The 72,089-nt window shown below is 38.0% G+C and overlaps 1 protein-coding gene and 1 non-coding gene across 2 annotated transcripts; one reads left to right on the forward strand and one right to left on the reverse strand.

Moving 5' to 3' along the window:
- Positions 1 to 36,590: 36,590 nt before the first annotated feature.
- Positions 36,591 to 36,697, reverse strand: LOC143559149 (small nucleolar RNA R71). The gene has a single exon (XR_013139888.1). It is a non-coding gene; the product is annotated as a small nucleolar RNA R71 (small nucleolar RNA).
- A 2,919-nt stretch (positions 36,698 to 39,616) lies between these two features.
- Positions 39,617 to 40,545, forward strand: LOC143559143 (uncharacterized). The gene is made up of 3 exons (XM_077047815.1): positions 39,617 to 39,943; positions 40,064 to 40,232; positions 40,328 to 40,545. Exons 1-3 carry the CDS (start codon positions 39,617 to 39,619, stop codon positions 40,543 to 40,545), a joined length of 714 nt encoding a protein of 237 aa, XP_076903930.1.
- The last annotated feature ends 31,544 nt before the right edge of the window (positions 40,546 to 72,089 follow it).

Here is a 72,089-nt window from a genome sequence, read left to right on the forward strand (position 1 = left end):
AAATTTTAATACTACTAAAAATGAAAACCATTCAAAGTTTCGAAATGTAACTAATTCAGGTTTTCACAGAAATAGACCTCAGTTTAACAATGCTAATAACCAAACTGCTAGATATAATACTTTCAATACACATAGATTTGGAAGGCCTCACACTCAATTTCCAAGGAGATTTCCTAACAGGACTGACAGGAATTATCCAAATGCTAACTTTGGAAAGCAGAAGTATGGGATGTATAGATCCAAGACCAATTGGTCTTGGGTCCCTAGATTCTAATCATTTGCTTTATTGTGCAGGAACAGTTGAACAGGACTGACAGGAATTATAGTGTTCAACTAGGCGAAGTTATCCGTAACTTCGCCTGAATAACTCCGCCCATATATAAGGCTAATAAACAGTCAATCTGTTCATTATTATCAGCGAGCATATCCACAGTTACACTATTCTCCGGCGAACTTGTTTTTAACCTCGATTACGTGTTATTTATTCCGATTTTCACACCGATTAAAGGTTCGAGATGTTGTTTTATCATATATTACAAGTTCTTTCATGCTAATCAAGGGTCGTTTCGACCCGGTTATTAACCTCGAACCATCGGTTTTGAAACCGATTTTCATAACCTGTGTTTTTTACGTGTTGAACACTATACTGATCGTCAACATGTCCTTAAAACTTGTGGCTAAGAGTTCTTAATCGTCTAAACTAGCCGAATCATCAACTGCACGTTGTTCCATGAATCTCACTGTCGCCGATTCAGATTCAGGCGAAGTTAGGGTTTAGGCGAAGTTATCCGTAACTTCGCCTGGAGCTTAAGTTCGCCTGAGGCGAAGTTATCCGTAACTTCGCCCGAAGCTTAAGTTCGCCTGAGGCGAAGTTATCCGTAACTTCGCCTTAAACTAAAATTCGCCTGAGGCGATGTTGTGATGAGGCGAAGTTAACATTATCTTCGCCTAGATCATTTTACTTATTATTAATTAGACGAACTTAAAGCTGAAGCGAAGTTGTTCCCAACTTCGCCTCAACTTTAACTTCTACTATACAGAGTTTATCACAACTTCGCTCATGGTAACAAAGCGAACTTGTGCTATGTCTTTATGTCGTTCTAACTTGGTTAGTTTGTTGCAGATATGGCTGCGGTAGCTGGTGCTGGAGGTGCGGGTGGAGATGATGGTGACAATCAGAGACAATTTTTCCCGGGTCACAATATGTACATCACTCTTGACCCGGAGGCGAGCGGTGTGGACGACTACCGCGAGATTATCACTTTCCTCCTGCGCTCGAGGATTTTTCATGCCATCACCAACACTCTGCCGATATCTCTACCGAACATCGAAGACTTCTGGGAGACGGTAGAATATGATTGCCGTGTTGAGCCCCCGGTGATGAGAGCTACGGTGAACAATCAACAAGTTCAGTTCAATTCTGAACAGATCCGGGTGGCATTACAGTTTGGTGAGGAGGCTCGAGACGATCCTACAGAGTTCGTAGCTCCTTTTCGTGATGGAGCGTTTCTTTGAATGGGCTACTCTGGTCCATTAGGATATACCCAGAGGAGGAAGGGTTTCCTTCTAGATCAGTGGCGCTTCCTCATGCACGTTATGATCGTGTGCATGTCGGGGAGGAAGGCGGGCACAGATGGTATGGGTGCGACCATGCAGTCTGCCATGACTACACTGACCTATAACAAGCGTTATAGCTTCAGTCAAATGGTCTTTTACGAGATAGACAGGCAAAGAAGGGCGATGTCTCGGGAGCGGTTCATCATGTACCCACGTTTTTTACAGATGATATTGAACCATGTGGCTCCGGCTCTACCACAGAGACGCCCGATCAGATACGTGGAATCGGTGAGCAAACGTATCTTTGCTCAATGCCGCACGTCAAGTGCGAGGAGCAACCCTGAACGTCGTCCCAGGCATACTCCTCTATTTGGGTTTTTAATTAACCCAGAGTATGTTCCTGCTGGTGGGGACGAGTTCAGAGATCCTCAACCGCAACAGGCAAGAGCAACTCAAGCTGTTCCTGCTCCTGCTGTGCCTGTTGTATCAACTGCTGAGGATATAGATCTTGACGCTGTTTTTGGAGGTCAAGGCTATTTTGACATGGATCAAGTTGAAGAGGTGCAAGTCTCAGCTGCACAGGGTTCAGGTGTGAGTATGACTAGAGCAGCTACGTCGATGGCTGACTCCGATCTGGATGAGATTATGAATGAGGGGAGACGGTTGATGGTGTCTCGAGAAAGAACGATTGGGAAGAGAAAGAGAACGGATGATGATGATAAGTCGGAAGAAGAAGAAGACATACATAAGCTGATTAGAAGATCAAGACGGGAAAGGACAGGTGCTGGCATGGGAGCTGGAGAGACTTCAAGGACTGTACGATTTGCTCCGGCCGCACTGTCTGGTATGTCCATTGTTCCTTCTTCTGTACAGGTGACAAGTACAAGCGCTGCGGATGTTCCCGTGGTAGCTACATCAACGGCTGGCATTCCATCCACCACTACCATCCAGACGTCGACTCCGGAGATCGTGTCACTACCACCTCCAACGCTTACTCAATCGGTGGTAGCTGCTCGTTTTGTGGAGTCAACGGTCGTTACTGCTGCAGGGTTATCAGATATGGTACCACCTGCGGTTACGCCTGCTTCTGGAGTCTCGCCTTTGCCAATGACAGACTCAGAGAGAATAGCTTCACTAGAGCGTATCGTGGAAGAGCAATCGAAGACTATTCAAAGCCTAGTGGAAGCAAATCAACTACAGGCATCCCTCCTGGTTGAGCATGGGAAAATCATAGATGCCTTGAAGGAGTTCTTGGCATCTCAGGGGGAGATGAGCTGTAAAGGCGACGAGCTCAGAACGAAGAAGAGGAATGACCGTGACGATGATCCCAATGCATCGAAAGATGCAGGTGGTGAGCTGCCAAGAACTTCTGAAGCTCTTGGTACTTCCACAGCTGAGGGGGAGTCTACTGACGTGGCTGGTGGTTCTGGTGATGATGTGGTGTTAGTTGAAGATGACGTGATTGATGCGCTGAAAGAGCTTGATGATGACATGTTCAGTGATGATGTGTTATTCGATGAAGATGTGCAGCCAAGTGATATGATAGAGAAGATCGGTGAGCAGATTGAGATTGAAGATGGAATAGAAGAGGGGGAGATAGTAGAAGAAAACGTTGAACACGAGATCCCTGAGGTTGAGAAAGCCGACGTGAGTGCTGAGATGGATGAGACTGAGTGGGAGGAGCAGCCTAGGTGGAAGGAAGGCTGTGCTCATTGGTTTATCAAGACCAAGAAGCCTGCTGTTCCAGCCATGTTCAAGAAAAGTTATAACATCAAAGGCTATGCTGAGTCGAAGAAGGCAATTATCTGTTGGATTTATGATGAACAGATAAAATTGTTTGTGGTGAAGCGTTATGATGGTATTCAATACTTCAAACGAATGTTGAGATCTCTCAATACGTTGCCGGAATGCGAGGTGAAGGATTTGGCCAGGTTGGGCCTGATAAACAGAAGTGACAACAATATGGCGAGAATGATTGAGAAGATTGTGTGGAAAGAAAGCATAAAAGAAAAGAAGTTTGAACTATTAAAGCCACAGAAGGGAAAGCTCGTGGAGGATACAGAGAGGGGATTGAGAGCAGATGGCAAGCCATGGATGGTGATGAAGTACAAACCGATCCGATGCATCAAGGAGGTTCCAATGAAGACTATGCCTCAAGATGTGTTGAAGAATCTAAAATGGTGGTACGTTGATTGCCAGACTGCTGAAGCCGTGATGGAAGACGAAGATGAACAAGAAGTGCTGAGGGTGTATGACCCGATGTATCTTGTTAACTTATCGAAAGCTGATTTGCAAGCGTTGAACGAAAAGAAGATATTCTATATTCCTGCTTGGAAGGATGAAGCAAGGAAATATCAGCGAGTAGTCATGGTGTGTGTTAGAGAAGGAGTGCACGCTTGAAGATACAGGATTACAAGACAAGAGCTGAAAGATCAAGATATGAAGCTACTGCCAAGGGGGAGTCTGTTGGTGCATAGATGTCAGTAGTTCATATGTTAAATGTCTGTAATCGAGTCTGTAATATTGTTTATGTAATTGTTTGTAAAAGCGAAGTTGTTGACAAGTTCGCTTAGGCGAACTTGTTAACCAAGCGAAGTTGTTGACAAGTTCGCCTAGGCGAACTTGTTGAACGAGCGAAGTTATAGACAACTTTGCCTGAGGCGAAGTTGTCATGTATTTAAATAGTTTACGGGTTAACTGTTTAAGGTTAATCAGTAGTTGATCATTTTGGTTATTTACGTGTAATTCATTGAGTCGAGTGACGTGTGAACGAGAGTCTGTAAGTTACACAGTTCGAGTTATCAATATAACGTGTGGTTGTTCGTATCGTGTGTACGTGTGTTCGTGAGCTAATATTCTACGTCCGTAACGATCTACACAGGGATTCCGCACCTGTGTATATCGGGATATCTTGTGTGATCCGTCCGGGGAATCTACAATAACTTATAACTTATAAAACCTATTATATGTTAAGAGACATTCTTGGTTATTATTATTCACATATTGTTATTTAACCAACTTAAATAACACTATGTAATGTTCTTTCATAATTCATAAATCATCCATATGATTTGTTTATTACACAAGTACATTTTATTTAGAAACCCCTTTCCAAATAACTCAAGTGTTAATATTCATTTGTTATGATCACATCATATATGAACGAATATTATCGGTGTTTGTCTAGCTTGTTATTGGGTATGACCCGACTTGGATCATAACGTACTAGCCACATCAATTTAATATGTCTCTTAGGCAGACCGAGTCCAACAATCTCCCACTTGCACAAGATACATAGAAGATTGATGCAAGTAGCAAATACCGCCTAACTACGGTTTACTACCCCTAATACGTATAACGAAGTGCCATTCAATAACATCATCCCTTTCAAGTCTCATACTTGAAAATGATTTAGGTGAAACATCATTTATCCTTTTGCCACAAATGTCATGTTAAATCCAGAGACACAGAGTGATCATTCTCTGTTGATTTAACTTGTCAGGCCTTAGACATTTAACTCTCAACGAATAAGAGGGACAAATCCCATATTGACTACATACGTCTCTCACTATCACCTTGTACTATACTTGAGCTTAGCCTTATGTACTGACATATTTCAGAGCAGCGAAGAACTAAGTCAAGCATAATAGTCGATGAATATCAAGACCCAATATGTATCTCAGGTCGGAGGATACTATGAAGTTCGCCTTTACTCAAATTTACTTATGATCACAAATCCCAAGGATTCCATGCAGTAAAATTGAGAGCGGGTCAGTCCAATATTTATCCCATAAATATCTATGAACCTTGGCAGCAACCCTTTGCTATATTTATACCTCATGAATATCTACCAATCCAAGTTCATAATAGTCTTACTTTCACATTTGTTCCCACAAATATGAACGACTACGGACGTTTAGAATAATTCAAATTATTCACGGATTTAAACATACTAAAATGGAACATAACTCAAGAACATGACCATAACCAAAACCATATGATTGAGTTAAAATAAAATTGTTCCAATATCCAAATACAAATTTTGATCAAATCCAATCACTAGAATATCGAAGTCCTAAGGCGCAAGTATGACTCTCATGCTTCGGCCTTTCAAGGAGTTTCGTGAGTGGGTCCGCAATGTTTTGATCAGTGTGAACTTTGCGAATACATATCTTTCCCTTTTCAACTTCATCCCTTATGTAGTTGAATCTCCGCTCAATGTGCCTAGTCTTTTGATGTGTTCGGGGTTACTTGATTTGAGCAATCGCACCCTCGTTGTCACAAAAGATCTCTAGAGGGTCCTGAATGGTACGAACCACTCTTAGATCGGCAATGAACTTTCTAATCCATGCAGCTTCTTGAGCTGCCAGTGAGGCGGCGATGTATTCAGATTCAGTGGTGGATAAAGCTACCACGTCTTGTTTTGCACTCTTCCATGAGACAGCACCACCATTGAGAACGAAAACGTATCCCGATTGTGATCGAGAATCATCTCGATCAGTTTGGAAACTCGCATCAGTGTAACCCTTTACAACGAGTTCCTCCTCACCAGAGCCATATATTAGAAACATATCCTTAGTCCTTCTAAGGTATTTCAATATGCTCTTAACAGCCATCCAATGGCTAGTTTCCGGATTTTGTTGGTTTCGACTTGTCATGCTCAAGGCGCATGACACATCCGGTCTAGTGCAAATCATGGCATACATGATGGATCCTATAGCAGATGCATATGGGATACCACTCATTTTGTCTTGCTCATCCTTTGAGCTTGGACATTGAGAAGCACTCAACTTCGTTCCTCTTTGAATAGGTACCAAACCTTTCTTAGAGTTTTCCATCTTGAACCTTTTCAAGATCTTGTCAATGTATGCACTTTGATTCAAACCTATCAACCGCCTTGATCTATCCCTATAGATTCTTATTCCCAGAATATAGGCGGCTTCACCAAGATCCTTTATGGAAAAACAGCTTCCAAGCCAGGCTGTCACACCTTACAAGGTTGGAATGTCATTTCCAAACAGTAATATGTCATCGACATATAATACCAGAAAGGTTATGATGCTCCCACTAGCTTTCTTATACACACAAGCTTCATCAGCGTTTTTGATGAACCCAAATTTCTTAACTTCATCATCAAAACGGTGATTCCAACTTTTGGATGCTTGTTTCAATCCATAGATTGATTTCTCAACTTGCATACTTTGTTAGGATGTTGTGGATCGACAACCTTCAGGCTGAACCATATAAACATCTTCATTAAGATGCCCATTTAGAAAAGCAGTTTTGACATCCATTTGCCATATCTCATAGTCATAATATGCGGCTATGGCAAACAATATCCTTATAGACTTTAGCATCGCCACGGGCGAGAAAGTTTCATCATAATCAACCCCTTGAGTTTGAGTGAAACCCTTTGCTACAAGTCTAGCTTTATAAGTATCCAAGTTTCCATGCATATCAGTTTTCTTCTTGAAAACCCACTTACTTCCAACCAGCTTGGAATTTAGAGGTAGCAACCAAGTCCCATACTTGATTGTCATGCATGGATTGCATCTCAACATTCATGGCTTCTAGCCATTTGTCACAATCAGATTGCGACATTGCATCTCGGTATGTGGTGGGTTCATCCGAATCAACCACGTAGCATCCATCCATGAAAAATCCATATCTCTCAGGTGGGGTGCTAACTCTACCAGATTTGCGAATGTTTTGTGTGTTTTGATCAACCATTTGATCATCCTCAACAACCTCTTGTTGATTTCTAGGGTCAACCAAACGTGTATCGGCTTGTAGTTCTCGATCCTCTTCAAGTTCTACAGTTCTATCAGTTCCTTCCATAAGGAACCTTCTTTCCAAGAACTTAGCCTTTCTAGCTATAAACACTTTATGCTCACTTGGATTGTAGAAATAATATCCCATCGAATCCGTGGGATACCCTACAAATATACACTTAGTGGATCGACATTCAAGTTTGTCAGGGGTGTAGATCTTAACATAGGCCTCACACCCCCATACCTTTAAATATGAAAATTTTGGAGCCTTTCCATGCCATATTTCAAGAGGTGTCCTATCCACTTTCTTGGTTGGTGCCATATTTAAAATACGGGCAGCAGAGATCACAGCGAAACCCCAAAATGATAGAGGTAATGAGCATCTAGCCATCATGGATCGAACCATGTCCAATAAAGTTCGATTCCTCCTTTCGGACACACCATTATGTTATGGTGTTCCAGGTGGAGTAAGTTGTGAGACAATCCCACAACTCCTAAGATGTTCTAGAAACGCATCATTGAGGTATTCACCTCCTCTATCGGAACGTAGTACTCTGATTGTTTTGTTGAGTTGATTTTGTACTTCATTTTGGAAGACTTTGAACATTTCAAAGGCCTCATTTTTGTGTCTTAACAAGAACACATACCCATAGCGACTATAATCGTCGGTAAAGGTAATGAAGTATCTTTCACCATTTCTTGTCATTGTCCTAAAATGTCCACATACATCCGAATGTATGATACCTAATAAGTCTTTTGCCCTTTCATTTGTTCCATTAAAGGGTTCTTTGGTCATCTTTCCCAATAAACAAGATTCACATTCATCAAATGAATCAACATTTGATTTCAAAAGACTATTATTTTGAAGTGTATGAATACGATTCTTGTTTATGTGACCAAGACGACAATGCCAAAGAAAAGTATTACTCAAATCCATTTGAGTCTTTTGGTGTTAGCTTGGTACAACGAGTTATCAATGTATGAGTCATCATGAATTAATTCATAAATGCCATAAAACGGCATCGCTTTAAAATAAAAGACATTATCCATGAAAACATAAATACCATTATCAACAAACTTAAAGTCATAACCAGATTGTCTTAATACAGAAACAGAGATAATATTCCTAGTCAAACTAGGGGAATATAAAATGTTTTTCAAAACAATTTCCAAACCATTTGGAAGCTTTAAAACATAATCTCCTCGGGCTTGGATGTCAACCTTTGCTCCATTGACCATGAAGAGACTTATATCTCCTTTCTTCATCTCATTTCTTCTTTTGAACCCCTGCAATGAATTGCATATGTGAGTTCCACATCCGGTATCCAATACCCATGTGTTAGAAGAAATAATATTAAGATCAATGTGAATCATGAAAGTTGTACCTGAGGTTTGCCCCGCATCCCTCTTAGCTTTCAACTCCTTGAGATAGGTCGGACAGTTTCTCATCCAATGACCTATCTCACCACAACCAAAGCACGGATCCTCAGCGCTAACCTTTAGCTTCTTTGGCTTTGGCTCCGCCTTTGCCTTTCCCTTGAACCCCTTCTTGACTTGCCCCTTACCAACGGCAACCTTTGCTTTTGGTTCCGGGTGATGCCTTTTCTTTGAGCCACCCTCATTGATCGCAAGAACGGGTAAAACCTTTTTACCCATGCCGGCCTCGGCTGTCTTAAGCATTGCGTGAAGCTCACCAATGCTTTTGTCCCATCCATTTATGTTGTAGTTCATGACGAATGTCTCAAACCTTTTAGTTAAGCCATTTAGGATTAAATCCGTGGCTAACTCTTTTGAGACGGGACAGTTAAGCCGTTCAAGCCGATCAATGTGGCTCTTCATCTTAAGTACATAAGATGAAACAGATTGGGTTTCTTCCATATGACATGCATGAAGCGCTCGAACCGTTTCGAATCGCTCAACCCGAGCTTGAGTAAGGAACATTTCCTTAAGTTGGGTTATCATGTCATACGCCCCATGATTCTCGAAATCCTTTTGGATCTCGGGAATCATTGTTCCCAACATGAGGCAAGAAACTTGCACCGAATCCTCGGTGTATTTTAACCAATCCGCATAGGCATCCAAGTTATTGACATCGGGTTCATTGGGAATAGGATCGTCTAAAATATAAGACTTCTTTTCTTGCTTGAGAACAATTCTCAAGTTTCGATACCAATCCATGAAGTTGTTAAAGTTTAGGCGATCCTTATCCAGAATGGATCTTAGTGATAGATTATGCACGTGTGGGATAATTGCGTTCGGTGCGTTGTTTGCGGCCATCTAACTGATCATAATCTCAATTATATATAAAAGATAATAACTCAATGGAGTTATTAATAATAAAGACTATTAACTAATAATCCCTAAAAATCCGCCATTGTCTTCAATATAATCGTAACAGCCACTTTGACCACGTGCTCCATCACTCAGGCTGCGAAATAGGGGGTAGACCAGGTCTCTTAGCCGTTATATCTGTCAAATATGTTGAGTTTTAACAAGATTATCAAAGTGATAAAATCCTTATTTTACCAAAAACGCAGCGGATATAAAAGTTTTAAATCTTGTTAATATGATATGTATAAAACCAATTTTAAACATGCAAAACCCAAACCCGGATCCAAATACGAATTACACACTATCAAATACATGCATGTCACTATAAGTCCATACATGTTACTACTACCTTTCAATATGACAAAACCGGGTGAAAGAGATGATGATTGAAAGGTAAGAACTTGAATATGGAAGCTCCTCAAGCTAGCATACCCCAAGCTTCAACAACACACCACTTCAAGCTAGGATTTGCACTTGAAATTTTCTTCTTCTTTTCTTATGTTGGATGAAAATACCCAAGAGAGGAAGAGAGAAAAGTTTACTTGGAAATTATGTGTCTTATGAAAGAATGAAAGAGAAAGACTTGGTTTTATTTAAAGGCATCTTTCTCTCCACCAATAATAACCATTGCATGTCTCCACTCACCTTGCATGTCTCCACTCAAACATATAATAATATTACATTTGAAAGAGTTATTATCTTTTTCTTTTATAAAACTTTAAACATATATATATATATATATCCATACATATATACTTTTATAAGTTTATAACTTATAACTTATAAAACCTATTATATGTTAAGAGACATTCTTGGTTATTATTATTCACATATTGTTATTTAACCAACTTAAATAACACTATGTAATGTTCTTTCATAATACATAAATCATCCATATGATTTGTTTATTACACAAGTACATTTTATTTAGAAACCCCTTTCCAAATAACTCAAGTGTTAATATTCATTTGTTATGATCACATCATATATGAACGAATATTATCGGTGTTTGTCTAGCCTGTTATTGGGTATGACCCGACTTGGATCATAACGTACTAGCCACATCAATTTAATATGTCTCTTAGGCAGACCGAGTCCAACAATCTCCCACTTGCACAAGATACATAGAAGATTGATGCAAGTAGCAAATACCGCCTAACTACGGTTTACTACCCCTAATACGTATAACGAAGTGCCATTCAATAACATCATCCCTTTCAAGTCTCATACTTGAAAATGATTTAGGTGAAACATCATTTATCCTTTTGCCACAAATGTCATGTTAAATCCAGAGACACAGAGTGATCATTCTCTGTTGATTTAACTTGTCAGGCCTTAGACATTTAACTCTCAACGAATAAGAGGGACAAATCCCATATTGACTACATACGTCTCTCACTATCACCTTGTACTATACTTGAGCTTAGCCTTATGTACTGACATATTTCAGAGCAGCGAAGAACTAAGTCAAGCATAATAGTCGATGAATATCAAGACCCAATATGTATCTCAGGTCGATGAATATCAAGATCATAGCTGTCATTTTGCCTTTGAATTCAAACTTCTTGCCAAAACATATGAGATTTGACAAGTTGGAAATAATTGTCATATTTCAATGGAGTTTCCTTGGGAACTTCCCTTCCAGCTGTATATCTTTCTCCCTGCAAATCATGAACAACTAGTAACACCTGTTTAACCCGGGTGGATGGTCCATTTTTTGAATGGTGAAATCCGGGTTAAGATTTTTGGTAATTGCAAGTAAGTTTAATAAATACTATCTTTTAACTATCTGTTGACTGTCTGTTATTTTGAAAGTTTGTATGATATAGCTTTAGACTTGTTGAAAGTTTTGAGAAATATTCTTTAGTAAAAAGTTTTAGGATAAAATATCCTTGCAAAAATAAACCAGGATCTTAAATCCGTATAAAAATAGATTGAGAATAATGAATCCTTATATCTATAAAGATATAAACTGAAATAAAATAAGTGTAAACCGATAAACAGAAATCATATCGTAAGTTCTGGTTAGACCTAAGTTACCATAAGTATTGATCCTTTTGCAATCCTTATAAAACAGAATTAAAGGATTTTGAATCCATAAGTATTGATCCTTTGGTGATCCTCAGAATCTAATTTATGATACCTGATGCAAATAACTTATAATATTATCTGGGATTAAACCCAATAAACTGGAGACAAGCCCATAAAATAAACTGGGGAAAAGCCCGTGCAATTGGGGACACGCCCGTGAAATCTAGGGACAAGCCCGTGAACTAGAGACAAGCCCGTGTAATCTGGGGACAAGCCCGTGAACTGGGGACTAGCCCAAACTGGTGTTAAACTGGGGACAAGCCCAAAAACTGGGGACAAGCCCAAACTAGGGACTGGCCCAAGGATACGGATGTCAACTGGGGACTCGCCCAAATCGGGATTTAGCCCAAACGTGAGTGACGTGAAAACACCAAAACCTTAGCTAACATGAAAATGTTAGAAACCTTTGTCTTGAGATAACGTGAAAACGTTATAAACCGGTGGTATGGTACGTCTACCACAAATCGTAGGATCCTCTATATAGCCGAAGACAACGAAATTGTCAGCCACTAAGCGTGTACTGGTCCCACTGCCCCGGACTATACGTTGGATAGCGTGCACTCAAGGCGAGAGTGTAGAAACTCTAATTTATAATAAAGGTGAATACCTTTAAACCTTGGAGGGTATGACCATCGGGGGTCATACCCAATCATGGGCTAGGCCAAGGAAAATAGCGATGTACCTTAAGCGTGAGGGAGAGGTGGCCAACCTCTTAGACATTGAACCTCTTATTAAAACCTGCATTGTTACTTAAAAATTTGGAAAAGGCTAACGTTAAAAATATATTATCCTTAAATTAATAAGAATCTAAAAAGGATAAGTGATCAGATAGATGTTACCGATTTTAGGATCCTAGATCATTTAAGGATACTCAATCCTCTTAGGATACTTGATCCTGATCAGAAAAAGTACTTCTTGAGGTGGATAACATTTCATGCTCTTGGTAACCTGTTGCCTTCGATAGTGAGAAAATGATATGCCCCCTTTCCTGCCTCCGACTCGATCTGATAAGGACCTTCCCAATTGGGTGCTAACTTCCTATCAGCTGGATTGGTTGTATTTTGGAAGGCTTTCCTCAAAACTAAATCTCTTTCTTGAAATCTTCTGATCCTTATATTTTTGTTGTATGCCCCAGCTACCTTTTGTTGATAAGCTGCCATTCTGATCTTGGCTAGGTCTCTGAGTTCTTCAACAGTATTCAAGTCTTCAAGAAGGATTTCTTTGTTGGCCTCAGGATCACGTATGCTTGTTCTAGCTGTGGGAACTACCATTTCAGTGGGAATTACAGCTTCTGAGTCAAACACCAATGAAAAGGGTTTCTGGCCTGTTGCATTCTTAGGTGTCGTTCTATCGCCCCAAAGAACATAAGGTAGCTCCTCGTCCCACTTTCCCTTCTTGGATCCTAGCTTCTTCAATAGATTGTTGATGATGATTTTGTTGCTAGACTCCGCTGGACCATTAGCTTGAGGATGCACTGGAGTAGAGGTTATCATCTTGATGCCCCAGCTGTCACAAAAGTTATTGGTTCTTTTCCCGATAAACTGGGAACCATTGTCACAACAATTTCCGAGGGGATACCAAATCTAGTAATAATATTTCTTTTAATGAAAGATATCACCTCTTTTTCGCGTACTTGAACAAAAGCTTCTGCTTCTATCCATTTTGAAAAGTAATCCGTCATTGCAAGCATGAATACGTTTCCTCCTGGTGCCTTAGGTAGTTTGCCTACAATATCCATACCCCATTTCATGAAAAGCCATGAAGAGGATACATGATACATAAGGTTCTGCTGGCTGGTGAAGGATGTTTGCATGTCTTTGACAAGCATCACATTTCTTTGAATATTCCACCGCGTCTCTCTTTATTGTTGGCCAGAAGTATCCTGTTCTAGAATCCAAGAAACAAGGCTCTACCTCCGGTGTGATTACCACAATCACCTTCGTGAAAATCTTTGAGCACCTCTTGGATTTCAGGATCCTCGATGCACCTCAAGTATGACCCGCAAGTGATTTCCTGTATAGCATATCATCTATAAAATATATTGTGATACCTTGAGTTTGAAGGATTTAGGATTCTCAGTGGTTGGAATATCTCCTGTTTGAATGTACTTCTTGATCGAGAGGATCCATGATTCTTGATTATTCGAGGGATAATGGATCCCAAAGTACAATTACTTTGTCATTCGTTATCTCCCCCACTTCTTGTTCTCCTATTACTGGTGAGAGAACATGAATAATTGGGATCTTCGTGTCTTCTGGAAGTTTCATAGATGAGCTAAATTTGCCAAAGCATCTGCCCCGGCATTTTCTTCCCTTGGTACCTGTATTATACTAAACAACTCGAAGGATTTTGCCAATTCCTTCACAATTTCTAAATATTGACATATTCTCACATTTCACAGTATAAGAACCGTAATGTGGTTAGCTATTAAGAAAGAATCTATATATATTTGAATACCTGATCCTCATGATTTTGGCTAATTGCAAACCTGCAATCAGAGCTTCATATTCTGCCTCATTCTTTGTGGATTGGAATGCACATGCAATGGACTAGGGTATTATGTCCCCCTGTGGCGATTTTAGTAGTATGCCCAAACCTGTTCCTCTTACATTAAACGCTCCATCTGTGAAGAGGATCCAAGGATCCTTGGTTTCTCCAAGGTGTTGGACCTCTAGATCAGCTTCATTTTGCATTTCACTACTGAAATCAGCGACAAAGTCTGCAAGCGCTTGTGATTTAATGGCTGTTCTAGGCTCATACTGAATCATATGAACTTAGCTTCACAGCCCACTTGGCCATCCTACCTGACATTTATGGTTTTCTAAGCACATTCTTAACAGGATAGTTAGTTCTCAAAATAATAGTAAGTGTTCAAAATAGTGTCTCAACTTGGTTGAGGCCATAATTAAGCAAGAATTAATTTTGCAAGGTGAGAATACCTGACCTCTGCGTCCAAAAGACTTTTACTTACATAATAAACGGATTTTGTTCACCTTCATAATCCTTCACAAGGACGGCACTTACTGCATTTCCTGAGACAGCCAGGTATAGATATAAGGATTCTCCATCCACAGGCTTCATCAGAGCTGGTGTTGAGGATAAGTAATCCTTTAAGGCTGTGAGTGCAGCCTCATGCTTCTCCATCCACTCGAACTTCTTATTTTTCCTAAGAATGTCGTAGAAATCCTTGCATTTATCAGAGATCTGGAAATGAACCTATTGAGCGCGGCTATTCTTCCCGTCAGCCTCTGGACATCCTTAGCATTCACAGGAGACTTTAAGTTGATAATGGCTTCTATCTACTCGGGGCTTGCTTCTATCCCTCTTTTGGTGACCATGTACCCTAGAAACTTTCTAGCCTTAACACCAAAATGGCATTTTGACGGATTCAGTTTCATATTGTATTGATCCAGGATGTTGAACGCTTCTTCGAGATCCTGAGATGATCCTCAGCTTTCTTCGATTTCACCACCATGTCATCTATGTAGACTTCCACGGTTTGCTTAACTGATCCTTGAACATCATATTCACCAGTCTTTGATATGTTGCCCCTGCATTTCTTAGCCCGAATGGCATAACAGTATAACAATATATGCCGGTAGGAGTCATGAATGCTGTATCCTCTTGATCAGATGGTTCCATATGAATTTGTTGAAATCTAGAGAAAGCATCCATAAAGGTAAGAATTTCATGTCCTGTCGTTGCATCCACCATGGAATCTATATGTGGTAACGAGAAAGGATCCTTAGGGCATGCCTTGTTTAAATCAGTAAAATCGACACACACCCTCAACTTTCCATTCTTTTTAGAAACAACAACCACATTTGCTAACCATTGAGGATACTTAACCTCTTTGATCATATCGGCCTTAAGAAGTTTTTCAACTTCTTCTTATATGATCGTGTTCCTCTTAGGAGCGAATTTCCTTCGCTTCTGATGGACGGGTTTAATAGAATGATCAAGGCCCAATTTATAAGTAATTACCTCCTTAGAAATACCTGTCATGTCTGAATGTCTGAAGGCAAACGTGGATTTTCGTCGCTTTAGGAAGGATATTATATCCTCCTCGATCTCGTCGGGAATACAGGATCCTAGGAACACCTTCATGTCTGGATCTTCAGGATCTAAAGATACTTCTTTTAGGTCCTGCTCTTGAGCTTCCAGTACATTCCTAGGATTTTGCTGTAATAGCTATGCTATCGTTTGTTTAGTTGTCGGCTTCATGGATGAAGAATAATAATTCTTAGCCTCCACTTGGTCACCATCTATCCTTACTATTCCCCAAGGAGTTGGTAGTTTGATGCACTGTTGGTAAGTAGAGGCTACAGCCTTCATTCCATGTATCCAAGGCATGCCAAGAATAACGTTGCAACAAGAAAGATTGTCAATAACACAAAACTTTTGGTAGGAATTTAACCCTTCAATGTATATTGGAAGTTTAATCTCCCCCAATGTTTTCTTGGTTTCACCACTGAAACCACTAGTACCGACGTTCTCGGGATGATTTTCGAGTCTGGGATGTTCATTTTCTGCAGTACATCATGTTGGATGATGTTGACCGAGCTTCCACCATCGATTAGGATCCTGCGCACATAATGGTTAGCAATAAATAAAGTTTCAATCAAACCGTCGTGGTGAGGATCTTGGATGCTTGTCTTATCTTCTTCATCATAGAATATTCTTTTGTCAGTCGTCAAAGTAGTGGATATGACTGGTCGTTCCCCGTTCTCCATTTTGGTTTCTTTGGCCAGTCTCTTAGCTGCAGAGAAGGAAGTACCACATATATCCGAGCTACCGGAGATGAAGTTGATTACTTGTGCATCTGGTGGGGGCGGAGTTGCTTTTTGCGGGATATCCTCAGGATCCTGGATCCTCGACTTTTTTCTTCCCAATAGTTATTTGAAATGGCCTTTGCTTAGGAGGTATCCAATTTCCCTCCTTAACCCAATACAATCATTGGTCTGATGGCCAAAGTCTTCATGGAATGCACACCACTTGGACTTGTCTTTGAAGGATGTTGTTTTCTCAATTTTCCGAGGCCACCTTGCTTTCTCTCCAAGATCCTTCATGGCACAAATCAAACCATGAGTATCAACAGAGAAGCAATATTCAGAAATACTTGGGTAGTCCTCATCATCATCTTCTTCTTCAACTGCCCGGACGTTTTGGTTGTTGAACTTGGAGTAAGGCTTCGAGTTATTGTTCCTGAATGAGGATCCTTGTTTCTAGTTAGGAGATTCTTGCTTCGTTTGGGCCCCTAATCGTTCTTGGATCCTCTTATCATCCTCCAGCCGGATGAATCTTAGTGCCCTGTTCCTTACTTCATCTAAAGTCCTGCAATGAGTCATCACAAGATCGTCATAAAATGGGGAGCCTCTTTGAAGTCCCATATTGAATGCTGCAACAGCCGTAGCCATATCAAGATTAGGTATTTCTAGGGCTTCCCTGCCAAACCTTGTAACAAAATCCCTTAAGGATTCATCATAAGGTTGGAAAACTCTATATAAATCACTAGTTAACTTCTCAAATTTCATACTACAAGAAAACTGGCTGTTGAACAAGTTAACTAAATGTGAAAAAGATGTAGCAGAATAAGGAGGAAGACTTAGCAGCCATTTAAGTGCAGATCATGTTAGTGTGGATCCGAAACCCTTGCATAGACAAGCTTCCTTGAGTCTTTTAGGAATTGGATTGATCTCCATCCTTTCCCTATACTGAGCCACGTGTTCTTCCACATCAGTGGTCCCATCATACACCTTCATGTTGGGGGTTTGAAAGTGCTTCGGGATCTCCGCATCGCATATCAGTGGAGCAAATCTGGACAGCTTGTGGCTCCCTTCTAGTATTTCAGGAATTGGACGGACCACTCCTGGCATACTGGATATCATATCCTTAAGCTTCTGAAGTTCCCTAGCCATAGCCTGATTGATACTTGTATTCTGCATAGAGCCAAGGTTAGTGTCTGAGGATATGTGATTATAGGCGTTACCTCTTGGTTGGTTGAACGTTGGCATCCCAGACGTGTAGTTAAGATAAGAGGCATCTGCTACAGTAGCAGGTCCACCAGAGGAAACTGTCTGTATGGGGATGATGTCCTTCATGGACCTCAGAAGACCTTTGATGGTGAATTGCTGAGGATCCTTGATTCTGCCAGAAGGATCCTTTAGGTTGGGAGCTGAAGGATCCTTGAGGATACAACCCAGAGGATCATGATTGAAGGATGGATGATCCTTGTTGAAGGAACGAGGATCCTTGAGTTTGTTGACCCATGGACCTGTTGGAATTACGTATGCCCGAGACACATAATTATACTAATGTGGCTAACTGTGTTTGATCCAAGTCGGGTCATACCCAATAACAAGCAAGACAACACCAAATGTATTCTTTTAATGATTTGATCATTTAAACGAATACCGAACACTACGTGTTTGGAAATTGGTTTTCTAAACAAACACACTTGAGGATTTAAATAAATTATCTGGATAATTTGTTTATATAAATTAATTATTTAATTAGTTAAATAATTATATAAATGTATGTACATTTTATAAAAATGAGTTTTATAAAATGAATGGAGATGTTTTAAATGGTTAAAACAAAACAAAAAAAAAAAAAAAAAAAAAAAAAAAAAATAACCGTCCACCCCATGTGGGTGGAGAGTTTGGTCCAATCCTAGGCTTTGTCTTCTTGTGATGACCACTTTATCTACCTCCATTCACAACACATGCATTTTGGGTCTTGTCTTTTGAATTTTTCAAGTGTAGAATGAATTCATAAACACTCTCTCTTTCTCTCTAAAACTCACGGCCATTTGGGCAGAAAATTGGGTGTTTTTGTGAGCTTGTATAGTGTTCAAATCCTAGCAATTAATTGGTGTTGTTGCTACAAAGCTTGGGGTATACTAGCTTGAGGGTTCCTACCTTGCAACCTTGCCATTTGGAGTCATCATCTTCTTCATTCACCTACATCTTCTTCTAAAGGTAGAAGAGGTACATTTTACATTATGTTAGCATTTAGTTCTTGTAATATTGATCCTTGTATTTCGGGTTTTAGTTTTACATAATGGTATGTTCATTAAACAAGTTCTAAAACTAAGCTTCCGTTGCGTTTTTCATGCTAAAGTGGTTAACTTGAAACTTTGATAAACTTGTATAAAACCCAACAATGGCATCAAGAGCCGGTTACAAGGACTTATGCTTCTTTTGTGTTCATACATTTCGGATTTTTCATGGGTGAAAAGGGAGGTCCGAAAATTTGGTGGATTTTACCCCTCATGGTTTTGTAAGATCTTGACATGCATGGAAAGATCTTAGGAAACCATTTAACATTTGGATGATGAAATATCAAAATTGTAAAATTTTGGGGGGGGGGTGGCCGTAGCCTCATGGGGCGGGGGGCCGTTTTTTTTTTTTTGGTGAAATTTGGGCATTGGTTGCTTAGGTTGCATGCTTAGAACATTTGGTATGTTTGGATGTGTCATAACCGAAACCTAGACCTTGGATGTGTTGATTGTTGTTATGTGTATTTTGATTATGTTTATTATTCAATATGGTTGTAATAATTCATAATCTTAGGCTTGTGTAATTTATTTATTCATAAGTTGGTATGTAATAAGTAGATTAGTTGCATTTTCTTTTTTTAGAAAAATATGTATTAGGATATATTTTGTAAAAATTAGAAGATGCAAGATTTGGTGAAATTGGTTGGGCCGAAATTTTGGGCTTGTTGGGCCTCACCGGCCCATCATGGGATTCAAGCCCATTAGGCCCATAAATTTCACTCTTGGGTCCAAGAAGACTTTTGGAAGTTTGGAGCCCATTAACAAGCCCAAAAAGAACACAACAACTTGGAGAGGATACTTGAAGCATTTGGATGCAAGGTCAAGTGGGAGTCAACATTCCATCCTTGTGTCATGTTTTGTCCCTTAGGTGTGACTTATGACCTACACTTGTTTCGGCTAACAAGTATGGTCAAATTTAGTGGTTTTCGGTTATGACTATATTTTGCATGTGTATGCTTGGTTGTTTGTTTTACTTAATGTAATGTGTGGTTGATAGATATTAGGATATCCAAACCGTCACATAGGAACGACAACAAGCATAAAACGGGTTCTAATATATATTTGGTAATATCGCGTCAATTAGTTTAATTAAATGGGTTTATTAAAACTAAGCGATCACTCACATATAATAAAATTGGTTTTATTATAACTAGAACCTTGAAAATTGGTTTTCAAAATCGCCATATTACTAAATGCATGTTAGGATATGGCATAATGTTTTTCAACTAGAATATTTGAAAATTTAAAAATCCCTTTTTCATATTACCAAGGAAACAAGTCTAACACCATCCTTTTGTATGACACTTAACGTATTAGGGAACTTTTAATGGGATAAAGGTCACCTAACCATTTTGAGCAAACTAATATACTTAGGGTAATATTAACATATTTGTGGGATAAAGGTCACCTAACCACTTGTATGTTAATCTTACATGTTTATACAAGTAGGACGACTTGAATTGGAAACCATGTGATAAAGGTCACCTAAGCATGGGATCCAATGGTGTTGATGGGATAAACATGCCAACACGAAATAAGGATTTCGAATGGTCCCATACCTCTAGAAGTTGCAAAGGGTTGCAATTGTCAAGGTTGACTACCTTGTTAAATCAAATAACGGGATAAAGGTCACCTAACCGAAATTTGATTTATCGTTGGATTCTAGAATTTAATTATTATTTTAAAATCTGGAATAAAAGGGTATTAATAATTAAATTGTTTATAATACTAAAATAAAACTTTGTTAAATTTTGTAGATGGCCGCTAACAATGCAAACACCTCTACCCATAACACCCGTAACCTATCCTTAAGAACCATCCTTGAAAAGGATCGTCTAAACCATAATAACTTTATGGATTGGTATCGCAACTTGAGAATAGTTCTCAAGCAAGAAGAGATATCATATGTCTTAGACGATCCCATTCCCGACGAGCCTGACGTGGAAAATGAGGAGGCTTATAACGATTGGGTCAAGTACACCAAAGATTCGGTGCAAGCCTCTTGCCTCATGTTAGGGACTATGATTCCCGAAATCCAAAAGGATTTCGAGCATCATGGGGCATACGACATGATAACTCAATTGAAGGAAATGTTCCTTCAACAAGCTAGAGCGGAACGTTTCGAAACGGTTCGAGCGTTTCATGCATGTCGTATGGAGGAAACCCAAACCGTCTCATCTTATGTCCTAAAGATGAAAAGCTACATCGAAAAGCTTCATAGGTTGAATTGTCCCGTGTCTAATGAGTTGGCTACGGATTTGATCCTCAACTCTTTGACCAAAAGGTTTGAAACCTTTGTCATGAATTATAACATGAATGGGTGGGACAAAAGCATTGGTGAGCTTCACGCAATGCTAAGAACGGCCGAAGCGGGAATGGGTAAAAAGGCTTTACCCGTTCTAACAATCGATGAAGGAAAAAGGGGACATAACTCCAACCCCAAAGCAAGTGTTGCTAAGGGCAAGGGCCACGTCCGAGGAAAGGGAAAGAGGAAAGCCATCACGCCCACCAAACCGAAGGAAAAGAAGCAAAAGGTTGCGGCGCAAGATCCATGCTTTGAGTGTGGAGAGATAGGTCATTGGAAAAGGAATTGTCCGACCTATCTCAAAGCGTTAAAAGATAAGAGGGATGCGGGGCATACCTCAGGTATTATCTTTACTATACATATTGAACTAAATGTTATTTCTTCAAATACATGGGTACTTGATACCGGATGTGGAACTCACATTTGCAATTTGTTGCAGGGGTTCAAAAGAAGTAAACAACTCAACAAAGGGGACATTAGTCTCTTTATGGGCAATGGAGCAAGAGTTGAAGTCCAAGCCCAAGGAGACTACATGTTAAAGCTTCCAAGTGGTTTGGAAGTAATTTTGAAGAATGTTTTGTATGCTCCTAAGTTAAGGAGAAACATTATTTCCGTGTCCCTTTTAAAACAATGTGGCTTTGATCTTAAATTTATAGATTATGATATTCATGTTTTGATGAATGGCATATTTTATTTTAAAGCTATACCCATGAATGGTATATATGAAATAGATCAAATTGGTACGTCACATAGTAGTTCAATGTACAATATCAACACCAAGAAACTCAAGAAGGACTTGGGTGATTCCTATCTTTGGCATTGTCGCCTTGGACATATAAGCAAGAATCGCATGCAAACTCTTCGCAAGAGTGGTATTCTAGAAACAAATGAGTATGATTCATTTGATGTATGTGAATCTTGTTTACAAGGCAAAATGACAAAGCAACCCTTTAATAAAACTTTTGAAAGGTCAAAAGAATTATTGGGTATCATACATTCGGATGTATGTGGTCCTTTTAGACCAATGACTGGGAATGGTGAAAGATACTTCATTACCTTTATTGACGATTATAGTCGATATGGTTATGTGTACTTATTGAAACACAAAGATGAAGCTTTTGAAATGTTCAAAGACTTCAAAATTGAAGTAGAAAGACAACTCAAGACCACAATCAAAGTACTTCGTAGTGATAGAGGAGGTGAATACCTAAGTGGTGTTTTTCAAGATCATCTTAAGAGTTGTGGAATTATTTCACAACTTACTCCACCTGGAACACCACAACATAATGGTGTGTCTGAAAGGAGAAATCGTACCCTATTAGATATGGTTCGATCGATGATGGCTAGAAGCACTTTACCTCTATCATTTTGGGGCTATGCTTTACTTTCCGCTGTTCGCATATTGAATATGGCTCCAACCAAGAAAGTGGAGAAGACACCTTTTGAAATATGGCATGGAAGGGTTCCATCGCTATCATTCTTAAGAGTTTGGGGTTGTGAAGCTTATGTAAAGCAATACACCCCAAACAAATTAGAAGTCCGATCCACTAAGTGTATCTTTATAGGTTATCCTAAAGATGGTTTAGGATATTACTTTTACGACCCTAGTGAGCAAAAGGTTATTATTGCTCGAAATGGTAAGTTCTTGGAAACTAAGTTCCTTAAGGAAGGAACTAATAGTAGAACAGTGGAACTTGATGAGGATCAAGAACCACAAGATGATACACAATTGGTTGATACTAGCACTCAACAAGAGGTTGTTGAAAGTGATCAAGTGGTTGATCAAAACACACAAAACGTTCGCAGATCTGGTAGAGTTTGCAATCCACCTGAAAGATATGGATTTTTTGTAGAAGGTTGCTACGTGGTAGATTCGGATGAACCAACCACATACCGTGATGCAATGTCCAAGAATGATTGTGACAAATGGCTTGAAGCCATGAACGTTGAGATGCAATCCATGTATGACAACCAAGTTTGGGAATTGGTTGAACCACCACTCAACTCCAAAGCTGTTGGAAGTAAGTGGGTTTTCAAAAGAAAAACTGATATGCATGGAAACTTGGATACTTATAAAGCAAGACTTGTAGCTAAGGGTTTCACTCAAACTCAAGGGGTTGATTATGATGAAACTTTTTCGCCTGTAGCAATGCTAAAGTCTATTAGGATATTATTTGCCATAGCTGCACATTATGATTATGAAATTTGGCAAATGGATGTCAAGACCGCTTTCCTAAATGGATATCTTGAGGAAGATGTCTATATGGTTCAGCCTGAAGGTTTTGTCGATCCGAAACATCCTAATAAAGTATGCAAGTTAAAGAAATCAATCTATGGATTGAAACAAGCATCTAGAACTTGGAATCATCGTTTTGATGAAGAAATCAAAAATTTTGGATTCATCAAGAACGCTGATGAGGCTTGTGTGTATAAGAAAGCTAGTGGGAGTATAATAACCTTCTTAGTATTGTATGTCGATGACATTCTACTATTTGGAAATGACGTTCCAACCATGGAAAGCGTTAAGGCTTGGCTTGGAAGTAGATTTTCCATCAAGGATCTTGGTGAAGCTGCCTATATTTTGGGAATAAAGATCTATAGGGATAGGTCAAGGCGCTTGATAGGTTTGAACCAAAGTACATACATTGATAAAATCTTGAAAAGGTTCAAGATGGAAAACTCCAAGAAAGGTTTGGTACCTATTCAAAGAGGGACTATATTGAGTTCAGCTCAATGTCCAAGCTCAAAGGGTGAGCAAGAGATAATGAAACAAATCCCATATGCTTCTGCTATAGGATCCATCATGTATGCGATGATATGTACTAGACCGGATGTGTCATGCGCTTTGAGCATGACAAGCAGATACCAACAGAATCCAGGAAACAGTCATTGGATGGCTGTTAAGAACATATTGAAATACCTTAGGAGAACTAAGGATATGTTTCTGATATATGGATCTGGTGAGGAGGAACTCGCTATAAAAGGTTACACGGATGAGAGCTTTCAAACTGATCGAGATGATTCTCGATCACAATCTGGGTATGTGTTCACTCTTAATGGAGGAGCTGTCTCTTGGAAGAGCTCAAAACAGGAAGTGGTAGCATTATCCACTACAGAATCAGAATACATCGCCGCTTCATTGGCAGCTCAGGAAGCTGCATGGTTGAAGAAATTCATTACTGATCTAGGGGTGGTCTCTACCATTCAAGACCCCCTAGAAATCTTTTGTGACAACGAGGGTGCGATTGCTCAAATCAAGGAACCTCGTTCGCACCAAAAGACAAGGCACATAGAGCGGAGATTCAACTACATAAGGGATGAAGTTGAAAAAGGAAAGACATGTATTCGCAAAGTTGGAACTGATCAAAATCTTGCGGATCCATTCACGAAGCTCCTAGAAAGACCGAAACATGAGCGTCATGCGAGTGGCTTAGGACTTCGATATTCTAGTAATTGGATTTGATCTATTTTGTATTTACGTTTAAAAGACTTTTGTAATTTAACTCTTTTATATGATTATGGAATCTTGAGTTAAATTCTAATTTTGCATGTTTAATCCATGAATAAGTTATCTTATTCTAAAAGTCCGTAGTCGATCACATTTGTGGGAACAAATATGAAGCAAGACTATTATGAACTAGAATTGGTGGATATTCATAAGGAATGAATATGGAGCATAGGTTTGCTGCCAAGGTTCATAGATATTTGTGGGATACAAATATTGGACTGACCCGCTCTCAATATTACTACATGGAGTCGATGGACCTGATCATTAGTAATTTTGAGTAAAGGAGAATTTCATATTATCCTTAGACCTGAGATGTATACTGGGTCTTGATTTTCACCAAGTATTACACTTTGACTCTCCCCTTCGCTATTCGTAAAAGATGGTACATAAGGATGAGCTCGGGTGGAGTATAAAGTGATAGTGAGAGGCGTATACAGTCAAGATGGAATTTGTTCCTCTTATGTGTTGAGAGTTTAGATGTCTAAGGCCTGATAAAGTTGAATTGTAAAGAGAATGATCGCCTATGTCTCTTAGATCCAACATGACATCTAGTAACAAAGGGATATAATGATAGATTCACCTAAATCATATCAAGTAAGGGACTTGAAGGGATGATGTTATTGAATGGCACTTCGTCAAACACATTAGGGGTGGTGAACTGTTGTTAGGCGGTATTCACCACTTGCATTAATTTTCTATGTATCTCGTGCAAGTGGGAGATTGTTGGAATTACGTATGCCCGAGACACATAATTATACTAATGTGGCTAACTGTGTTTGATCCAAGTCGGGTCATACCCAATAACAAGCAAGACAACACCAAATGTATTCTTTTAATGATTTGATCATTTAAACGAATACCGAACACTACGTGTTTGGAAATTGGTTTTCTAAACAAACACACTTGAGGATTTAAATAAATTATCTGGATAATTTGTTTATATAAATTAATTATTTAATTAGTTAAATAATTATATAAATGTATGTACATTTTATAAAAATGAGTTTTATAAAATGAATGGAGATGTTTTAAATGGTTAAAACAAAACAAAAAAAAAATAAAAAAAAAAAAAAAAATAACCGTCCACCCCATGTGGGTGGAGAGTTTGGTCCAATCCTAGGCTTTGTCTTCTTGTGATGACCACTTTATCTACCTCCATTCACAACACATGCATTTTGGGTCTTGTCTTTTGAATTTTTCAAGTGTAGAATGAATTCATAAACACTCTCTCTTTCTCTCTAAAACTCACGGCCATTTGGGCAGAAAATTGGGTGTTTTTGTGAGCTTGTATAGTGTTCAAATCCTAGCAATTAATTGGTGTTGTTGCTACAAAGCTTGGGGTATACTAGCTTGAGGGTTCCTACCTTGCAACCTTGCCATTTGGAGTCATCATCTTCTTCATTCACCTACATCTTCTTCTAAAGGTAGAAGAGGTACATTTTACATTATGTTAGCATTTAGTTCTTGTAATATTGATCCTTGTATTTCGGGTTTTAGTTTTACATAATGGTATGTTCATTAAACAAGTTCTAAAACTAAGCTTCCGTTGCGTTTTTCATGCTAAAGTGGTTAACTTGAAACTTTGATAAACTTGTATAAAACCCAACAGGACCCTTGTTGAAGGATAGATAATCCTTGCTGAACGAACGAGGATCCTTGAGTTTGTTGACCCATGGACCCCTGTTGAAGGATAGATGATCCTGGCTGAAAGAACGAGGATCCTTGAGTTTGTTGACCCACAGAACCTGGTTGAAGGATGGATGATCCTTGCTGAAGGATCGAGGATCCTTGAGTATGTTGAGCCATGGATCCTGGAGTAGTGAAATCCAGCACCCTAGGCATCAGGGAGTCTGATCCTCCGTTGGCCTCTTTCTTTTCTTGAGATCTTAAATTTCATATAGGATCCTCTTGTTGGTTTTGTTCTGCTGCTCCATGTATGCCTTAACCTATGAAAACATTGCAGAAACATTATTGTTAGATTTGACCACCGAAGTGGCAGCAGTGGTTTTTGAGCTCTGGAAGACTGGAATTTGTGTCTTGTTTCTAGCCGCGGTGGTTCTTGGTGCTCTCGTAATTGGAGGAGGCATCGGCGGAAAAGTTCTTGATGAGAGAGAAACCGAGGATGGCATGGTTGATGAAGCAGAAGTTGATTGAGACGCCATTGATGGTGATATGGGTATGAAAATTTGAAAATTGATAGGAAATAATCTGGATTATAGCACCAATTGTCCCACGGTGGGCGCCAAATTGTTTTGGATAAAAATCTGCTAAGGATAATGTATTCAAATTCGTTTAGTGAGGATTAGTGCTATGGTGATGAAAACAAGTATGTATCGATTGCAAACACAAACACACGGATTTGTTACGAGGAAAAGCCCTTGATCTGGTTCGGATCACCGACACAAAAACCCCGGGTGATGACAAATCGTCTATCACCACTTTATTAATCAAAAAAGGGTGTTACAATTGTTGGAGATATTGATCAGTATTGCAAAGATAGCTAAGTGAACGAGCTGTGATAGAGAGAATGCTCAGGTGTGTGTGAATACAATGTGTTTTCTAACTGATCATAATCTCAATTATATATAAAAGATAATAACTCAATGGAGTTATTAATAATAAAGACTATTAACTAATAATCCCTAAAAATCCGCCGTTGTCTTCAATATAATCGTAACAGCCACTTTGACCACGTGCTCCATCACTCAGGCTGCGAAATAGGGGGTAGACCAGGTCTCTTAGCTGTTATATCTGTCAAATATAATGTTATACACAGGAAACAATCGTTAGTAAATAATAAGTACTGAGGATCCTTGATCCCGACGGGATCTGACTAAGGATCACTGATCCAAGAACTTATGCCAGGATAACGTATCCACAGTGTCAAAAATCTGTGCACTAACATTAATCATGTAGCCGAAGTCTTCGTGGAATGCACATGATTTGGACTTATCCTTGAACGATGTTGACTTCTCATTCTTCCGAGGCCACCTTGCTTTTTCTCCAAGATCTCTCAAGGCGCATATTAATCCAAGAGTATCAACGAAAAAGTAATACTCGGATATTCTTGGATAATCCTCATCATCGTCATCTTTTTCGACCTCATGGACGTTTTGGTTGTTGAACTTTGAATATGGCTTAGAATTGATGTTCCTGTAGGAGGATCCTTGTTTCTTATCGGGTGACCCCTATTTTGTTGAAGTACCCAACCTTTCTTAGATATTTTTATCATCCTCTAGTCTGATGAATCTGAGCGCCCAATTCCCGACTTCATCTAATGTCCTGCATGGGGTCATAACAAGATCATCATAAAATGCGGATCCCTTTTGTAATCCCATCTTGAATGCATCAAAAGCCGTAGTCATGTCAAGATTTGGGATCTCCAACGTCTCCCTTCCAAACTTGGTGACAAAATCCCTTAAGGATTCATCACGAGGTTGGACAACACGGTATAAATCACTAGTTAATTTTTCAAATTTTCTACTTCAAGAAAATTGGCTATTGAACAAATTAACTAAGCGAAAAACTGAAGTAATAGAGTAAAGAGGAAGACTTAGTAGGCATTTAGAGCGGATCTGAAACCTATGCACAAGCAGGCTTCTTTAAGTCTTTCGGGAATGGGATTGATTTCCATTCTTTCCCTGTATTAAGCCACATGTTCCTCTGGATCGGTTGAGCTATTGTAAAACTTCATGTTGGCATTTTGAAAGCGCTTCGGGATTTCAGCATCACATATCGGTGTAGCAAACCTTGATAGCTTATGTCTTCCTTCCGAAATTTCAGGAATGGGCCGAACCACCCCTACAACACAGGATATCATATCCTTCAGTTTCTGTAGTTCCTTGGCCATGGAATGATTGATACATGTATCCTACGTAGAACCAAGGTTAGTGTCTAAAGATATATGATTATAAAGGTTACCTCTTTGTTGATTAAATGTTGGTATTCCAGAAGAGTATCCAGGATAAGAAGCATCAGCTATGACAGTTGGTCCACCGGAAGAAATGCTCTGCATAGGGATAAAGTCTCCCTCGTGAACTTCAGATGACCTTTGATGTTGAACTCCCGAGGATCCTTGACTCTGCATGAAGGATCCTTGATGAAACAATCCAGAGGATCCTGACTATAGGATGGATGATCCTTGCTGAAAGATCTAGGATCCTCTTGATATCTTCAATTTCGTGTAGGATCCTCTGGTTGGTTTTGTTCTACTACTCCATGTACGCCTTAACCTGTGAAAACATGGCAGAAACATCATTGTTAGAAGTTACCACAGATGTGGCAGTAGGGGAATTTGAGCCTTGGAAGACTGGAGTTTTCATCTTGCACCCAGTGGCGTTGGTTCTCTGTACTCCCGCGGGTGGAGGAGGCATTGGCAATGAAGCCTTTGATGAGAGAGAAAGTGATGAAGGCATGGTAGTTGAAGCAGATGTTAATAGAGAGGCCATTGGTAATGATATAGGTTGAAGAGGTTAAAAATTAATGAGATCTTTTCTGGATTAAAGCACCACTTGCCCCACGGTGGGCGCCAAATTGTTTTGGTCAAAATCGGTTTTAAGGATTATGTAACCAAATAGGTTTTCTGAGGTAGAGTGCTTGTATAACAAAAACGAATATGTAGCTAAAATTGATATGAACACTGATATTTGTTACGAGGAAAATCCCTTGATCGATTAAGGATCGCCGACTTAAAAACCTCGGGTAATGACAATTGTCAATCACTAATATATTAATCAAAAGAGGATATTACAAATGTGGAGCGTATGATCAGCGAATACAATAAAGCTAAGTGTGAGTAGTTTTCACTAGAATAATCTCTGCGAGTATACTGTGAAAGTTGTGTGTGTTTCTTAGACTGATCGTAGCTCATATATACAAAGAAGACGATAACTAATATTCCTACAAATCTGCCACTACTTCCATGATACGTTGCAGGTCTTTGACCACGTTCTATACTCCATGGACTTGCGAACAAATAGGTTGACTTGGTCTCTTAGCCGTTATACCCATTAAATATAACACCATTCAAAAAGATAGAACCGTTAGTGAACAATTAGTACCGAGGATCCTTGATCCTGTGTAACCTGGAACATATCTTAACGATAACTGATCCAAAAGTCACATAAGGATAACATATCCTCAGCACAAAAGTATGTGCCCTAACAATGACTAGCATTATCTAATTCTCACCTTAACAATTTGACCAATAAAACCGAGCATTTGCCATCTATTTCTTGTCACATCCAAGTATCCGAATTTAACGACACGACAACGGATGAAATAATACTATAAAAAATTGCAAATCAATTTGCAACCGAGCCTATTTGGGATTTTTATCCATCTCATTTCATTTTTTATCCAGTCATAACAATCAACAAGCCACACTTCCTTTTGTTATCTAAAGCAAACAATGATGGAAACACCTTATAGAGCGGTTATTCACCGATCTAACAATCCAGCCAAAAGAGTGTTTTATCTCTTTTTCCCACCAGTGGTTTAAGTCGTTCTAAGACCTTGCTCGTCATGTTGTTTTCATCACTATTCACCCAACTAAATGCTTCCAACCCCCACTTAAAAAAGACTTTGCTGGAATAGCTTCTCATTTGTGTTTCCTTACATTTATTGTTGAAATAACTTTTACCCACAACGAATTCTTACTAGATTTATGACGATAAAACCACTTTGAAAGTAAAGCCGTATTCATAGCTTTTAAACTCCTTACCCTAATCAACCACGTTCTTTATCCAATATTATTCTACTCCATGCCATCCAACACATCTGCTCCTTCTCATCTGACCCTCCCCATAAAAATAGACTTCGTTTGCTTTCAAGTTTCTTTAAAACCTTCTTTTATGCTTTATATATGGAGAAACAATAAGTATCCAAACTCCCAAAAACCGAATTAGTAAGCGTTAAACGACCCAAAAAGATAATACTTTTGCCTTCCATTTAGATAATTTTTTATTAAAGTTATTCATAACTATTAACTATTTGCCAATTACGACTTCTACCCATATTTGCTCCAATAGGTAAACCAAGATGTAAAATATGGATTTTGTTTTCCAGATTTTCACCTTAAAAAATATGCACCCGTACATACCGCTGTGTAGTCCACCTTAATTGCATATAAAATATTTTTTTTTCAAATTTATCCTTAACCCGGAAACAATATAAAAATAATCATCTTTCACAGTCCCACTCTTATGAGAATAATTTATTTTTCTTCAATGGTTGCTTTTATATATATATATATATATATATATACACGAGAGAGATATTTTATAAGAACTTTAAGAACTCAATATGAACCACATATTTAATTAAATGAGTATGAAATATGTGGCTAAAAATAAATTTGATTAAAAAATTAATCATGAGAGAAAATTAATATTTTTGATGCTTACACAAGTTTAAATGTTAGTTACATGTGTAATAATCCGATTCGGTGTGTAAAAAGTACTGTAATTTTTTTACTTTACTTACAGTTACGTATTACATATGTGTAAAAACAAATTCAAAAAAAAATTGTTACGTTGAGTTCTTTCGAGTTCTTAAAACTCAAAGTGATTCTCAAAAGAAATCAAACATATATATATATATATATATATATATATATATATATTTGAACTAAAGTAATTATGTTAAAACAAACAGTGTAATAATAATTACTATAGTCAAAAGTTATAGAGTAGTAATAGTTACGCTAGTGTTAACATAATTACTATAATAATTTGTATGCTCTCACGATAAAGGTCATTTATATTTTATCCATACTATATATATATATGTATGTATATATATATATATGTATATATATATATATATAAAGGATCTGATACATTAATCCTTTATCATGCAATAGGTATGCGACACTCTAGAACATCGACTTTCAATAACCACGCTAACACTAAAATCACAACTACGCGAGTCGGTCTTCGTCCACCTCTGCTCCCATCGATTCTGTCTATCTTCACCACCACTGTTCAGCAATTCGTTACCGTCCAAGATTATGTCCACTTTTGATGAAGGCCCAAGTATTGAAGAACAGACCATGTTATATTTGGGGACCTATGATCGTGTCTCCAAAGGTGGCCGACGAAAACGGGCATAACTTGACCCACGAAGCTCCGTTTCAGGCCCACTACCAGTTAAATCGAAGCTTGAGACGAGGAGCACATTGTGGCAAACAGCCTACGGTGGTTTGGCCCTTGTCCGAAGCCCAGAAACGACTCCTAAATAAAGTTATGGGCCATTTTATATTTTTTTGTCAGTTTTTATGTTTTTGTTTTTGGGTTTGTGTATGGCCCATGGCCCATTTTAGGCCAATTTCGTATTTGAAACTTTATTTATATTATGTTGATGTTATCTGAAGAGATAGACTTAAATTTTATAATAATTAATTTTTCTCTTCATTTTCCCTGACCTTTGGGTGGGATTTTTAGGGTTTGGAAGTTCATCACGGTATTCGATTGAATCAACGTGATTCGATCTTCTGTTTGGTTTTACCGCTGCATCAACTTTTGAGACCCGACCATCGTCTACCGTCGAGATCACCATCTTCTTCTATCACGACCATTAATCGTTGTTAACAAGTCAGTTTGATCAAGTTAATCAAATGAAATTCAAATTGCTGAACCTAATTGATCAATTAACCTTGAAATTAATTCAATTAATCATCAATTTGAGGCTTTAGTCGATCAATTTTTTAGTTTTGAGCGATGGGTTTTAACTTTGAATGTATCCGGATTCAAGCCTGAACGTTCTAGGTTTTTTGGTTGAACATTTTAGGTTTTAAGCCTGAACAATTTAAGGTCTAACCTTGAATGTTTTAGGGTTGGATATTGGCTTGAATGTTTTTGTTTTTTTAACATTGAACGTATTTTGCGTACCTAATGTACGTTAATGCACCACTAATAAACATCAAAGGAATACTCAACTAAGTAATTATTTAAAAACTAAAGTCTCATATACAGTTTTCAAAGGGGGATCACACATATCTTAATAATGTTTATGATTTTCATCTAAACTTCTTAAGTTTAGATGATTATTTAAAGCTTTTGCTCTTGTTTTGATTCAAAGAAAACCAATTGTCTTGATACCTTCCAATATGTAACAATCTGGATTTTTCTTTATCGTTTTGTTAGCCGTTACCCGACCCATTTCTATGATCGGGTAATTTTATCAATAAACATCGCATTTATCGAGTTATTATTATTTTATTATTATTGTTTATTATATCTAATTAATTATCAATAGTAACTTTCAAATATTTACAATTAACACTTTTAAACCTTAGTTTAACCTCATATGTATCCTCACCTAATTTTCAGGGACCTCATTATAAATCTGGTTAATTGTTATTATATTATAACACGTTTAACAAAACCCATTAACCCAACCCGTAAACCCGTTTTTGGAACCAAACCTGTGATCCAGATTATTTCTTGAGCCTTAATCTTCATTCTAAACTTGGAATTTATCAATGCAAATCGTTGTATTACCTATTGCGATCACACATGCATAGGTAATTAGGAATATACGATCGTTTGATATGAATTGACATATTAACCTAACCGTCTAAACTAAATTGGTATTATACCTATACAGTTCATTATAACTCAATTAGTTTCTTCTACACCTTCCCTATTACCTTACGAACATAAGCCCCATAGTTAATTGTATCACAAGGAGCTTCCATTATCAATTCGTGATCGCGTTTCAGCCGTCCTTATATTGTGCTAGTTAAACATCAATTAGTAATCATTTGAGGTAGTTGTTTTACGTTTCTAGTTCGTCATCACACCAGGTACATTAACCCTATGGTTAATCGGCCAGACATTAAACGATGTGGCCAATTGAATTGTTAGGGTTCATAACTGATTTGGGTTGATTGATTTGCTTGTGTTTAAATTTTAGTTTCCATATAACACCTGAATTAGTCACCAGCCCAGTGGTTGGTGCATGTTTGGTTAAGATATGTTGAACGGCTGGGGGCGTGGGTTCCAGTCCCCCTAGTCTGTTTTTTTAGGAGAATTTGTTATTTATTTATTTTAATCTTATCTAATCCATAAAATACATTATAAATGATATAATAATAATAATAATAATTTTTTTTATGGAACCGGCTCATTAGTTAGTCGTTTTATTTACTTTTGTTAATACTATATACTTGTATATATATATATACACACACACACACATACATATAGAGCAAGGTTAAAATAAGAAGTAGATTTATCCTAAGAAGTATAGAAAGTGTGTTTTCACCACTATATCTATTAAAACACACCGAACAAAAAACACACCACAACTAAAATAAAACACACCGAACAAAAAACTTACTATCCATATCCACCGTCAGATCAACATATATAATGCACCAGATTACTTCTTACACTTCTTAGACAAACTCCACTTCTTATTTTAACCCCACTATATATATGTGTGTGTGTGTGTGCGTGTGTATGATGTATTGAAAAACACACTTGTTTTCCGCACCTGTTTATCATTTTTTATTGTTTATTATCTAATAAATAATGGTGTTTGGCTTGTTTTAACATGATCTTACAAAGTTTAAATCTTTCGTAGGTTGCGGGTTTTAAAAGAGAAAAAGATTGGGATTTGAAAGGCTTAAAAGGCCTTTATGATCAATGTTTGAAGAACCAAGTCAAGGCCCGATCCAAACCCACAAGAACCAAGCCTTACATGCTATTATATTAATATAACACAAAAAAAATAAAAACCCTAGTCCAGCCCCCTAGGCCGATCGAAACTGCAGCAGCAAAAAAATATTAACAAGTTGTCTTTTGACATTTTGGTTGGCATTTAAACCAACAATCTTGTTGGTTATAAGGAAACACACAAAACTTAATTTGTGTGGCTCAATCTCACGTAGAGCAAGAAAAGAAGAAAAGAAAACAAACTTTAAACAGAAGTATTTTGTTTTGGTACGAGGAAAGAAGTGGCTAGCAACCAAGATAGAAAATAATATATTCTCTTTGGTTGGTCAAAGTTGCCGTGAACAGCAAACAAGAAAGAAGAAATCCTAATCGGAAATTGCAGCCAAAGAAAAATCAGTTTGCATCCATATATACTTTGGTTTGGTTTCTTTTCTTTATGGTTATGGTTTGTTTTAAGTTTGTGTTAGACATGACCATGTTTAATATATTTTTGTCTTTGTTTATTATTAATGATATGAGTAGCTAAACTCTTAGCACTACCTAGGTTAAGATGATTATTGACATTGTTTAACAGTTTATTTGGTTTTAATTGATCACACGACGTATTATTATTCAAAGAATTTATTTAATTTGATCTTAGGTGTGTTAAAAATATTGTCTTTATATAATTATTGCTTGTGATTCCTCGTATTACTTTGATTGATTGATTGTGTGTCATTCGGTTAGGGTTCTACGTTTAGGTGTTAGACTTGGTGTTTTTGATCTATTTGTGGTTAGCGCGGCCATATGAATCTTGAGTGTGATTAATTATTAAAATTCAATAGTTTCACCTTCCTTGTGACCGAGAGGTAATAGAGAGTCTGTTTGTCTCGCGTCTTTATTCGGTTAGGTTAGAATTGCGCGAGAGAGAGTTTTGGTCTTATCCGGTTTAGTTTTGCGTGCAAATATGTGTCCTAGATCAAGTTAAATATTGTTACCCCTTTATCCCTAGAATTGTTAGTACCAGGTTTTAGCAGGTTTTGTGTTGTTGAGTCCGAGAGGATATGCGTCATTAGGGTACCTTAGTAATCTTTTTCCCGGTGCATTTGTTCAATCTTCTTAGATTTATGAGGGTTAGTTGGTGAGACCGAGAGGTGATCTAGCGAACTTTAATTTGCCTTAGTTGATTATTTTAAGATCCCGGTGTCGTGTGATTAGTTAATTCCGTTAACCGTTGAACTGTCAGTAGGATTCTTACCTAGGTAGTCATTTCTCCACATTTGTTAAAACCTCGTTAAGTCCCGCTGATTTTTCTTGTTAGTTTCGTTAAGTTAAGTAAGTTAGTTAAATTAAAATAAAATAAAATCAATTATAAATAATTTAAGGTAGGACTTGGATTAGGGTCTATTATTTGAGCCGTTCTCACGTGTCTTCGAGTTCGATATCTGAACTTTCCTTTTCTTTGCTATACGCGACCGATACACTTGTCGTTTGTGTGAACTAGGATAGGTTGTTCGGTTTTTAAAGCTTAGTTGCGATTCGTGTTTTATATATATATATATATATATATATATATATATATATATATATATATATATATATATATATATATTCTCGCACATCAAGTTTTTGGCGCCGTTGCCGGGGACACGGTTTGAGGCGATTAGAGAACTACCCGAGTTTGGGGACTTACCTGTTTTCATTTTACCTGCTTATTTGCTTTTATTTGTTTTTAGTTTAATTTTAGCTTAGTTAATATCTTTATAGTCGTATGCGTCATACCCGCTCACAAGGACCGCCGAATCTTGAAACGTCTGACGACACCGAGAAAGTCCAGCCCGAGAGAGAGTGTTCTGTTTCACTGACAGGTTCTGATTCTTCTTCTACTTCTATTTCTTCCGCATCTTCTAGGGATAGGAACATGGGTGACCAACCGCCTAGGAGAGTAGTAGCTGACTATGGTAGGCCGACAACGAATCCTCATTCAAGGATTACCTTACCGAACGGTGCCGCTGCTGGTAACTGGTCCATTCCTGCCCATGTCATGCAACTCATCAAAACCGCACTCCAATTTGAAGGGCTAGAGAGAGAAGACCCTTCAAACCACATCGACATATTTGTTCAAATCTGCGAAATTTTCAATGTCGGCAACATGAACGATGAAGCCATCTATCTCCGTCTTTTCCCCTTCTCACTTACTGGAAAAGCCTACAAATGGCTTAAGTCACTACCTGCAGGATCCATCACCACTTTGGCGGGCCTTCAAGAGAAATTCATGACCAAATTCTTTCCGGCATCTAAATCCGCTCGACTCCGTGAGGAGATTTGTTCCTTTCGAATGAGGTCCGATGAGTGTTTCGGGGAAGTTTGGGAAAGATTCAAGGACCTCCTTCTTAGTTTTCCTCATCATGGTTAGATAAGTGGATGCTCATCGAGAAATTCTACAATGGAGCCACTCAGCACGTGAGAGAGATGTTGAACCAAACTGCTAACGAGAACCTTCTTAAGAACAAAGATCCCGATGGGTGTGTCGTCCTTTTTAATGATCTAGCAGCGAGCTACGAGGGGCACACAGGCAGAAATTCTTCCACGTCATCGAGAGGAGTACTTCAGGTTGATTCGAACACTAGCATGCAGGTGCAGATTGATGCTTTGAACAAACTCGTTAGAGATCTTATCGTTAAGAGCGTCGCGAAGTGTGAGGTTTGCCGAGGGGGTCACGACACCATTGACTGTCCTGTTAACCCGGGTAGCAATCAGAAGGAGGTTGACTTCGTCAACAACCCCATTGAGATATCAAAACCCCGCCTTCGACGGGAACACTGGCTAGAGAAATCAGAATAACTATCGTGGAGGACAAGCCAGTAGCTACCAAGCCCAATACCAAAACCAGCGTCGAGAAAATCTATTCAGGCAGGGGAATTCAGGTCACGAGAGTTCGGAACAAGCGGGGAGAGAGGAGAATAAAACCACACTGGTGGAAATGATGGCAGAGCTGCTGAAGCGCGATGAGAGGAATCAGTGACAAATGAGGCGAAATTTGCGGAACATGATGCTATGTTGAAGAACCAAGCCACGTCTCTAGCTAATCTTGAGTGTCACGTCGAAGAGATTGCCAGCCAGTTATCCGAGAGAGCACCAGGTTCACTACCAAGTAATACTGAGAAAAATCCGAGAGGGTTCGCCAAAGCGGTGACTACTAGGAGCGGTTCTAGAAGAGAAAGAGTGGCTGGACCTTCGAGAGTTGTCACACCTGCGGTTGATGAAGAGGAGCAGGTGGACGAGGAGATCCAGATGGAGCCTCCTCCGGCCGAGGCACACCAGGAAACTATTCCAGCGAGTATGAAGCCGGCTGATATACCATCATCATCAAATCCAACTCTCAGAGTCTACAAACCCAAATTGTCTTATCCTGGGAGACTCCGATCAGACAAAGACGAGGAGCAAAACTCCAAGTTCCTTGAACATCTCAAACAGCTTCACATGAACATTCCTTTCCTTGAGGAGCTCACTCAGATGCCTAAATATGCCAAATTCCTCAAGGATATTCTTTCCAATAAGGAGAAGCTTGCTGAGGTCTCGTCTATTCCGTTGAGTGTTGGGTGCTCTGCAGTGTTGCAGAGCAAGTTGCCTGAAAAGATGGCCGATCCTGGGAGTTTCACGATTCCCTTCATCTTAGGTGACAATACGGTTCGACATGCTTTGGCCGACCTTGGGGCCAGCATCAATCTCATGCCGTATTCTGTGTTCAGTAAGTTGGGTCTTGGCGAACCGAGGCCAACTCGAATGAGTATCCAACTTGCTGATCGTTCCATGAAATACCCATGAGGGGTGGTCGAGAACATGCTTGTTCGTATCGACAAGTTCATCTTCCCGGTGGACTTTGTCATTCTAGATATGAATGAGGATGATAGTGGCCCACTCATTTTAGGCCGACCATTCCTTACCACCGCACAGGAGTTGATCGACGTCCGTGAGGGCAAATTGATTCTGAAAGTTGGGGATGATAACGTCACCTTTGACGTAAGACAGTCACTCAAGCACCACAAGTCGGCGGACGACTCTCTGTATTTCGTTGACACCATCGTATCACATGTGCGGGAGTTTTTCACTTACATATGTGGCGGACCTACCTTGGACCCACAGATCTTCGATAGGGAGATTTCAGAGGTCGAGATGGTTGCCATGACCACTCAACCATTGATGGATGACACAGTGTCACCACCCCTAGATTCAGAGTAAGCTGTTGAGATCGTGCGAGACGATCCGAGGGACCGACCCTCTGTTGAGAGCCCTCCTCCTTCCTTAGAACTTAAGGATCTACCCGATCATCTGGAGTATGCATTTCTGGACGAGGAGAGGAAGCTACCTGTCATCATCGCGTCTACGTTGACGGAGGTCGAGAAGTTGAAGTTGTCGAAGGTGCTGAAAGCGCATAAGGAGGCGATAGCGTGGAAGATTATCGACATCAAAGGGATTAACCCCTCGTTCTGTACCCATAAAATCCTCATGGAGGATAATTTTAAATCTGTCGTTCAGCCTCAACGGAGGCTTAATCCGAAAATGCTAGAAGTCGTTAAGAAAGAAATCATTAAACTCATTGATATGGGAATCATTTTTCCCATCTCTGATAGCCCCTGGGTGAGTCCGGTCCAAGTGGTTCCGAAGAAGGGTGGCATGACTGTGGTCACCAATGAAAGGAATGAGCTTATTCCCACTAGGACCGTGATTGGTTGGAGAGTATGCATCGACTACCGCAGACTGAACGATGCCACTAGGAAATATCATTTTCCTCTACCATTCATTGATCAGATGCTAGAGCGTTTGGTAGGTCAGAGGTACTACTGTTTTTTGCATGGTTTCTCCGGGTATTTCCAAATCCCGATCTCTCCAGATGATTAGGAGAAAACCACATTCACCTGCCCCTATGGCACGTTTGCCTATAAACGCATGCCCTTTGGACTCTATACTTTCCAGCGATGTATGGTGGCGATCTTTCACGACATGATCGAGGATTCCATGGAGGTCTTCATGGATAATTTTTCTGTCTTCGGGAATAATTTCGATCATTGTCTCTCCAACCTTGATAAGATGATGGCTCGTTGCGTCGATAGCAACTTAGTACTCAACTGGGAGAAGTGTCACTTCATGATACGCGAGGGCATTGTTCTAGGACATAGGATATCGAGTGCAGGGATCGAGGTCGATCGAGCTAAAATTGAAACCATTTCTAATCTTCCCCCGCCCACTTCTGTGAGATCCATCCGTAGCTTCTTAGGTCATTCTGGTTTCTATCGGCGATTCATTAAAGACTTCTCGAAAATCGCGAGACCGATGATCAAGCTACTAGAGAAAGACGCTCCATTTTTCTTCCCTGAACAGTGTATCGAGGCGTTTGATCTTCTAAAGGACAAACTCGTTAACGGCCCGATCATGATTTCTCCCGACTGGTCTTTGCTATTCGAATTGATGTGCGACGCGAGCGACTATTCCGTAGGAGCGGTGCTTGGACATCGGAAGGAGGGGTACTTCCACCCGATCTACTATGCTAGCCGGACCCTAAACAGTGCTCAGGAGAATTACATAACCACCGGGAAAGAGTTATTAGCTGTAGTGTTTGCATTCGATAAGTTTAGGTCCTGTCTTGTTCTGTCCAAAACAGTCGTTTACACGGATCATGCTGCCATTCATTATCTTTTTAGCAAGCAGGATGCTAAACCTCGTCTCTTCCAATGGATCTTGCTACTTCAAGAGTTTGATATCGAAATTCGTGATAAAAAGGGGGCCGAGAATGTAGCGGCCGATCACTTGTCACGTCTTGAGAGAGCCGAGATTGGAGATGCTAGGGTCATCATCAATGACCATTTCCCTATAGAGAATCTTATATTTGTCAAAGCCCAGGATGACGGCTACCCGTCGTTTGCCGATATCGCAAACTTCCTCGTCGATGGTTCCCTCCCTAGGAGGATGTCTCACCAGCGAAATAAGAAATTCTTTGCTGACGAAAGTTCTACATCTGGGATGACTCGTTTCTTTTTCGTATAGGTGCTGACCAGATTGTGAGGAGATGCGTAGATGTTGAAGAGGGGTGGCGGATTTTGAGCCACTGTCATGAGGGACCGACAGGAGGTCACCATGGTGCTATTCTTACTGCTAAGAAGGTCTTCAATTCAGGATTTTATTGGTTTTCTTTTTTCAAAGATGCTCATGCAGTCTTAAAAAGCTGTGACCGATGCCAGCGTGTCGGTAACATCTCATCCTGAAATGAGATGCCCGAAAATGCTATTCAGGTTTGCGAGGTTTCTGACATTTGGGGTATTGATTTTATGGGCCCGTTCCCATCGTCTAGAGGGAACAAGTACATACTTGTGGCAGTTGATTACGTTTCCAAGTGGGTCGAGGCTAGAGCCTTGCCCGCCAACGACGGCCGAGTTGTGGTGAGATTTCTTAAAAATCTCTTCTCTCGTTTTGGTGTACCAAAAACCTTGATCAGCGATCGAGGTACTCACTTCTGCAACTCGCAGATGGAGACGGCTTTGCAACGCTATGGGGTCACCCATCGGCTTGCGAATGCCTACCACCCACAAACTAGTGGACAGGTAGAGGTGAGTAATCGGGGCATTAAACGCATTCTTGAGAAGACGGTTGGGCTAAACCGAAAGGATTGGTCTGACAAATTAGATGATGCTTTATGGGCTTTCCGTACAGTATACAAAACTCCGACCGGTTCCACACCGTCTCGGATGATTTATGGGAAAGCCTGCCATCTAGTTGGAACACCGTGCTTCTTGGTCGCTTCAAACAGTTAACCTCGATCTTTCATCCGCGGGCGAGAACCGTTTCCATCAGATACATGAGTTAGAGGAACTTCGCGATCATGCATTTGCTCACTCGTACTATTAGAAGCTGATGACTAAAGAGCTGCATGATAGAAAATTGTGAGGTGATAAACAGTTCAAGTGTGGGGATCGGGTTTTGCCATATAATTCCCGCTTACGGTTATTTCCGGGAAAGCTGAATTCCCGATGGTCAGGCCCGTTTACCATTACTGAGGTATTCCCGTATGGCACAATTGAGATTGAAGACGAAAGCGGGAAGTTTAAGGTGAATGGTCAAAGGTTGAAGCACTTCATAGGCGAGCATATTGCTGATCAGACAGTCGAGGTGTTCTACCTTGACTCACTCACCAAGATGTAGACGTGTTGGATGCATCACTCGGGAGATGGCCCGAGTTGTAGAGTGTGTATTATGATTTTCATTATTATCTGTTTTATTTATTTTATTATTATAAAAAATATTTAAAAAATTAAAAAACAATTTTAAAAAAATAAAAAATTAAAAAATAAAAGAAAATAAAAAATAATAATAATAAAAATTAAAAAATCAAAAAAATCAAAAACACAAAAATATGTTTATTTCTTATGTTTTTGTTTTCTGTGTTGTACGCTGCTACATGCGAGCGAGTTTAAGTTATTGCAGGTATTATTATGCGCATGGTAGCTCTGATGGCGTTTTGGAACTGGATCTCCCGAGGTTGCGGCCGCGAATGAAATGCTATACGGTCGCTCGATTGATTCACAGCTGATGCAAATTCTTCATATAAAGCAGGGGAGTAACCCGTTCTCTGTTTTACTTTTGAATACTTTAACTTTTATTTTTATTTTATTTTTATTTCTTTTCCTTGCTCTCATCGAGGACGATTTCGTTCTAAGTGTGGGGATGGGAATTTATTTTACATAAATGTAGGAAAAAAAATTTAAAATAAAAAAAATTTGTTTTGTTCTTTCGCTGAAAATTATGTCGGCTACTTATGTTCGAGGGACATATACGTGTATATGTTTGATCCTATTATCTACCTGTAGACATACGGGATAGCCATTAACCCGAAAACTGAAAGTGGCTGGGGCGACTAAATGTGAAAACAAATGTTTTAAAAAAAATGTGTCCCTTGAAATTCGTTTTTCTTCTACGTTAAGCAGGAAATGATATTATTACCGTTGTGTTAACAAGCTCCTAGAACTTTTGAAAAATATAATAATAATAATAATAATAATAATAATAATAATAATAATAATAATAATAATAATAATAATAATAATAGTAGTAGAAGAGATGGTTTGCATATCTGATTTGGGATGTGTCGGTAGGCCCAACTAGCTTTGATAGTCCTCTTTAGCAGTTTTTTTATGTATATAATAATTTGAAAAACGGTGAAACCGAATTTTGATGCTTAGGGAGGATTACCATAATCTGCAAACTTTGAGATGATAAGAATTAAATTCACTCAAACTAGCACACCACCACATGTCCATCTTTTTACGAGCTTAGAAATAGTTATATATTTTAGGGTGATATAAAAGACTGAAAAAAAAGAGAGATGTATGTTTTGAAAGTTATGTGTATTATCGAAAGTTTTTTAAGAAAAGCAAATTCTTGTGAAGAAGGTTATGTATTGTAAAATGCTAAAGAAGCATTCTTTAAAGTTAGAAAAAAGAGGACAAAGATGCACATACTAGACGGGACTTAGAGTTTACGTACCAAGGGGATAGTGACTCTGAGGATACATTATTGGGGCTCGAAGGTTCTTACTCAATAAATATCAATTTAGGAATTTATAGGACAAAGTCCAATAATATTTAGGAATATCTCGTACGACCTCCACGGGACCATTCATCCATCAAATTTCACCGAGTGCATCTAATTAGTACCATCAACGAGTCCTTGGCTTATGGTGATTTGTCGAAGCAGTTTGCTTCGACTCTAGTTCTTCTAGCTCTCTTTGTCTAAGATGGGGTAGGTATAGCCTTGATTTTTGGACTTAAAATGTTTAATGCAATTGGGGCTTGATAGGTTAGTGGCTGGGTTTAAGTAGACAACAATATCGGCAATCACGGTCAATATGTTGAGTTGTTTCTTGTGCTTTAATAATGATAAATAATATGAGAGTTTGTTTTTTTTCACTTGGTTATGATCCTGTGTAGATTTCTATTTCTGGGACGAAAAAGTATTAAGTGTGGGGACGTTCGATATGTTGTAAAACACACTTGTTTTCCGCACCTTTTTATCATTTTTTATTGCTTATTATCTAATAAATAATGGTGTTTGGCTTGTTTTAACATGATCTTACAAAGTTTAAATCTTTCGTAGATTGCGGGTTTTAAAAGAGAAAAAGATTGGGCTTTGAAAGACTTAAAAGGCCTTTATGATCAATGTTTGAAGAACCAAGTCAAGGCCCGATCCAAGCCCATAAAAACCAAGCCTTACATGCTATTATATTAATATAACACAAAAAAAAAATAAAAACCCTAGACCAGCCCCCTAGGCCGATCGAAACTGCAGCAGTAAAAAGATATTAACAAGTTATCTTTTGACATTTTGGTTGGCATTTAAACCAACAATCTTGTTGGTTTTAAGGAAACACACAAAACTTAATTTGTGTGGCTTAATCTCACGTAGAGCAAGAAAAGAAGAAAAAAAAACTAACTTTAAACAAAAGTTTTTTGTTTTGGTACGAGGAAAGAAGTGGCTAGCAAACAAGATAGAAAATAATATATTCTCTTTGCTTGGTCAAAGTTGCCGTGAACAGCAAACAAGAAAGAAGAAATCCTGATTGGAAATTGCAGCCAAAGAAAAATCAGTTTGCATTCATATATACTTAGGTTTGGTTTCTTTTCTTTATGGTTATGGTTTGTTTTAAGTTTGTGTTAAACATGACCATGTTTAATATTTTTGTGTCTTTGTTTATTATTAATGATATGAGTAGCTAAACTCTTAGCACTACCTAGGTTGAGATAATTATTGACATTGTTTGACAGTTTATTTGGTCTTAATTGATCACACGACGTATTATTATTGAAAGGCTATATTTAATTTGATCTTTGGTGTGTTAAAATATTGTCTTTATATAATTATTGCTTGTGATTCCTCTTATTACTTTGATTGATTGATTGTGTGTCATTCGGTTAGGGTTCTACGTTTAGGTGTTAGACTTGGTGTTTTTGATCTATTTGTGGTTAGCGCGGCCATATGAATCTTGAGTGTGATTAATGATTAAAATTCAATAGTTTCACCTTCGTTGTGACCGAGAGGTAATAGGGAGTTGGTTTGTCTCGCGTCTTTATTCGGTAAGGTTAGAATTGCGCGAGAGAGAGTTTTGGTCTTATCCGGTTTAGTTTTGCGTGCAAATATGTGTCTTAGATCAAGTTAAATATTGTTACCCCTTTATCGCTAGAATTTTTAGTACCAGTTTTTCGCGGCTTTTGTGTTGTTGAGTCCGAGAGGAGATACGTTATTAGGGTACCTTAGTAATCTTTTTCCCGGTGCATTTATTCAATCTTCTTAGATTTATGAGGGTTAGTTGGTGAGACCGAGAGGTGATCTAGTGAACTTTAATGAGCCTTCGTTGATTATTTTAAGATCCCGGTGTCGTGTGATTAGTTAATTTCGTTAACCGTTGAACTATCAACAGGATTCTTTCCTAGGTAGTTGTTTCTCCATATTTGTTAAAACCTCATTAAGTCCCGTTGAGTTTTCTTGTTAGTTTCGTTAAGTTAAGTAAGTTAGTTAAATTAAAATAAAATAAAATAAATAATAAAATCAATTATAAATAGTTTAAGGTAGGACTTGGATTAGGGTCTATTATTTTAGCCGTTCTCACGTGTCTTCGAGTTCGATATCCGGACTTTCCTCAACCACTTTATACGCGACTGGTACATTTGTCGTTTGTGTGAACTAGGATAGGTTGTTTGGTTTTTAAAGATTAGTTGTGATTCGTGTTTTATTTATGTATATATATTCTCGCACATCAGTGTAATAAGTAATAAATCGATAAAGTTTCATTAACAATAAAAATCATAAGAGAGTCTTTAGTTTAAAATAAATATTTAAAACGTATATTGTATAACATATTAAAATATAGTTATAGATACAAGTATTTTATAAACGAATATATTTTATATAAATATTGTTATTTTTTATTTACAATCTTAATTAAAAGTAATATTTATAAAAAATAATAAATTAAATAATTCATCATTTCACGAACACCCGATCATCATTCAATCACAAATCTATATCAGTTATGGAATCCATATTAATCTATAGTTATTGTCCGCTATCACTCTTAATCAAGATTTTCTGTTGATATTTCTCGACGAGCGTGACGTCTTATTTTCTTGTTCTTATCAAATCATTCTTCTTGTTTATTTGATAAAGTGAGTAACTTATTTTCCTAGTTTTTATCATTTTAAATTGTTTTGGGGACATATGCGTATCTTACGGTTTTTACATATTATTTAGTATTCTCATTAGCTAACTGTTGATCCTTGTGTGTATATCAATTATTGGTCTAACTAGCTTTATCTTTAATTGCTTATTTGAGCGCATTCAGAGAGGTTCGTCATATTCACATTAATAGTATGATCATATGACCGTCGTAGTAGCCAAAGCCCACTTCGCATGGCAATGGTTTACCGACACTCATTATTTGCTCATTGCTTAATTTTTTATCTCACAAAGGACGATTTGCTCTTTTTATATTATATTGTATTTAACTTACTAATGTTTTACTCACTCAACCTTTTGTTGACAAATCTACTTTATGTTATACGCATATGAGGGTTTTCGTTTGAACTGATTGCAAGTTGGTGATGAACTTAGAGATGTTTAAGCTAGAAAAAAGTTATTAAGATTTAAATTTAACTTTGAATTTGAACTAATATATTTTTGCTTTTATTTCAAGATTTTATACTTTGTTTATTTGAATTATTTGGATATTTAATTTAAATTAATAGATATTGTCACTTTTAAATATTGCATGATAGTATCTTGAGAGCTGTGAACAATTAATTCGCGCCCCAGAGTTTTTGGCTTAGGTTGGGGTGTGAAGATTAGTATTAGAGCTGAAGGTTTATAATAGGTCGTTAGTGGTGCCTTAGTAACATGCTTAGGAGCCCTAAATGTGCTTACTTGATTGTCTTATGTGTTCTACTTATTTGTTTATAGATTTCTTAGTTAATTAATTATTGTTTATTATTATATTATCATGCACACACACAACTCCGAGGCTATGCCTCAACCTCAAAACATTTTTACTAATTTGATTTAGTAGATTGCCTTTTTATTTTTGGGAAATTCCGTAAGAATTCCCTAGTGTTGTATTTACTGTTTCACCTTAAGGCTAGGTAGTATGACAAGTTCCTGTAGTAATTGGAAGCGGGGAGTACTGTGACTTGGGTGTTGGGAAAACGGTTCCGAGAACCTAAGGTAAGACATGATTCCTACCTGGAGGATAACCTGGCTATAGTACTCAAGCTTGTATGCCAAAACGGAACACAACTGTCATACGACCGACACCTTAGGCTGTCAAACATAACCACATTAGCGATTGCTTTAAATGTTTAGTTGGGTGCACTACTAGAAAAAACGCCTTCAATGACACGCATTGCGTGTCATTAAAGGGCCCTTATGACACGCACATGTGTGTCATTGAAGCCCCTGTCATAAATTGAATATGACACGCTTCCCGCTTGTCATATTTTATGACACACTTTAATGATACATATTTATGACACATGATTATGATATGCATTTATGACGCGCTTTCAATATTGGTGTTTACGACACCAATTAACGACATTCATTTATGCATGTCATTGTATAACTTGTTATTTTTATTTTTTTGTTTTGCATAATTAATAATAATAAAATTAATAACTCAAAATATTGCAGCAAAACGATACATTCCATTTCTAAATTAAACATCATGAATCAAAAAATTACATATAATCCCCAAGTTAACAAAAGTGTCAGTTAATATTTAATGTAATACGTATCACTAACGAAATATAAACTATGGGTACACGCCAACTAATCTTCTCAAGCAACGTCGAAATCTGTCTCTGTGTTCCGTGTTTGCCTCCCCCAACCTAAGTTGAAAATTAAACAAAAAAACGTTGGGTCATACCATAAGACAAAACTTTTTTTACTGTTTTTGATTATTGAAAACCGAAACCGAATCATTGAAATTTACATAAATACACCTAAAATCATTTTTACTTTTAACATTACCATTAAAATAACTACTTTTACTTTTAACTTTGCAGCACATGTAAGTGCAAACTGCAATGACACAAAAGTTGGTGCAAATGGATGGTTTATGGGATCAAAGTTGTACTCTAATTTCATTCATAAAAACTTTAATACCAATATATGCATAATATAGCAATTCTGTATAACATTTTACAAATTAAAACAAACCTCATTAAGCCAAAAATACAAAGCCATCCTGTTGATTACATCCTTAAAGTCTTCAGTTCTCTGTAATCTCAGCCAGTTGTTAACATCCAGTAGTTGTAATTTCTGAAAAAATAAGCTATGTAACTAGTTAATAAAATAAAATGCATCTAATTTAATAAAAATAAAGAAAAAAAGTCTCATAATTTAAAGAGAGCAAAACAAATTAGAACATAGGACTGAACCTAATATCTACAACAAATCTGACATGGGTATAACTGTAAATCCTGAATCTGGATCACTACAATTATGATATCAACAAACAAGTATTGGTGCGGAATACCAACACTTGATGATTCAAGAACACAAACAGACACAAACGAGTAACACACGATTGCTTCAAAACACACGTATTATTGATATACGTCGGGTGCTTAAGCACTATTACAACCTCGTCTCGTTATGAAGCTTATACATTTCTATTTTCTTAACACAATCTAAAGAGCATGGTTGGAAACTTACCTCAGATGAATTCGGAAAAGTGAATGCCATATATGCAAATTGAAGTTCTTTGATCTTCTTCTCAGTAGCATTTTCTTCTCTAGTGTCTTCAATATTGGCAAAGTTTGCGGTCTGATTTCCAATGTTGAGCGCAGCCATCTGACCTTCCCAAGAGAACTGCTGAGCAACCATACCTCTTTCACCGTTACCTGAACTACCTCCAGCCTCACCTCTAGCATTCCCAACTGGAACCAATGCCCTTTCCGTGTTTCCATCCTTCGCTGGGTAAGTACACTCATGAGCAAAATGACCCGGCTCATGACAGTTGTAGCACCTAAGAGTGTCTTTGTTAAAACCCACTTTTGATTATTAGGCATGTTCTAATTATTTCTACCCGTCCTCTTAGTGAACTTCTTCGCACGAAATACTGCCATGGCGATTTGCCACGAGATGTCTATTTCTTCAACATCATCAGGATGGATCTAATCAAGTTCAGCAGCAACCATAGGTTGAACCAAGTCTCCAGCCAAAAATGCATCATAACAATTCATGAATCCCGCCATTAGAGCTATATTCTCCTGAGTCTCTTTTGGTATGGTAGGGATCTAACTGAAGTTCTGACTGGGAGTAGCCCCTGAGTGAGCAGTTTTTCAGTATAATTTGAAGATTGTCCAGACTTAGTGAAGAATACCGAAGCTGGTTGGGGTGGGACAAATGATGATTGGCCTTGAGTGGATGAGAACATCTGGAAATTACTTTGAGGTGGTTGTTGAGTAGCCTTGAACAGTGAGAAACTGTCTTGAAAAATAAGAGCACTGTTGGAGGCAACGTTGTATCCAGCCGTACTGTAAGAGCTTGCATGATTTATTGCACGTTGCTTATCATCCATATCACAATCCTTAATAGTAGCAATCATTTCACTCATAGCCATTCTGTTGAGATCTTTAGTCTTTTTGATAACAGCAACATTCATGTCCCAACTCTTTGGCAGTGAGTTCACCAGCTTGTTGTTTATTTCTGAAGTTTGTAGATAAATACCTGCTGAACTCATTTCAGTCACAAGTGATATGAATCTTTGAAGTTGGGTTTCCAACGTTTCTCCCAGAACATGATTAAACATATTGAACTTTTTCCGCAGCAAATCTTGGCGACTTCTCTTCATATCTTCATTCCCTTCATACACTTCGATCGGTGCCTCCCATAACTCTTTAGCATACTAAAGTTCTCTAAATTGAAGAGCAATCTCAGGTGAGAGTGCCATGGTTAGAGTAGAAAGAGCTTTCTCATCTTCTTCAACTTTAACAAAATCGTCATCGTTATACTATGCAACTGGCTTCACAAGGAGTTCAGTGGAGTTATCCTTTTGATAGGTGATTCTTTGAGGTCCCCTAACGATACATCTCCAAACTTTTGCATCCTTCATCTTGACATATTTTTCAAAACGAAACTTCCATTCACTAAACCCCTCATGAGACAAGAGACGGGGTATACGAGTGGCAGTCCCCATGATGGAGTCAAGTTCTTGATGGAGTGAAGTGTTGTTGTTTGATCCATTACTAATTGTTAACTGATCCATATCAATAGTTGATTAAGGTCCAAAAGTTTAATTTGTCCAAGTAATAGGCCCAAGTTAAAATCAGACAGGCCCAAACAATTTACTGGGCTGGGAACAAAGGTCACAATGTTGACCGAGAACAACTAATGTTGACCAAATATTGATCGAGAACAGCTAATGTTGACCAAGAACAACTTGGTGACCGAGAACTGTTCTTGACAGAATACTATTGTTGACCGAAAACAAATTGTTGATCGAAAACCTTGAGTTGACCAGATTTGACAGAGAACCGAGTGAAGCCGAGAACTGATTATTGCCGAAATCAGGTTGCCACCAAGAACCAATTGAGGCCGAGAACACTTAAATGCCAGCCGAGATCTCAGTTTTCACACCCAAAGTCAAATAGAATCGTAACAAACTTACGAGGATTCAGAGATTGATTTATTTCCAAGATAAGATCAATCTTTTCCCAAAAATAAGACTTCTCTTCTCCGATTACAAACTCGCCGGAAAAGCGCACTCAACCACCAAAAGTCAAGATCTTAAATATGCTAATATCACAATAACGAGCCTGAATAGGTCGAAGGCTCTGATACCAATTGTAATTCCCGAATCTGGATCACTACAATTATGATATCAACAACAAGTATTGGTGCGGAATACCAACACTTGGTGATTCATGAACACAAACAATCACAAACGAGTAACACACAATTTCTTCAAAACACATGTATTATTGATATACGTCGGGTGCTTAAGCACTATTACAACCTCGTCTCATAAACACGTAGACGGCCAAACAAATAAGTGAACTAACAACCTTAAACCCTATACAATGTATGATATATATAGGGAGCCAACTACACAAGCCCATACCAACCAAAAAGCCCACCGATATCCTTAGGATCTCGGTTTACATATAAAGGTCGTAGACCAAACCCATAACTCATGCTAAACCCAAAAAAAATTAGACTAAGTACAAACCATACAAAACTAGGCCCAACAATAACTAAAGAATGCAATCACACACTCTTTTCATTAATCAATATAACAACAGATTTAAACACTCACAACTTAAAACCAAGTACATAGAAGAGTGAAAGTGCCCATTAAAACCTAGAATCAAAGAATAGCATAAAGATGATGATGATGATGATGATGATGATGATGATGAAAAAACTGAACCGAAGGCTAGAACAACATATGTATTGTCTGCACTAAATCATATGTAATATGTTAACTTTCTAATGCTAGCTATTTTATTTTGAAAAACACAGTATCACTAAAGTAGTATTAAACGGGCCATGTTCGCAGGTTGGTGAGTCCAATGTAAACATGACCCGTTTGATCTGAAACTTTTTTTATGTTTTTTCCTCACCTATTAGTACTTTTTTTCCATTTATATAAATACTTTTGAGGTTATTTGATTCCTTTGAAATTCTAAGTTACACAAATTTGATTTTATACAACTAATAGTTTTTTTGACCCCCGCGTTGTGGGGACAGGGGTAGGGTCGTAGGATCGTAATAAAGATGTATATTTTGACCGAAAATACCCAGCAAACTTTGACCCATATAAATTATGCACTTTTTTGATCAAATTGGTTTGTAACTAGAACCGGTTTGGTCTTGTATACATCAAACATGGTAACCAAAAGTCAAACTACCGAAAAGCCGCCGATAGCATCACAAAAACTCGTATCAAATTTTAGATTTAAACCGTAAATCACCTAAGCCCCTTTTAATACCATAAGTCTGATATGCTAAAGCAGAAATCAAATCAAAGAAAATTTAAATAACAATAAATGGTTGTTAAGAAATGGAATTACAGATAGGCTCATATTTGACATCATCATCGTCTTTATCAACCAAACCAACCAGCCATAAAACTTAATCATTTGAACCTAATGACCCAATCTGTTTCAGAACAAAAATTAAAGAATTTACTTGTTTAATCCTTTTGACGCGTCTCAGTCAACCATAGTATGGACATATACGTGGTGATTCGAAGAGCTGGAGCAAAACCTTTAAACTGCTAACTATTATCCACCTTCAGTGATCTTTTTCCACAACTTTCCGCAAGTAACACACAGAGAAATATTTAAACATAAAACACATAAAGATAAGACTAAGACAACTTTAAGATAGAAAATTGGAACACAAACTAAAAGCCAAAAGCTTGACTGAAACATAGAACTTACTCTAGCTAGTTGAGCTAAAACCTTTTGACGCCTTCCTAGTTCCTGCAATCAACAAACTATTAAAGAAGATTTTTAACTAAAAACCCTACTTCTATATAAAAAAATAAACGAAAGTTTATAACGTGTGAAATAGGCACGTAGTATACCTCCAGATATGTAAGTTGAGGTTGTCTCCATTAGTGAAACCGGGTAATCTTAGGTTTTGAAAACTTTTTATGCCAAAGCATCTGAAAATATGTTGGTTCGTATGTTTTCCTGAAAATATGTTGGTTCGTATGTTTTATGCCAAATATAATATGCACATGATAAAAGAATATGTGGTGGTGGTCCTGGTGGATTAGTTGATAAAAGAGGATGTATGTGCCTTTTAATTAAATTTACAGATGAAGAATGAACCAATTAGAAATTTGCTGTAGGTTGCTCAAATAAATCAATCAATTCGTGCAATATGAGTAGGTTTTTTGCTTGGTAACAGATGCAGACTAACAATCGAACATATACTACACTGCATTATGGAAATTAAAATCCTTCAAGATTTAGAACACCATGCAATACACTGCATTATGGAAATTAAAATCCTTCAAGATTTATAACACCATGCAATAAGTGGCCTATTTTAAAAATTAAATGTAATTGAAAACAATAGAAGCAATGCCAAGCTGGAAGGATACAAATGTAGCTATTGCAATGAATAAAACACCAAGCCAGTTTTGACCCGTTACTTACACAACCATTACGTTCAAATATGAACTAATAACAATAATACCTGCAAAGGTTATCTTTTATCCTTGTAGTTTGCTTATTCATTCATAGTGTTTAGAGTTGTCATGATGGGTCGGTTAACGGGTCGAACAGGCCCGGGTTGTAAAAAGTTAACATGGAGAGAAATAAAATGAAATTTAAAAAAAATGATTCATCTTAGAGCTCTATTAGCCCACAATGTCTGTAACAGCGGTTGCAAGGAGAGCCTCGCACTTTCCATCCGCCGATTCTACCAAGCCAAACAACAATCTTGAAAATGCATAAACAACAAACTCATGTATAAAAATAAATAATGTTTAATTAAACTGGTAAAAATTGATTACACAACATCAAATGTTGACCACTTTATAGGTATCGACACAGCATGCAGAACTAAAAATACCAACCATTCAAACAATGAAACTGCTAATACAACAATTATTTGCTTTTGTAATTACTACCAAACAGTGACGATATCTGACGATATCTCATATGTATAAATCATTACCATAGATCAGAGATGATAATACCAAACGGAACCACACCATCAAGATCTGGCACCAGTCGGCCTTTCTAACTCGATTTTCGTGTAAATTATGCTTCAGATATAACTTAACACTCTTTTAGTAAACCCTAGCTAATAGTAGAATTAGGTAAAATTAAAGACAATACCTCAAAGAAGATGAAATCCTTCAAAAATTCCTTCAATAGACTCAAAATTTTGCTTTAAGTCTTTAAAGATTTCGGCGTTCGTGGCCGGTGTTGGTGGCAGAATGTCATGGTGGTGATGGCGTTAGTGGTGGTGATGGATTAGTGACCGACCGGTGGTGTTTGGAGATGAATCGTGCTTGGTTGTGATGTTTTGAGAGAAGAGATAAAGATGGCTGTAGGTTTTGGTGTTTATTAATAATTAGGTCAAAATGGGTCTTGAAGCATATATGGCGATAGTTAGAGTTTTGAGTGAAAGATGACTCACAAATATGACACACAGACTTCTTTTTGAAATTTACGACACTTGTTCAATGACACACGAAAATGATTGTCATAAATCTTCTAATTTTCAAAATTATGACATTATTTTAATGACTCGCACAATTTCGCGTCATAAATCGACACGTGTCATTGTGCGCATGTCATGGAAGGCCTTTTTTCTAGTAGTGGTGAAAAATCCATGGAACCCATGGGCCCTCCTACTACCATTTCTCAACTTAATTTAAATATTATGTTTTTCTTGGAGTTAATCATACATGGTGGTTCACCGGATGCTCCAGATACTCATATTTTTATCTCGTTAGTTCGTTATTTAGTTGGTACAGTTAAAATGACATGTAATGCTCATGGGCCATCCAATTCTTTTGCATTGATAATTCGTTATTTAGATGGTACAGTTAAAATGTCATGTAATGCTCATGGGACGTCCAACTCACTTATTTTGATTACTAGTTATTTAGTTGGTACAGTTAAAATGCCTTGAAACGCTCATGGGATGCCAACACACAAATTATGTCTCGTTAGTTGCGTGTAAAGTTAACTTAGTAAAACAAAATTTTGACTTTTAAACTAACCTCATCTCCTTATCTAGTTATCTCACATTGATCGCATTATTTACGTCATCTCATAAATATTTACACACCTCACCCTTTATCTTACAATCATTTACCTTTGTTCCCCGTAGAATGTCTTCACTAAGAAACCTAAGAAACCACCATCATCATCAACGTTCATCTGGTTCTCACAACCGCCATATGGCTGCTAGGATCACCAAGGAGTTTGATGCTGCTATGCGCACTATCGTAACCCTGATCCAGAGCCTCAACTCAAATGGTTTTGCTACATTTGTTGCTTTGAACAATCTTGACTTTAAGAAGTTCTTGAGCACTAAACCTACCTCATTTTTTGGTGAAGAAAATGCCACCAAACTCCTGCAATGGTTCGAGAAAATGGAGAATGTTCTCATCTATTGTGAATGTCCGGATGCCAAACGGACAAAGTTCGCCTCGAGCGTCTTCTAGGATCGAGCTATCACTTGGTTGAATGCTTTCAAAGCTGACCAAGGAACTTAGTTGGTTGTGGTCATGCCTTGGGAAGAACTCAAGGAGGCCATGAAGAAAGAGTTTTGCCCTGGTCATGAACTGCAAAGGCTTCAGGCTGAATTTTGGGAGCTCAAGAAAATTGGTGGGGATAACTCCACCTATTCTAATCGCTTTCGTGAGATTAGTCGCATCGTACAGCATCTTGTAACCCCCGAGAACCATGGCATTCGAAATATATTGTCGGTTTACCAACTATTTTCCGTGATGTTGTGGTGAGTCGCGACCCATTAATCATCGATGAGGCTATGAACCTCTCTGCTTCCCTCGCCGACGATCATGTAAAGGATGGAACCTTGTCCCAAAAAGATTCCAAGCCTACCATCGAAAAGAACAAAATCGACTCATCCACAGATGTCAAAGCCGAACCTAAACCTGCTTACAACAATAATCACCGCTACAACAAGAACAACAATAACAACAAGCGTAAGGCCAATCACCAAAACTATGTTGTTAACCAATCCAATAACCAACCTCCACCTAACATAAAGAAAAATGCCCTGAACAAAAGAGCCTACACCGGTCTTAACCCCCTATGTGCTAAATGTAACCTTCATCATCCTACTCAATCCCCTTTCCGACTGTGCACCCAATGCAATCGTTACGGTCATCTTGCTAACGTTTGTTGTGCACCGCCTGGTTCTCAAGCCGTCCAAACACGATCTGCACCACATGCTCCTAGAACTGCTACTAACCAACATACTCAAACTGGTGTTCCTAATGCATGTGCTTGCTACCATTGTGGAGACCCTAACCATCTCCGTAACGTATGCCCATTGCTTGCCCATTCTCATCAAGCCCATGTCATGCCTGCTCCATACTATGCCACCCAAGCCCTAGTATACCCCGCACCTTACTATTCTTCTCAAGCCTACCAAGTGCAAACCTACCAACCCCAAATTCCTCCAGTTTATGCACCGCAAGCCTATGCTTCTCAAGTGCCTCAGCTCATGGCTCCTCCGTCTACATCAACTCAAGCCCCTGCTACTCAAGCTCCTCCATTGAATCAAATTGCTCAAACCCCTCAAGGTTCCAATGGTCGTGATTTTATGATGAATGTGAATCAAGCTCAAAGCTCTAGAGACGTGGTGAATGGTACGTTTCTCATTGATAATCATTATGCTTCAGTGTTATTTGATACGGGTGCCGATAAGTGTTTTATTTTTTTGGATTTCGCGTATATTATTTATAAACCTTGGGATAAGTTCTCTAAGCCATTTTCATATAAGTAGCCGATGGGAATTCTATTATTATTGATTCGGTAATTTGGGATTGTGTCATAACTCTTAATTTGGGATTCCTATGTAAATGGGTATTTTCGATGTTATTGTTGGGATGGATTGGCTCACTCTTAATCGTGCTAAAGTCGTATGTTTCGAGAAATTCCTTCGTATACCTATCAAAATGGTCGCATTCTTAATGTTTTTTGTCATACACCTACATCTAATCTTAACCCCATGTCGTCTTTTCAAGCTCAACGTTATTTGCGTAAGAAGTATGTTGCATTTGTAGCTCTCATGGTAGAGAAAGAGCATAAAGAAAGAAGATATCCGATATAACGATTGTGAGTAATTTTCCCAAAATTTTTCCCGACGACGTCTCCGGACTTCCTTCTATTCGAAAAGTCGAATTCCGTATTGATCTAATACATGGAGCTAACCCCGTAGCTAAAGCACCATCCGAAATGCAAGAAATTTCGAGCCAACTATAAGAACTCTCGGACAAGGGTTTTATTCACCCGAGTTCTTCTCCATGGGGCGCACATGTTTTGTTTGACAAGAAGAAAGATTTTTCGTTCCGCATGTGCATCGATTACCATGAACTCGGCGAGCTTACCGTCTAGAACTGTTGTCCGCTACCTCGCCTCGACGCTTATTTCGATCAACTTCAAGGAGCTGCATGCTTCTCAAAGATTGATCTCCATTTGGGTTATCGTCAACATCGCGTTAACGAAGATGACATCCCCAATACTGCATTCCGTACTCTATATGGGCATTACGAATTTTGTGTTATGCATTTCGGGCTAACCAATGCACCCGCGGTTTTCATGGACCTTATCAACCATGTCTGTAAACCCTACTTGGACAAGTTCGTAATTGTTTTCATCCATGATATCATGATCTATTCAAAATCCAAGAACGATCACAAACAACATCTCCATGCCATCCTTGACCTCCTTCAGAAGGAACAATTGTACGCTAAGTTTTCTAAGTGCGAGTTTTGGCTTAAATAAGTTCAGTTCTTGGGTCATATTGTCAATGACAAAGGTATCCATGTCGATCATGCACAAATTGAAGCCGTCAAAATTGGAAACCACCGACTTCTCCCACTGAAGTTCGATCTTTTCTTGGTTTGGCGGGATATTACTGTCGTTTCAACCTTATTAAGATTGCATTTCCCTTCACCACTTTAACACACAAGGGTAAACCCTATGTGTGGGGGTCAAATCAAGAAGAAGCCTTTCAAACCCTTAGGGGCATGCTTTTCAATGCTCCTATTTTTTCTCTTCCCAAAGGTAACGAAGATTTCATCATTTTCTCTGACGCTTCTAACCAAGTTCTCGGTTGTGTCCTCATGCAATGAGGCAAGGTTATCGCATATGCTTCGAGACAACTCAAGGTACACGAGAAGAACTATACGACGCATGACCTCGAGCTTGGTGCCATCGTATTTTCCTTGAAAATTTGGAGACATTATCTTTATGGTACGAAATGTGTGGTGTTTACTGATCATAAGAGTCTCCAACACATCTTCGATCAAAAGGAATTCAATATGAGACAACGTCGATGAGCTGAGTTGATTAGCGACTACGAATGCAAGATTCGTTATCATCCTGGAAAAGCGAATGTCGTGGCCGACGCTCTCAGTCGTAAGAAGAAAGTCAAATCCGTTCTTCTTACTTGTGTTCTCGTCCAAAATGATCTTGAAAAGCGTATTCTCGACGCCCAACACAAAGCCCTCGCCGAAGGCAATATGTATGACGAGATGTCGTGTGGTGCTGAAACTCATTTGGAAACGAAACCCAATGGTCTGCTTCATTTTCTTAACCATTTATGGATCCCCGATCGTGACAACCTTCGCACATTTATTATAAACGAAGCTCATAAGTCAAGATATTCCATACATCCCGTTGCGGATAAGATGTATGATGATCTTCGTTCCATATATTGTTGGCCCGGAATGAAGAAAGACATTGCTCTCTATGTCTCAAAATGTCTCACATGCTCTAAAGTAAAAAAGCCGAACACCATCGACCCTTTGGTTTACTCGAGCAACTTCCCGTACCCGAGAGGAAGTGGAAAGGTATTGCTATGGATTTTATTACTAAGCTCCCTCCAACTCGATGGCAACATGATAGTATGTGGGTGATCATTGATCGATTGACTAAATCTGCTTATTTCATACCCATCAAAGAAACGTATTCTGTTAATCAGTTGGCGTGTATTTATGTGGAGAAGATTCTTTGTCATTATGGAACCCCGTTAACCATTATTTCTGATAAAGATGGTCATTTTACTTCTCATTTTTGGAAATCTCTACAATCGGCTTTGGGAACTCATTTGGATCTCAGTACTGCCTATCATCAGCAATCTGATGGTCTGCCCGAGCGTACAATCCAAAATCTAGAAATGCTTCAATCTTGTGTCTTCAAATTTGGGGGCATTTGGGATACTCATTTACTGCTCATCGAGTTCTCATATAACAACTGTTTTCATTCTAGCATTGGGACGATGCCTTTTCAAACCACTTATGGTCGTAAATGTCGTTCCCCAATTTGTTGGAACGAAATAAGAGATTTTCAAATCACCGGTCAGGAATTTGTGCATGAAACGGTCGATCGTATTGTACAAATTCGTCTAAACCTTCTTACAGCTCGTAGCCATCAAAAAAGTTATGCAGATAAGAGACGGAAACCTCTTGATTTCAGTGTTGGTGATCATGTTCTGCACAAAGCATCCCCGTGGAATGAAGTGGTTACATTTGGAAAGAAAAGGAAACTAGCTCCTCGATTCGTTGGTCCTTTTGAAATTCTTGATAGAGTTGGTCATGTTGCTTATAGACTCAAACTTCCTCTCGCACTCTTAAATGTTCACCCGGTGTTTCATGTCTCGAATCTCAAGAAATGTCTTGCCAAGGGTAATCTCCATATACCTCTCCATGAAGTTCGTATTGATGAGACCATAAATTTTGTTGAGAAACCCGTTTAAATCATGGACCACAAGGATAAAGTAACCAAACGAAGCCGCATACCCTTGATTAAAATCTGTTGGAATTCTAAACAATGCGCAGAGTTTACTTGGGAGCCTAAAGACCATATGAAACTGAAGTATCCTCATCTCTTTTTTACCGCTAATTCTCCAATTTCGGGACGAAATTCCCAAAAGTAGGGGATATTGTAACAATCCGGATTATTCTTTTATCGTTTTGTTAGCTGTTACCAGAACCGTTTCTATGATTGGTAATTTTTATCAATAAAATATCGCATTTATCGAGTTATTACTATTTTATTATTATTGTTTATTATATTTAATTAATTATCAATAACTTTCAAATATATATAATTTACACCCTAAAACCTTAGTTTAACCTCATAAGTATCATCACCTAAAGTTCAAGGACCTCATTGTAAATTTGGTTAATTGTTATATTATAACACGTTTACACAAACCCAAACGCAAACCCATTAACCCAAACCATAAACCCGTTTTTGGAACCAAACTCATGATCCAGATTATTTCTTGAGCCTTATTTTTCATTCAAAACATGGAATTAATCAATGGAAATCGTTGTATTACCTATTGCGATCACACCGACATAGTTAATTAGGAATATACGATAGTTTTGATAAGAATTGACATATTAACCTAAACATCTAAACTAAATTGGTATTATACCTATACAGTTCATTATAATTCAATTAGTTTCGTCTGCACCTTCCCTATTACCATACGAATAGAAGCCCCGTAGTTAATTGTATCACAACGAGCTTCCATTATCATTTCGTGATCGCATTTCAGTCGGCCTTATATTGTGCTAATTAAACATCAATTAGTAATTGTTTGAGGTAATTGTTTTACGTTTCTAGTTCGTCATCACACAAGATACATTAACCCTATGGTTAATCGGCCAAACACTAAAAGATTTGTCCGATTTAATTTTTAGGGTTCATAACTAATATGGGTTAATTGATTAGCTAGTATTTAAATTTTAGTTTTCATATAACACCTGAGTTAGTCGCCAGCCCATTGGTCGGTGCATGTTTGGTTAAGATATGATGAATGGCTGGGGGCATGTGCTTGAGTCCCCTCAGCCCGTTTTTTTGGATAATTATTTATTTATTTATTTTAATCTTATCTTATCCATAAATACTTTATAAATGATATAATAATCATTAACTAATGTTTTTATGGAGCCAACTCATTAGGTAGTCGTTTTATGTACTTTTGTTAAAACTATATATATGTATACGTATGTATGTGTGTGTGTGTGTGATGTGTTGTAAAACACACTTACTTTCCATACTTTTTTACCATGTTTTAAGTGCTTAATAGTTTAATAAATAAGAGTTATGGATTGTTTTTACATGATTTTACAAAGATTGATGATTGTTTGTAGGTTATGAGTTTTAAGGGAGAAAAGTTTAAAGTTTGAAGACTCTGGGGGCTTTTTTGATCAAGATTGAACATTACAACTCAAGGCACGACCCAAGCTCACAAGATACAAGCCTTTTACACCATAATATATGATAATTAAAAAAAGAAAAAAACCATCCAATCTCAGTACATTGGATGATGATGACTGATGTCTTGTAAAACAAACTTACTTTCCGTACCTTTTTACCATGTTTTAAGTGCTTAATTGTTTAATAAATAAGAGTTATGGCTTGTTTTAACTTGATCTTACAAAGTTTAATATTTTGTGTAGGTTACGAGTTTTAAAGGAGAAAAGGTTCGAGTTTTGAAAGACATAAGGGGTTTTTACGATCAATTTTGAAGACAAAACTCAAGGCCTGACACAAGCCCGCTAGAGGAGAGCCTTACATGGATATTATATATTAAAAAAAAAAAAAAAAAACCTAGCAGCTCTAAATCCCGATCAGAATTGTTTTATTTGAATTTTGTGGCAAGAAAGTTGGTTATTAGATTGTTAGGTTTAAGGAAACAACATTTATTTGGAGTGTGTGGCTGTGAACACAGCTCACGTGAGCAGATCACAAGGAGAAAAGAAGAATAAATTAAAGAACCTAAACATCTCCTAGTACCTGTTTCGATCGACAGCTTTGGACAGCAAGAAAAGAAAAGAAAAAAATCTTTTTGCAAGCTTTGTGGTGTCTAGAAGAAGAAGGAGATAGTTAAGGACAACTTGGTACAGCAGCTACGAGTCATCAACATCAATAAACTCAGCCATAACATTAAGTATTACATCCATAAACTTTGTTCTTTTGTTCAAGATTCATACTCTTTTGATTTGATCTTTTAACTTGAATTGTTTTGCAAGTAAATTGAAGGTTGAGTTGTACTTGATTGTTATTGATTATTGAATGAGTTTAATTATGTTTTGCTTGAGTTTTATGATGTTTACTTTGATGTATAACTGTTGTCCAAAAATAATGTTAGGCTAAACTTGTTAGTTCTACCTAGGTTAGATGAATATTGTTAGGTTTTATTGAGTAATATGGATTGTTGATCATCATGACTTGATTTGTTGATGAAAGTTTGGTTTAATATTGAATTAGGTTGTGTTTATTGGCTGTGATTTATTTAATTATACTCATATACCTCTTGCTTTGATTGATTGAATCGGGTTTGATTAATTTTAGCTTGTTTGAACTCTTACTTTGTGTTTAGAGATTGTTTGTGGGAAGTACAACCGTAGGGTTTAGTTGGGTATGTTGATTAGTTAAATTCAGCGGGTAGGCACCTTCTTAGAGACCGAGAGGTGATAGAAAGTAAGGTCGTCTCATAGCTTTTACTTGTTAGGATTGGGATAGCGCGAGAGCGGGTTCGGTTCTTGTCGGGTTTGGGTTTGTGAGCGATTAGTTGATCTAGTTTAAGTTAAACCAAATGGTTCCTCTATCCTTGGTTGCGTAGTATTCTTTTCCATTATGGTCGTGTGTCGATGAGACCGAGAAGAGAGTCGACATTAGAACACTTTAGCAATTCATTCCCCGTTTGTTCTTAAAATCAACCAAGTGTAAGTTAGGGTTTGTTAGTGAGACCGAGAGGTGATCTAGCTTTCTTGAGTGAACCTTAGTTGTGTCATCCTTAGATACCGGTGTCGTGAGATTATCCAATCCATTAGCTTATTATACTTACAATATGATTCTTACCTAGGTAGACGTTTTCTCCATTGTTAAGTCTCATTCTTAAAGTTTTGTTAAGTCTTGTTAGTTTAGTCTTTTAATTTAGTTAAAGTAAGTTAGGTCAAGTAGTTAATAATTAAAAATCATTTAAAATATATTATTCTTAATTAGGAAGGTTTTTTCTAGGGTTAGTGATCATAGACGTTTTCACTTGTCCTTGTGTTCGATACTCGGACTTCCTTAGGTCTATACTACTTTTGATCGGTACACTTGCCGGTTGTGTGTGGATTCGTTAGGAGTTTCGTTTTATAAATTTAAATCTTAGTTGTGAGTTCCATAGAAAGAGCATCATTAGACACACATCAGTGTGTGTGTGTGTGTGCACGCGCGCGTGTGTAGTAAGTAATTAAATGATAAAGTTTACTTTAACAATAAAAATTATAAGAAAGTATTTAATTTCAAATAAATATTTAGAGCATATATTATATAACATATTAAAATATAGTTATAGATATAAGTATTTTATAAACGAATATATATTATATAAATATTATTATTTATTATTTGCAATCTAAATTAAAAGTACTTTTTATAAATAATAATAAAATTAAAAAATTTATTATTTCGCAAACATCCATTATCAATCAATCCCAAATCTATATTAATTATGGAATCCGTATTAATCTATAGTTATTTTCCGCTATCACTCTTAATTATGATTTTCCATTGATATTTCTCGACGAGCGTGACGCCTTATTTTCTTATTCTTATCAAATCACTCCTCTTGTTTATTTTATAAGGTGAGTAACCCATTCCCCTAGTTTTTCTCATTTGAAATTGTTTTGGGGACATATGTCTATCTTACAGTAGTTACATATTATTTAGTATTCTCATTAGCAAACTGTTGATCCTTGTGTGTATATCAATTATTGGTCTAACTTGCTGTATCTTTAAATGCTTATTTGAACACATTCGGAGAGGTCCGTCATATTCACATTAATAGTATGATCATATGACCGTCGTAGTAGCCAAAACCCACTTCGCAAGGAAATGGTTTTACCGACATTTGCTCATTGCTTAATTGTTTATCTCACAAAGGACGATTTTGCTCTTTTTATATTATATTGTATTTAACTTACTGATGTTTACTCACTCAACCTTGTGTTGACAAATCTACTTTATTTTATACGCATATGCAGGTCTTCGTTTGAACTGATTGTAAGTTGGTGAAGAACTTAGGGATGTTTAAGCTAGAAGAAAGTTATCAAGATTTAAATTTAACTTTGAATTTGAACTATTATATTGTCGCTTTAATTTCCAGATTTTGTACTTTGTTTATTTGAAATTTGGATATTTAATTTAAGTTAACAGATATTGTTACTTTTAAATATTGCATGATAGTACTTTGAGAGATGTGAACAATCAGTTCGTGCCCCAATATTTCCGTCTTAGGTTGAGTTGTGACACAATATTCATCTCATCAATATGTTTTTGTTGGACAAAACCATTAAACAATAGAACATCATCAACCTTTTTTTTTATGCCATTGTTTTGGTACTTGGTTAAGACCATAAAAAGCTTTTATCAACTTACAGATCATGTTTTCATTACCAGACATAGCAAACTCTTGGAGTTGTTTTATATAAACCTCCTCGTCCAATTCATCATTCAAAAATGCAGTTGTCACATTCATGTGAGCTGCAAGAGCTAACAACAACCTAATAGTAGAAATCCTAGCAACAGAAGCATATGTATCAAAGAAATCAATGTCTTAGTTTTGTCTAAAGCATTGCATAACTAATCTAGCTTTAAACTTATTCATGCTACCATCCACTTCATCATTCTTTTGAAATCCATTTACTTCTCAATGACTTACATCTAAAGGGTAAATCAGTCAGCTTTCTAGTATTGTTTTGCATGATAGAATTAATCTCGTTTTAAATTTGATTCTTTCCATAATGCTACATCCCTTGATGTTATATCTTCACTATAATTTTATTGATCATTCTCGATACTAAATCAACATATATATTGAGATTCAATCTCATTTTCTTGATCCTTCTTGTAAAGAAAGTTGATAATCATAACCAAAAGTCGTAGTTTTTTCGCAGTTGAGTATAAGTAAAAGCTACATCTTTGGTATTTAACTGAGTTGCTACTAAAATTTGTTGATTAGTTTAATCATTATCCTTTTATTATGATAGCATTCGCTACTGAAAAAATTTGAACTAATTGTGTCCCGGTGAAGCGTTTATGTCATCTCTCTATAAAGTGTTGGGTTTAAACGGTGGTTTGAGAAACGGTTTTAACAATTAAACCCGTTTTATAATTTTATTCGTTTAAATAAATATTAATCAAGTTAATATATGTAAACGAACCTAATAAACACAGCGGATATAAACAAGTAAAACCAAACCCGAAACCTAAAACGAGGATCCGATTACAACATATACGAGCACGATAAAACAAACGACAAACATAGATAATAGTTTAAGCTTTATACCTCGGTTATGAAAACCGGGAAGAACACTGAGGGATAACGAACTAGGCTAGATGATGACACAATCAAATGCCAAAGAACTCTGGTGGTTACAGCTGCTATGGACGGCGGCAAGAGGCGGCGGCGCGGCGGCAAACGTCGGAACAACAGCAGCTCCTATGGGCTGCTGTTACGGTGGTGGTGCAGCTGTGGTAATGCGCAGCAACAACAGCAGCGCTGCAACAAGGTTGTTGGCGGTCGGAAAAGGGTCGCTGGAAAATCGTGGTTCGCCAGAATACGGGGAAAGGACGGCGGACAGCAGCAGGGAGCAACATCGGCGGCCTGTAGAGGATGTGGTGGTGGTGTGTGATGTCTAGTAGCCGGAAAAGAAAGGCGGAGCGAAATTCCGGTGGTCGGAAGTGGCTGCCGGAAAAACGATTGCCGGAAAACGGCACCGGAAGTATAGGTGGTGATTGGGGTTTTTTTGGTAGGCTATATATTTATTATAATAATGATATATACTATATATAGAAAGATAATTAGGGTTTAACCAATTTAAACCCATTAGGCTTTTAGGCCCAATTACCAAACTAAAGCCCAATCCACCATCCAATCTTGCTAACTGATTGTGTCGGCCCAGTTAACGATTAAGTGAGCTTAAGGTTCGTTATTCTCGGTGTAACTCATACCGGGTCACAATCGGGTCGGCCCGCGTTGACTTGACCTGAACCGACCATATATTCCAACAGTCTCCCACTTGGACGGTTTAGGATCGAGTAGCACAACACTGACAGCTAGAGGCGTTCTAGCTACACATAGCTGTCCCCAACTAATTATGACATTTTTAAATCCATAACCAAAATATCTTGGAATACCTTATTACCAGATAATGAATTTATAGTCATCGTTGTCATCTATCCTTTCTGTATACGACATCAATTGAACAATGAGACATGGGTCAAATCAATCTCATATAGTGTTCAATTATTGTAGTTTTCGATATAGAGTCAAAGTGGTCCAATCAAACACACAGTAAGTTTGGGTGAGGCCTCACACTTTACCAGTTTGAATCAACGAGGGCGCCAAGATGTCTAGCTGTTACATTTCATGTAAGATTACAGAATCCCATCTTGACTACATACAACTCCCACTGAACTCCAGAATATTCCCAATCAATGCCTTTATGGCTGGCAGTTACGCAAAAACGGTTAACATGATCAAAGAATATTCCACGGTAAACGAAAGTTCAAATATGTATCTCAGGTCTAAGGATACTAAACGAGCATACTGTTATCAAAACATCTTATGATCAAGATCCATGAAGATGATTTGATGCGAGTTACATCCAACGTCATTCATAATGAGGTCTGTAAGTTTGGAAGTCAACTCCTTGAGTCCAAAGTCAGAATAGTCTTAATTCAGAATCGTTCCCACGAATCTGACCGACTACGGATAATTTAGAATACAATATTCACGGATTAAACGTATCAAAAGAACACAGTTGTATCATTCAACGTTTGCATTTATTCACTAAATCAAAAGTTAACTTAAAAGTACAACTATTTAAATGTTCATATATCCAAATACTAAATTAAAATAAATCACTAGCAAGTCTAAGCCCGATTGCATCTCTATGCTGATCATGCTTGTCCTGAGTCAATGGCTTAGTGAACAGGTCAGCTAGATTTTGATATGTGTTTACTTTGCTTATCACGATGTCACCTCGTTCCAATATGTCCCGAATACAATGGAACTAAAAATGTGCTTAGCCATGTGATGATAATTGAGCTCTTTGGTTTTAGCAATAGCTCCTGTGTTATCACATATTACGTCGCTCATTTTCCTAAACTTGGAACCAGATCGAGGTTGGCTATGAATTTCTTCATCCAAGCAGATTTTGAGCGAGAAACATCTCGGTCACTCTGGAAGTTAGCATCAGTGTAACACCTTACAGTGAGCTCCTCTTCTACTCCCCCAAACACCAAGAACATATCTTTGGTCCTATTCAAGTACCTTAGAATGTTCTTCACAGCAACCCAATGGGCAATGCCAGGACTCTACTGAAAACGACTGGTCATGCTCAAGGCATACGAGACGTCAGGTCTAGTACATAACATAGCATACATGATAGAACCAACCTCAGAATCATATAGAATTGCTTGCATATGCTTAGATTCAATGTCCGTTGCTGGAGATTGCGATTTTCTCAACACGATTCTTTTAGTCATTGGAAAAGCTCCTTTCTTGTAGTTTTCTATCGAGAAGTGTGCCATTACTTTGTCTATGTAAGTACTTTTACTTAGCCCTAGAAGTCGCTTAGATCTATCTCGGTAGATCTTTATTCCAAGAATACATGCGGCTTCACTAAGATCCTTCATTGCAAAACAAGATTCGAACCAGTGCTTAATTTCTTTAAGCATAGGAATGTTGTTTCCAGTGATCAGTATGTCATCCACATACAAGATGAGGAATGATATAGTGCTCCCACTAGCCTTCTTGTAAACACAAGGCTCATCTTCATTTTTTGATAAAACCAAACTATTTGATTTTATCATCAAAGTGAAGATTCCAGCTGCGAGATGCTTGTTTAAGTCCATAAATGGACTTATTCAATTTCCATGCATGTCGTTCTTTCTTTTGAAAATCCACTTGCTCCCTACTGCCCGACCATCGGGGGGTAGCTCAACCAAGTTCCAAACTTGGTTATCATGCATAGATTGCATCTCGGCGTTCATGGCATTTCGCCATTTCTCATATTCTAGATCCAAGATAGCAGATTTATAGTTAGTAGGTTTGTCGTTAGACTTGGCTACTAATAAGACTTATGGACCATCCAGATGCTATATGTATCTCGGATTTGGTGCGGGAGTTCTAGTAATTCTGTGAACGCTCATGTTCATGTCTGATGTATCAGCGACAACAACTTGTTGATCAGACGCTCCAATTTCCTCAGCGGTTGATTGTGCTTCTTGAATTTCTTCAAGATCTACAATGTAATCTCCAGTTCCTCGATCGAGAAATTCTTTCTCGAGGAAGTGGCCTTTCTTCTTGATAGAAATCATATTTGTATCAGGAACCGCTTTGGTTGTAGTATTTGACAATTGCGGGAGGCGGTCATAAGGGCAAAACTCCAAAAGAAGTGAGGCAAGTTAGTTCTACACATCATCGATCGAACCATGTTCAGCAAAGTTCAATTCCTCCTCTCACTCACGCCATTATGTTGGGGTGTGCCAGGTGGAGTGAGCTGTGAAACAATTCCACACTCTTTTAGATGACTGATGAACTCTGAGCTGAGATCTTTCCACCTCGATCTGATCGAAGTATCTTGATGGTTTTACCAAGTTGGTTTTCCACTTCGTTTTGAAACTCTTTGAACTTTTTTAAAAGTTTAATGCTTGTGTTTCATAAGATACATATAAGCGTATCGACTATAATCGTCGATAAAAGAAACGAAGTATCTTTCATGGTTTCTAGACATGCTTCTAAAATGTCCACACACCAGTATGTATGAGTCCTAAAAAACTCATGCTCGTTCACTTGTAAGAGTGAAGGAGTCTGTGGCGAGTTTGCCAGCTAAGCAAGATTCACAATCGTCAAAAGAGTCCGTTCTGTGGATTCAAGAATCCCTTCGGATTGGAGTCTTTTAACTCTTCCCTTGCTTATGTGGCCTAGTCGGAAATGCCATAGAAATGTATCATTGATGCCAGATCGGATACATTTTGAAAGATTATATACGTTATTGTTAGTTTGAACATCAATCTCATAAATACCATTTCGAGGTTTAGCCTCAAAATAAAAGATATCATTCAAGTAAGCAGAAATAGCCATGCTATTAAAAACGTACTTAAAACCTTGTTCAAACAACAACAAAACTGAAATGATGTTTCTTGTCAAACCAGGTGCATACAAACAATTATTCAAAGGAAAAACTAGGCCAGATGGACAAGTAAAATGAAAAACTCCAGTTTCCAGAACTGGTACTCTCTTATCATCTCCAACGATGAGTTCCATGCTGCCTTTATTCAGTTTCCTCCACTTCTCAGGCTCCTGCAAGACATTAACGATGTGGAAACCACATCCGGTATCAAATACCCTGGTGTTGCTAGAGAAAGTGAAAAGTTCAATAACGTATTTAGGAATACCTCGAGAAGAGCCTTCACCATTGGCTCTCTTCATCTTGATCTCAGTAAGGTATTCGGGACAGTTTCGCATCCAGTGTCCGATTTGGTTGCATCGGTAGCACTGGCGCACCTGAGGGGGCGGCGGTGGTATCTTTGGAACCCCTTTGTTAGCATTGGTTGCACGAGGGGCAGCAATGGTAACTTTCTTCTTACATTTACCTTTATAACCCTGACTCTTGGGTTTAGGCTTCTTCACACCAGCAGACCGGATCATCAGAACTTGATTGGTCCTAGAAGGAATGTTCATCTCAGCCGTCTTGAGCATGTTATGAAGCTCCGGCACTGTCTTCACCCAGGCATTGATGTTAAAATTCATTACGAACTGGTCGTAAGACCTGTGGAGAGAGTTGAGGATGAAATACGTTTCCATCTCATCAAGCAGGGGATAATCAAGTTTCTTAAGTTGATCGATGTGCCCCTTCATCTTTAGAACATGCGCACTGACGAGAGACCCCTCTACCATCTTGCAACTAATGAGTTGTTTCATGTTGTCGAAACGTTCTTGACGGGCTTGTTTCTAGAACATGCCCTTTAGTTGCTCAAGCATCTCATAGGCACCAAAGTCTTCCATGCATTTAGCAAGCTCAGAATAGCATAATGCAGGAGACATCAGCCGAGTCATCCTTATGTTTCTCAAGAACTTTTCAAGCAGCGGCTGTATTGTTTTCAGGCTCGGTTGGAACAGGTCCATCGAGAACATACAGGCACTTTGCCATGGTGAGAACAAGTCTCAAGTTTCGGTGCCATTCGATGAAGTTGGTTTCGTATAGTTTATCCTTCTCAAGAATAGACTTAAGGGCGTAGGGTGAGTTTTAGTTTGACGACATCTGATTAATAAAGCAAAAGTAAATTTAATTAGTATTTTCGATGTTGTAATCCTATTATTAATGACCCAATAACATTAACAAAATAGGAACTTGGGAATCTGGCTTCCAGTTATTAAAGGCAGCTATAGCACACAACATTAAAAGTGGTTAGGCAGAATGACAATGATTGCCAATTGTGAATACAGCACAACTCTCGGTTATGAGGCCTATTGAGACAACAATTGTCTGAATATATACGTTTAGCCTCATCTTTGCCCACTTTAAGTTTCCAGACAGCTGTAGCACATAACAGGAGAGTAAAGTAATAGTCGTCCTAGTACAGTGACGTGTGAAAGGACCGGATGTGTCAACGAAACGCTTTCACCTAGATGGGATAGGCTAGAAAACAAGTGCGGTGTTGTAGCTCCAAACACTTGAAATTTCGCAGTATGCCTCAAGTGTGACTTGTAGTAGGATTAGCAAAAACTATTGGTTTTAAATTGGGATTAATTTTAGAATTACCAAATCGAGTAAAAGTCAAATTTTACTGTATTTATTATCGGGACAAAATTGATGAACCCTTTCATCTCTCAGGACACTTAATTTTAAATAACCTATTAAAACTAAGTTTGTCACAATACGGCTAACCAATTTTAAGTTAATGGAAAATCTATTAAGTTATTAGTTTTGGAAATCAAAATGTTTTTAATTTGCAAAACAAAATTGGTCAATTAAAATTGTTTATTTTAAATTTATTTGGTATTAGGTTGGTGATATTATAATCCCATTATATACATCCAAGCAACCACAATAGAAAATAATAATATGTAAATCCTTATGGCCATAAAGGTGATCGGTCTCGCTAGAGCCAATTAGTAAGACCGATCGGGTCAAGGGGTTCACAACACAAAACAACCACAAGGATGGACTTCATGGTGCATCCCGTTATCTTGTCCGAACTCCCACTAACTCCAAGAAGTCCTTGAGCTCGTCCTCGGTTATCTTCGTGTCTTCTTTATTACAAATTTATAATAATAACAAAAAAAATTCCCTATTACAAATTTGAACCATCCATATGGCCAAAAGAAAACCGAAAATTAAAATAATAACCGTTTACAACTTTGAACCATCCATATGGCCAAATAACTAGCTCAACAACCAAACACAACCAAACAAACAAAGGTCGGGGCCGTATTACATATTCAAAATAAATAATATTCGGGTCGTCTTGACTTGGTAAAATAAAATAAACAAAACTTTGACCGAATCCAAAATTACCCAAAATTAGATCTAGATCAAGAAACTTTAAATAATTTAAAGTTTGTGATGTAGATCCGGTTTAAACGAACTAGGATCAACTCGTACGTTGTAACCACGGCTCTGATAATAGTTTAAGTTTTATACCTCGGTAATGAAAATCGGGAAGAACACCGGGGGATAAAGAACTATGCTAGAAGATTACACAATCAAACGCCAAAGAACTACGGTGGTTACAGTTGTTGTGGACGGCGACAACGCGGGGGCGAGAGGCGGCGGTGAGACGACAGACGTTGGAACAGCAGCAGCTCCTACGGGCTGCTGTTACGGTGGTGGTGCAGCTGCGGTAATGCGCAGCAATAGCAGCAGCGCTGCAGCAAGGTTGTTGGCGGCCGGAAAAGGGTCGCCGGAATACGGGGAAAGGACGGCGGACAGCAGCAGGAGCAACACCGGCGGCCTGTAGAGGCTGTGGTGCTGGTGTGTGATGTCCAGTAGCCGGAGAAGAAAGGCGACGCGAAATTCCGATGGCTGGAAGTGGCTGCCGGAAAAACGATTGCCGGAAAACAGCGCCGGATGTATAGGTGGTGATTGGGGTTTTTTTGGAAGGCTATATATTTATAATAATAATGATATAGAGGGAGGATCAAATAGAAAGTTTATTTTTTGTGAGAATCGTAAGAACCAATTAGAGGAAAGCTAATGAAAATTAATAATTAAATAATAAAGGGCAAAAAGTTAAAATGCAGGTTCTTTAGAAAAGGAATTTGCTTAATACTAGCATGGTCGTTAGTTTTCAACAAACAACCACGTCAATCCGTCCCAAGTAACACGACTAACAAGGTTGAAGATAAAATAAACAATTGAAGATCATCAACGGGGTTTCTACTTCCAAGTTTCTCGTTTGAGTGTTGATTGGATCGATTAAGGTATAAAACTTAATTATATATTCCTCCGGTTTTGTCGATTATTTATTTTCTAGGGTTAATGGCGAAATCCGAACCCGTACAAATGCAATGCACCTTACATTTGTGGTTTTTCTACATAAATTGAAGTTCAATGAGAAGATTTTGTTGATAAACATATAGTTGGTGTGTTTAATGTTTTGTGCATGTTTATTTTTCTTTCATTGGTATCAATGATATCAACACATTATTCTATTTTTTGAGTATTTTAATGAGTAGGAGCAGCGCGTTGTGTAATTCATGTTGGCATTCAACGTGAAAGAAGCGAAACAATAGGGTGTGAGACAATGGTCAATTAGAATTCAGAAAGAAAAGATAAATCTTTGGAAACAAGCACGCCAATTCCAATGGCTATTCAAAAAATATATACGACAGTAACATGATTCACTAACTTGTACCACGATGTGTTATCGACACTGGGTCTTCAACATCAAAAAAGCGAAATGTTGGCGTATGTGAAATTGTGAGATCATCAACAAGAGAAGGTTAGTCTTTTAGA

This window comes from Bidens hawaiensis, unplaced genomic scaffold (genome assembly GCF_021521415.1).
Source record: "Bidens hawaiensis isolate Kalapana, Puna unplaced genomic scaffold, B.hawaiensis_p1.1 tig00019715_1, whole genome shotgun sequence".
Taxonomy (NCBI): Eukaryota; Viridiplantae; Streptophyta; class Magnoliopsida; order Asterales; family Asteraceae; genus Bidens; species Bidens hawaiensis.

Bases quoted from the DNA above. Each gene is read 5' to 3' on its own strand.
- LOC143559143 (XM_077047815.1), top strand. From the start codon at position 39,617: ATGATCAAGCTACTAGAGAAAGACGCTCCATTTTTCTTCCCTGAACAG. The intron at 39,944-40,063 runs GTCGTTTACACG...CGTGATAAAAAG, and splicing joins GTCTTGTTCTGTCCAAAACA to GGGGCCGAGAATGTAGCGGC. The intron at 40,233-40,327 runs GTTCCCTCCCTA...TTTTTCGTATAG, and splicing joins CGCAAACTTCCTCGTCGATG to GTGCTGACCAGATTGTGAGG.